The sequence below is a fragment of the Cibotium barometz genome, chromosome 50 (genome assembly GCF_041138505.1).
Source record: "Cibotium barometz isolate CiBa-2024 chromosome 50, ASM4113850v1, whole genome shotgun sequence".
Lineage (NCBI taxonomy): Eukaryota > Viridiplantae > Streptophyta > Polypodiopsida > Cyatheales > Cibotiaceae > Cibotium > Cibotium barometz.
In genome coordinates, this window is record NC_141095.1 from 18,410,818 (window position 1) to 18,482,906 (window position 72,089).

Sequence of the window (72,089 nt, forward strand, 5' to 3'; positions counted from 1 at the left end):
CGCTTTGCGGGCCTGCCACCATCAGCCATGCTTAAACACCTCTTTATGCCAACACTTTTGTTGCTCTCCACTTGCCAATGCTCTTCTTGTGTGGCATTCAATGTGCACACTCCATCATCATCTTCATCTTCAATAACAAACTTAAAAGATTCACTTACAATGCCATCTTGCACAATCTCTTTGCGTATGGCACTATAGGTATAATCTCCCATCACTCTAACATAACCCAACAACTTCTTTTCACTATCCCCATGATCAAACACCTTAATGCGAGCCTTGGATGCCATGAATGATCGATCCTACATTCAAAAGAACCATAAAAGAGAAAATATCAAACATTATGAGGGATGCCAATAAATAGTTTAATGGGCATAAAATATCTACAAGGTCTCTATTTATTGAAAAAATATGAAAGAAAAATTAAAAGAAATTTCTTCTCTCTTGCAATAGGACCACACTCATTTTCTTTGATTTCAACTATAAAGCTTGAGAGAGATTGCAAAAAATAAGGCAAATCTACTTTACTTGAGAGCTACATAAAATTCTATTGGAAAAAAATGCATGAGGATTACTACTAGATTGAATTCTTAGTATTCTAAAACACTATAGAAATCCTTCTCTATAAATTTATATAATCCTTCTCTATTAGTTTATATGAAAGAAAAAATCATGAACTCTAAAGCACACTCACCTTCTCTTTGAGTTGTAAAATTTGTAGATAATAAACTTCTTCTTTGCTTGTAGCCATAAATATTGCAAATAAGAAGCAATAATTAGAGAATATTTGCCCTGCACAACAAGAGAACTAGCTATTTAGGAAGAAACTTTTCACTGCATATAAAAATTAGTTTTAAAAGAAAACATTAATACACCTTATGTTTAGGAAAATCAAGTGAGGGAGTAAAATTTATAGAAGAAGTGCATAGTGATTCATTCAATCACTTCATTGTAAAGGTTTATTGATTGAAGAAGAGATTTGGGAACTTCTTTCACCTTTGAAAGGAAGAATAAGAGGAAAGAAATCAGCCCATTAGTAGAAGAAGAAAGCAATCTTCCTATTATCCAGCAAGAATGAAAATCTCAACCCATAGAAACTCTTTGAGATAACCCACAAGCAGCCCATTAGTAGAGCAATATGCCCATTGTCCTCCTGCAAGAATCAAAACCCTCTTTGAGCTAACCCACAAGCCATTAGAGTGAAGAGTGAACCCACAGTAGAATAGATTATACAAGGGGATTTGAAAAAAATCATAGCACAAAGATAGAGAAAGGGGGAAGAGGCGTCCAAAAGGAAGGAGGGAGTAGTAAAGAGAGAGCATCATTACGTGAGATGTTTCTTTATTGCTTCTCTCTTTTACAGCAACTAATTTAAAACACTTCACTTCAAATTTAAAAAACGTTAAATAGAGTGTGGAGCAAAAAAAGAACTTTAAAGTGTGGGGCCAAAAAACACTACTAGATTTGAACCCTCTACCTAGACCCCAACAAAATTATGTCATACCACTAGAATAGTACCCTACTTTTGAAGTTTCGTGAATAAAAACACTCCTTATTTTATTTTTTCCAGGCACAATTGTAATACCCCTCCTTTCTTTTTAAGACTGTAAGTGAGATTTATATTAAAACCCATCCTTTTGAATGCACGTGCTACACCTATAGGTCTATAAGGTGGAGGCCCCGGGTTATGAGCTGACCACACTGTATCTGGGCACTAAATGCAGGATACTTGGTAATGGAAAAATCATAAAAGAACAAACACTAACACAAAGTCATTCCCTTTAGCAGAAAATCATAACAGTAAAACGGAATACGAAACATGATGCAGAAAATCCGCTACACACAATAACCCTGAACAGATGATCAGAATTCATTGATATCATAATCGGCAATGCCACCATGAGCCTCTTGCAGAACTGCTGATTGCTCAAATTCTGGGACACAGCGACGGATAATCTGATCTATCCTCGGGGGGGTCACTATATGTAAATCCTCTATATCACGTGCGTTCAAGGCCTATTTAAAAAGTCCCTTATCTGTGAACTTTTTAGTGAATATAATGTATCCTTTCCTATTCAAATCTGTAAATTTTTTTTAAAATACAATAAATAAATCCCTTCTGTAAATATATTTCTGTAAGTTTTAAATATTTAAAATGTCCTTCTGTTGAACCCACGTGATACTTACATATTTATACGAGTGACCCCCCCGAGGATCTATCCCCCTCTTGTACAGAGCACCTGCAATCACCAAAAAAGGTTTACTCCGGAGTACCAGTTTTCTCCGTTGATCAGTGGAAAATTCCACTGGCATGGTGCCATCTATCAAGAAACTCAACATCTGATCATACCAAGAATCCAATATCGCCACAGTAGCTGAAAACAAAACCGAATCAGGTAAGTGATCATCCACCCCTTCAGCTACTTCCCCAATCTCCAACCTACTCAAATAATCCGCTATAGCATGCTCCTTTCCCGGGGTATGTAGGATCAGAAAGTCAAACTCCTGGAGTAGAAGCATCCACCTAGCTAGCCTACCCGTCAAGTGTGGTTTCTTGACCAAATACAATAAGGCCTGATGATCTACATGGAAAACCAGCTTATTGCTCAACAGATAATGCCGGAACTTGTGAAGAGAATACACCATCCCCAAAGCTTCCCTCTCCGTGACGGCATAATTCCTTTCAGCACTTGTCAACATCTTGCTAGCATAGTACACTGGGCGAAACCAGCCCTTAATCTTCTCCTGCATGAGGACAGCCCCTACGGCAATGTCCGAAGCATCTACAAAAACATGAAATGGTAACCCCCAATCAGGAGGTAGCACTATCGGTGCCACCACCAACATCTTCTTCAGAATTTGAAATGCCTTTTCTTGAACTGGAGACCACACAAAATCCACTCCCTTCTTGGTCAAATGAGTAAGGGGTGCACACACATCTGAAAGATATCGCAAAAACCTGCTATGCCACTTAACCTGCCCCAAAAACCTGCTTAATTCCTTAAGATTACGTGGTGCGGAAGCCTTCTGAATGGCCTCAATCTTCTTAGCATCAATCAAGATGCCTTCCTGGGACACCACATGGCCCAAGAGAATCCCACGCCTTACTGCAATAGCACATTTGAAGGGATTAAGAGCTATGCGGAACATCCGACAGCGCTCCAAACAGAGCCTCAGGTGCTGTAAGTGCAAAGCCTTTGTACCAAAGACACTAAAATCATCAAGAAAGGCTCGCATAAAATCCAACAGATATGGCTCAAATGCCTTCTGAGCCACAAATGAAAATGATGGTGGGCCATTCTTTAATCCAAAGCTCATCACCGTGTAAGCAAATGCTCCCCACTCAGTGATAAAGGCCGTCTTATCCACATCCTCCGGTGCCATCCTTATCTGATTATACCCTGAGAAACCATCCAAAAAACTATACATCTCATGACCAGCCACAGCATCAAGGAGGGTATCACAGAACGGTAACGGAAACGGGTCAGTAATTGTGGCAGCATTCAACTTCCTGTAGTCCACACACACCCTGATCTTGCCATTCTTCTTTGGCACGACCACAATGGGAGACAGCCAAGTCACCTCATTGACCTGCTTGATAAACCCTACCCGTAATAGCTTATCCAGCTCCTCCTTGACCTGCTTGGCGAAATTAGGATTCATGCGATACCGCTGTTGGATAACAGGAACAGCATCACTCTTCAGATTGATGCGGTGCTGATGTAAAGCTGGATCAATGCCCTTCATATCAGAATACTCCCAAGCAAATACATCTCGAAACTCCACTAACAGTTTCTGCAAGTCCTCCTTAAATTGACCTTCAACATGCACACTGACTCGAACCATCTTAGGATCGGAGGCAGTACCTAAATTCATGTCCTGTAATTCATCTTCCTCCACCCTGATGGACTTCTGCAAACGCCGTTCATATTGCTGTTCAGCTGCTATAATGGCTTTCTGCTCGGTTACAGTATGCACCTGCTGAGCCTTGGCAGCTAAAGCTTCTTCCACAGCCCGCTGTAAAGTATTGCCTTCCATTATCTGGCCTGGAACCACCTGGATCTCCTGCTCGGGCACCACACTGTCTTCAGTCGGAACATCCGATGACTGTTCCACCCCCTCGACACTCTGCGGAACTGCCGATACAGGTTGGCCAGTATTCTGATATCGGGTGACAATAGCTTCCACATCTACATCAAAGACCGGTACAACCGTTGGATTTGCTTGCATATATGCCTCCTCCTCATCTTCACCTACATCACTTGCCAAATGAATGCCCTGAGCACATAAAGGCTTCTGCCCCTGCGGCAAGAGAACTTTGGATAACATGGACAAGCGAGTTGTCTTCTTGCCCTGCCTGATCACCACAGTATTATCCTCCCAATCCTGCTTGACACGGGCAATTTTAAACCAGGGGCGTCCTAGCAACATGGCATAAGCAGACCCGCTATCCTGCATCCGGAGCACCACAAAATTCACAAGAAACGACAGACCACCCACCTTAATAGATTGATTCTTAAGAATCCCCAAAGGTTGAAGTCGCCTCTGATCTGCCATCCTTACTTGAAAAGGTGCTGGTGCTAACGCCCCCAACTTCATACGGAGGTAAACGGTCTCTGGTAGAATATTGACACCGGAACCCCCATCCAGTAAAACCTCTTCAAACTTGTGCCCGTGGAATGCCACCTTAATCACTGGGACTTGAAAATCCACATCTGCGGACTCAGCTTGAGAAACTCCCACAAACGGGGCTTGATCCTCCAGCATCTTTGCTGGAACTGGCTCCTGCAGCTTCCCCAACAGCTGTTCCCGGAAAGCCGGTACCATGCTCAACAGCTGATCCAAGGAAATTTGAATAGGCGCATGCATTAGTACATCAAATAGATCCCCAAAACCGGGTACTGTTTCAGGTACCTTAGGAACTGGATCGGAATGGACCACCGCCATCTTTCCTGGAAGTGGATCACAAGGTGGCTGGGCTGGAATCGGTTCCTCCGACAACTGTGCCTTTAGCAGTGGCTCCATCGGTTCCACCGGGAGCTGCTTCTGCTGGAGTTTCTGAACCTGACGGGAAACTTTTGTACGAACCACCTCCTGGTCCTCCCAACTGATAGGTCCCTTACCCTTTGCACGGGTAACAGCCAAAGTGTCCACTAAATCTTGCCCCTTACAATCCCCAACTTGCATACCCGTGGAGCACTCACCCTGCGCATCAACAGAGCTAGAAGCGTTCAGCGCATGGAACTGCTGTGGCACACCCTGAAGATGTGAAACCCCCGCGCTGGCCCCCGCTGCTTGATCTCCCACCATCTCTATCAGGATGGCATTTGCTTGAGCTGGAGGTCGCTGCTGCTGCTGGTCCTGGGGAGGTCCCTGACCCCGATTCCCCTCATTGAATCGAATGACAGGTTTCCCTCTTTCCTCCCTATGCTTACACCATAATTCACAGGCCGGACCAATTCGATGCCCGTCTTTTGCACAGTAATCACACAGGGGCGCACCCGGAGGTCCCCTCTGAAACCCTTGCTGCCCCTGCCAATTAGGTCTTGGAGCATATGGTCTTGGAGGCCTATTATAGGGAACATGCGGAACGGTCGGAACCACCGGATTAGCCTCTGCAACTTGCTGAGGTGGTGCTCGCTGAACCACATTGGGTGGCACCTTGCCTCTGTAGTTGGGGTTGTACCAACAGGCACTCGTAAGATGGCCGTCCTTCTCACAGATATGGCAGTACTGTTTCTCCTTGGGCAAGACAGCTGCATACCCTAAGGCTTTAAGTTTGTGAAGAAGCTTTTTCTCCTTCTCCGCCCTAACCTGTTTCTCTTTATCTTTTTTCAGCTGAGCCTTCCTTGAGGCCTTTTTCTTCTCACTTTGCCCCTCATCCTCCGATTCATCAGATGAGCATGCCGACTCGGCCTCACTATCCGAGTCTGACTCAGTCAAACTATCCGACTCTGAGTCATCCTGCTTCCTGCCCTTCCGTTTGTCCTTCTGAATGCCCAGGCGCTTTTCCACCCGAGAGGCAGCTGTCACGAGGTTATCAAATCCGCCGGCAATATCCACATTTGCGACAGCACTCTTCAAGTTCCTCCGCAATCCTTTGACAAAGTAACTGGCAAGCATTTCATCCGAGGGTCTTTCATTACCCTGCAGTCTGGCAGCCAATCCCCGAAACTTCTGAGCATAATCCTCCACTAACAGATGCTTCTGTTCCATGGCCTTGATCTTTTTGACGATATCAGTAGGAGTTTTCTCCTTCCTGAACCGGGCCAAAAACGCATCCTTCAAAGCATTGAAATCTGCAAAGTGGGCCAAGCCATATTGGCTAAACCAACTCATTGCTACCCCCTCCAGGGTTGCGGCAAACTGCTGCAATTTCACCGGATCTCCAAAATGGGCAGGGTACCCACTGGCTTGCCATCGGGTCTCGAATTGAGCCACGTGACAGTCTGGGTCTTCCTTAGGCTTTGCCTTAAATTTGGCCGCCTTAACCGTTGGATTGGGTGGTGGTGCAGCCATGTTCACAACTCCTGGTAGTGGATTAGCTGGTGGCGGATCTTTCAATGGATCAAATTGCAACCGTCTCTGACTCCGAACAGGCGGTCTGGACAGAAATAGGGCACCAACAAATTGATGCAAATGACGCCGGGCTTGCTCCGGGCTAACGACATTCTGCCCCGGCCCTTCTGCAAGTGGTGTCGTATGCTCGACAGCGTCCGCCTCGTCCACGCCGGTCTGCGCCAATTGGCCCTCAATTACGCCAGCAGAAACCGACGTAACTGCCACAGGTGGCCCTTCCGCAGCATCACCGCTTCCACTGCTAGAAGCTTCCGACCTGTCATATCTGCGCTTCCTGGCTTGTGCCCTCGTGAAATGAATGGGACTAGTTTGCCGCTCCCGATCTGACATTCATGCGAGACACAAACAGCACAGCACAAAACAACCCCATACCCAACAAAACAAGACAATGCTGAGTATGCGAACACCGCAGGATCGCCAATGTGTATCTGGGCACTAAATGCCTGATACTTGGTAATGGAAAAATCATAAAAGAACAAACACTAACACAAAGTCATTCCCTTTAGCAGAAAATCATAACAGTAAAACGGAATACGAAACATGATGCAGAAAATCCGCTACACACAATAACCCTGAACAGATGATCAGAATTCATTGATATCATAATCATGTAAGGGATTACATTTCCGCTTCCTCATCTTCTACAATACTGAATATCCGTTATGCGCCTTCCCATGATCAACTAACTATATCTCTTCATATCTCTCCCTTCTCACGAATTCCTAAGCAACTACCCAAAAGGATCATTCACATACATAGAATTCGGATATTCCAACTTAGGTAAAGTTAACCCCTAACACACACTAATAAGAATTACTTCAAGGATGATTTTCTTGATGATGCGGATGCCTATAAAGATGATACTCAACCCATGGATGTGCACTTAGAGGCTGAGATGGATATCTCAAGGGGGTCAATAGCCAAGTTGTTTGCAAGCACTAGCGCATTGGACAGAAAATAGATGGAGATGTTTTCCATGGTTAGGAGTATTCAATCCCGTTTGGACGCTAGTTCTGCTCTTCTCCCCGCAGGGAGTGTTGTTGCGTCGAGATCCGCCTCAGATCCGCATAGAAGAGGGTGCATTTTCCTTCTGCCGAGAGAGGACATAGTGCCTTGAGTAGGATCACAGGCCAGAGTGCTTGCGAAGCAGTTTGCACAGCCATTGCTAATCTCCTCAAGGATCTCAAGCTGTTGACCTCCTCTGGGGGAGAGGAGAAAGAAAGAAATAAGGACTTGGTGAACATGTTTCTGCAGAAGTGGTCAGATATCCACAACCTCAAGCAGGCCCTAGAGGAGGTGAGGCCCATAGAGGCCAGCCTATCATGCTATTGAGTTTAGCCGAGAGCGCCAAATTTTCAAGGGTAAATAGGGATCCAACTTTAAGAGGAAATTCTTTTAGGGTGACATGGGGTAAGCAGGCCAATTCTTTTAGGGTGACATGGGGTAAGCAGGCCAATTCTTTTAGGGTGACATGGGGTAAGCAGGCCAATGTGAGAAGATGAGAGGGAAGAGTGAGCGCTGGGTAAAGAACCATGCCCTTTTTGAGAGAAAAACCAATCTAGTTCCATTAAGAAGGAACTGTACAAGAAAGCTAGAAAGGAAAATATATGCTTTAATTGTTTTGAGGCTGGACATAGTAAAGCAGCATGCCCAAATCTGGGAGCTAGAGGTAGTTCCAGAGTGACGTGAAGAAGGATGGTAAATCCTTGGCAATTGCATACTATGTAGCGATAACCTCTTAGTTCCATAGAGTTCTGAGAGCTAACTGTCTGCCATATGAATAGTACCACACTTGCTGCATTACCAAGGCAATGTGTGGTAGCCATGAGTGGGACTGCATAATTTGGTCCGCTTGTATGGCAAGTTAAGTAGTCGTAGAGTCACTGTCGTGCTAATGAGTTTGGCTGAGAGCGCCAAATTTTCAAGGGTAAATAGGGCTCCAACTTTAAGAGGAAATTCTTTTAGGGTGACATGGGGTAAGCAAGCCAATTCTTTTAGGGTGACATGGGGTAAGCAGGCCAATGTGAGAAGATGAGAGGGAAGAGTGAGCGCTGGGCAAAGAACCACGCCCTTTTTGAGAGAAAAACCAATCTAAATCCATTAAGAAGGAACTGTACAAGAAAGCTAGAAAGGAAAATATATGCTTTAATTGTTTCGAGGCTGGACATAGTAAAGCAGCATGCCCAAATCTAGGAGCTAGAGGTAGTTCCAGAGCGATGTGAAGAAGGATGGTAAATCCTTGGCAATTGCATACTATGTAGTGATAACCTCTTAGTTCCATAGAGTTCTGAGAGCTAACTGTCTGCCATATGAATAGTACCACACTTGCTGCATTACCAAGGCAATGTGTGGTAGCCATGAGTGGGACTGCATGATTTGGTCCGCTTGTATGGCAAGTTAAGTAGTCGTAGAGTCATTGTCATGATTGATCATGGAGCCACTCACAACTTCCTTAAGTATGCATTAGTTAAGAAGTTACGATTGCCAGAGACCAAGAGCAATTATAAGTACACTATCTCATTAGTGGTAATGGTCACGATAAGAATGTTTGGGAGACAGTGGTCTTGGGGTTACCTTTAGCTATGTAGGGCTATGAGGCCAGTTTGGATTTTCAGGTCATGCACTTGGCTAGAGCCGATATTTATATAGGCAGGGAGTTTATATAACCTTGGCCCTACCTTGAGACGTAGATACCAGGATAATAGCCTAGAGTTTGTGCAGGAGGGGAGAGTAGTGATGCTACATGGTGAGCACGATGTTCCAGCTCCACCCATGATTTTGTCCCTAGAGTTGTGTTGTACCATCGACATCGATGACATGTAGAAGGTATATATTTGTACTCTCTTGCATCAATTTATTTCCATAGATGAAATAAATGTGATTGATAAAGCTTTCGTAGTTGAAACTAATTTAAGTTGTGATAATTTAAATGGCCTTGGTTGAGACCACTATTTTTCAAAACTTATTTTATCTTCTTGTGAACAAAACGTAAATACCAACGCTAACACTGAGATAATAAAACAAAAGTACGCAGTTGCTTTGAGTGATTTATTGTGAGAGTTTAGGAATGTGTTTCACGATGATCTCCCAGATGGGGTTCTAATATCTAGGGAGCTTGATCATGGCATTGATGTGCTACCAAGGTCAAAACCTATAAGTAAAACTGCTTACAGGAGGTTCAGCCACTCACAGGTAAAGGAAGTGGAATGGTAGTTAGCGTAGTATATAAAGAAAGGGTTTATACACCTGGAGTTCTTTTCCATGCATGGGCTTCATCCATGCTCTTGGTAAAAAAGAAAGACGGGTCTATGCGAATGTGTGTAGATTATCACGCTCTTAATCAAATAATGATTAAGAAAAAGTATCTGATGCCGCGCATTCATAAGTTATTTGATTAACTTAACGGTGTGAAGCATTTTTGTAAGATTGATCTTAGATCAAGGTATCATCAGGTTAGGATTAGGTAATAAGATGTTCCCAAGACCATGGTTAGGACTCGTTGTGGACATTAGGAGTTCCTAGTCATGCTATTCGGCTTGACGAATGCTCAAATGACATTTTTTATGATGCTGAGAGACGGACAAGGTTTTACGTCCATATTTGGAAAAAATTGTAGTAGTTTTCCTTGAGGACATACTTATATATAGTAAGTTGAAAGAATAACACTTACAAATTTTTTAAACTCCCTAACAAGAACACTTACAACATTTTCGCTCGGTTTAAACTCCTCAAGGAAAATAAGCTATTTGGGAAGGAACCCAAGTGCAAAGTTTTTACTAAGGAGATCCACTATTTAGTCCATATTGTTTCCATGGATGGTATGCACATGGATCCTGACAAGGTGGATGCCATTGTTAGATGGCGTGAACCTAAGAATATCGAGGAATTATACAATTTTCAAGGTATATTTGGGTTTTACTAATAGTATCCACCAAAGGACTACACAAAGATTGCAGTCCCCTTAACCGGTTGAGAACAAAGGATAAAACAATTCATTGTGGGGATCCTCATTGAAGAAGTTTTGAGAGATCAAAGTGGCCATTGCGACGTCACCAATATTGAGCATTGTGGACACCAATGAGCCATTTATTTTAGAGAGATGCTAATGGGGAGACCATTGGGACAATTTTATTGCAAAGGGGATGCCTTGTTACATTTGAAAGGAAGAAGCTTAATTGTGCCCAGCATAACTACTCGGCTTACAAGCGAGAGTTACTTGTTGTGCGATTATTTATGCTCTAAAAAAGTGGCAACATTTCTTGTATGGCACTACGTTTAAGGTTTGGATGGATCATAAAAGTCTTAAATGGCTTTGAAGTAAAGGGTAGAAAAGCTCAATGGGCAGAGACCTTATAGGAGTTTGACCTTACACTCGAGAGAGGCAAATTTAACATAGTAGTGGATGTGCTCAGCCACATGCTGATAGTCAATCACTACTACAATATGTCGGGGGCACAACAACGTTTTCTAGTTAGCATTTCAGTAGTGCTTTTTTTGTCGGGATGTTAGGGATTTCGTTCGCTGCTGCGCACTGCTCCTAACAGCAACAGCAAAATTTTGCTACTCTACAGCATTTATCAGCAAAATTTCACTGATGAGCAGCACCTTTAGTAGCAAAATTTCACTACTACACTGTGATTTTGTTGCTGAACAGAGAAGATAACGCTGCTATTTTCGTTGTATGAAATTCCAAAGAGTTATTGGATGCTGAATTATGAAAATACATGTCATATGCACACAGAAAATGATATATCAGTTTTAAAACATCATCCATTAAAACCCTTAGAGCCATGTTTCAAGCAAAAAAAAGGTAGTTGAAAACTTTTGAGAAGCGAACTAATCTCAAGATCATGAATCTATCCTATGTTGTAATATATCCATATGTGTTGCTTCATCAATGTTTATATCTAATGAAAGCTCAATGAAAATATGGGGTTCTATATCAATATCAATATCAATATCACTATCATGATCTAATTAAGCATCGCCCCATGATTGATAGGTGACTTATCATCTTCTACCGATTGATGTTCCTCATGCTCTTCATCGGCCCCGTCCAAAATGTTTTCTTCATCATCTTCTTCCAATGAGCCGATTTGAGGTAGTACTTACACCTCATCTAGAGATTCGGCCTCCACATCTTGATCTTGAAAGATATGATTTGAATCAAGGGACACTTGTATAACATACCACTACTTTGGGTCAATTCGATCAGCATGAAACACAACCTAATTATTAAAAGACTAAGGTCATGTAAAAGGGTAGGAGAAGGGTGTGTGTGTAAATGGACTTATGGTCCACTAGCTCACCTATTTAAAGGTGAAGCTAGAAGGCATTATGTAGTGTGCAAAGGCCAAGTTGTATGCATAAGAAACTTAATAAACAAGATGTGTTCTTGTATTTTGTGGGTGTCTCTCCTCCACTCATCTTGATCTAGCATAAACACCACGAATTTCAACATGGTATCTAGAGCTAGGCAACTTGCAAGGTGTAGACTAGGTCAAAAAAGTGTTGTTTGAGTGCATCTCATCTACCCCCAGCTAGTGGAGGTCTTCCAGCTGCTTGTGGAGGCGTGATTTCAACTAGGAAATTGAAGAACATCTCCGGGCGCTTAGTTTCATATAGCCAATTGTTGGTTTGCATCTCACTCAGCCGCGGCATTGATCTCTGAGCAAGCCAGCGCACGAGTTCTGCTGTGCTGGTTTTTGTACAGGAATTCTCCTTGTGTTGGTAAGCTTAAACCACATAAGCTTAGGGCTTTTGAATCCCTAAGACTCAAGGTTCTACAGTAGTCAAGAGATGAGCCTCAATGGCTGTTCGACGCATGCGCAAGAAGCTGAAAACCAAGGCAACCCTGTGAGGAAGCCATGGAAGCTTCAATAAAAGCTTCAAAATAGTGTTTTTTAACACTAATCTTAGCTTAATTAATCTTAATCACTTAAGTGCTTCTTGAAAGTACTTTTGCTTTCCAGATCCTGTGAGGAAGCCATGGAAGCTTCAATAAAAGCTTCAAAATAGTTTTTTTTACACTAATCTTGGCTTAATTAATCTTAATCACTTAAGTGCTTCTTGAAAGTACTTTTGCTTCCAGATCCTTTGAAGTTGTTGGCATACACCATGAGGTGTTCATAAGTCTCATTCATCAAACTTCATCCAAGTGTTCAACATTCCCAAGTGTGCTTATTAGCACTACAAGTGTTGCTAAACACTATTGATGGGTGTAGCCATCAGCAAAGGGGAGCCTCTCGACATTACGGAGTGTTTCTAAGCACTAAGAGTGTTCTTAAACACTAATGGTGCATCTAATCACCAATACAAGTGTCATTAGATACTAAAAATGTGCTCTTAAGCATTAATAGTGTTGCTTAACACTAATGGTGATCTTAATCACCAAAGAAAGTGTTCTTTGACACTAATGAAGCTCATCTCCATCAGAATTAGTGGTTGGGCACAAACCCTAAGTGCTAAACCATAAGCTTCATCAACTTAATCTCTTTTTATGCAACATCCTTGGCTTGATTAAGGGTTGTTGCACTCTCATAAACCATTCTCTTTCTACTTAAGCCAAAACATCACAAATTTTCTGGTTTTCTTCTTCATAAATCAGCCCATTACACTTTTGTAATCTCCCTTCAATACCGAATGTCAAAGGAAAACACCCAAATTAAGAAGTTCTCAAGAGAGGGCTTCCACAGTTGGCAAGTTCTTGTCAAATATAAGATGATGTCCAAAGGTTTTTAGCCATTCATCTCCGGCACTAAGGTTATTGATCGAACTAAGGCTGAAGATATTGAAGATGATGAGAGGGCACAAGCCATCATCATGCTCCATCTTGATGAGGCTCTTATTCACCATGTAGACCAGCTTCCAAACAACTGCAAAGGAGAAATGGGATGAGCTTGGGTGGTAAGAATTCTAAGATCTCACTTAAAATTGAATTTTTCAGCTTGGAGCTCAAAGAGGGAGACGGCATTGGAGCCTTTATCTCTCATTTGAAGGGCTTTATGGCTCAACTTGCATCAGTGAATGCGAGAATGGATGAAGATGATGCAGTGGCTATTTTGTTAAATGCAATCAAGAAGGTGTACTCCACTTTAGTCACACCCTAAAGAACATACCTAATCCCACCCTTCAAGGAGTCATTCAATCTTATCTTGATGAAGAAAAGAGGGGCCAAAGGGAGGAGCTGAATCTTCAAATGCATCCACTCCATTGAATATCGAACAAGCTTTGTCACATCAAGTGAGCAAAGTAGGTATACCCATTACAAAAAGGTAGGTCATTCTGCAAATAATTTTTGGATCAAATATCCCAACATGATGAAATGTAACAAGTGTAAACAAATGGGACATATCACTTCTAAATGTCCTAACAAAGAACCAGGGGCTAACTTTGTATCAACCTCTAACTCCTTTAAGCACTTGTTTTAAATCTCAATGTAACAACAACTATATTCCTAACCTTGTACGCCTAATGTTATAAAGGCAGCCTATGTCCAATACCACGTATTCCAATTCTTTCATAGTTGGTATATTGAGGGGGAGTATTAAAAGACTAAGGTCATGTAACTTGGGTAGGACAAGGGTGTGTGTGTGAATGGACTTATGGTCCACTAGCTCACCTATTTAAAGATGAAGCTAGAAGGCATTATGTAGTGTGCAAAGGCCAAGTTGTATGCATAAGCAACTTAATAAACAAGATGTGTTCTTCTATTTTGTGGGTCTCTCTCCTCCACTCATCTTGATCTAGCATAAACACCTCAAATTTCAACACTAATATCACAAAGAAAAGGGGTTACACTTTTATTATACTAAATCAAGATTTAATTTGGGATTGGTTGGGTTACTAACCTATTGATAGTGTTGTTTAGATAGTACGAAGGTATCTTTCTCATCATTCCAAAACTTGGTGGAAACAATTTGGAAGAACCCATTTGGATGTTTCTTCATGCAGGCTGCTTGAGTACCTCTATATATCACCTTGAACCATTTGATATCAAAGATGAATAGACTAAATGCTCTAAATTCAACCTCAAGTATATCCTGAATAGTTTCACAATACTCAAGATTGTCCTCTATGACATTGGTATCATGTCTATTGGCTCGACTTTCTTGCTCAAAAGTTGCCATCACACCACAATCAAATGTGTTTCTTTTAGAATCCACATGCTCTCTCCATGCTCTGTGTGAAAGTGCCTTCCCTCTGACCATATTGCATTATATAGTTTGTACTAATATTAAACAAAAGCATGACATTTAGTATATATAGTGCATTAAATAAGGTATATACGTGAGATAGAGATGAAGAATGTACTTACTTAAGGGTCACATCATCTTTCATACTCATGCTCTTCTCTTGTGATCATCTCTCCATTTTGCGATGCCATCTATATTGCCATACAAAGCCATTCTATATTGATCACATTTGGTACAGGTTCCAAGCTAGGTGGGGATGGGAAGCATATATTTTCTCTTCTGAAAGCTCTTCTCTCATCCTTTCGTCTATTGATTGCATCCTTGTATCTCCAAATCCACTTCTCCATGATGGGACTATTTAGAACGCAGAATGTATTCACCTTGTGGTGTAATGCTTCATCTAGTCTTTGTTGCCTTCCTTTTCCCTGAGGCACATTAGTAATTAGTCGGTCATCCTCCTCATTGCTCCATAATCATGGCATGGAAGGGTTTATGTGAGATAGATGTTTTAAGATATAAACAAGAGACTCTTGCATCAACCATCCTCTGCCATGCTTACTTCTGGCCTTAGCTCTTTGTCTCACAAAGTTCTTCAAGGTTTTCATGAACCTTTCAAGAAAAAACATCCATCATTGGACATGAACAACACCACACAACACCACTTCATCAACCAAATGCACCATAAGATGCAATTGGCTAGTGAGAATTGTTCTAAGAAAGTTGTCCTTGATCATACACACTGCCTCAATAGCATTGAGATGAGCCATCTCAATGGATGTAGGATCTATCTCCTTTAAGGATATGTACCTACATAAATAGAAATTATGTGTACTATTTACAAATATATAACTTGTGAGCGCATGAGAATTCCAAATAAGCAATATAACTTAGTGAATTGAAGAGAAGATTCATACCTCACCAAGCTTCCCATTTTGTAAATAGCCTCTCTCACCTTCTTGTCTCCACAATCAACTATAGCAATAGGAAGAATAAACTATGCATAGAAAAAAATGGAAGTTAGTATACGAGCTTACAAATTATGTACCACAAAGAGAAAATGAAAAAGAGAATATTTATATACCTGTAATATCTTGTGCCAATCATGTGTCTTGAGGCCATATAATTGTTCCTCTCCTTTCTTTTTAGTCTTTGTGAAGGCACCCTTCAATGCATTCAATCCCATTGGTGTACGAAAAAAGGCAATCACACTTTTCATCTTATTGTGCTCCATCTTGGTTAATACCCATGGTGCCTTTGGTAGGACTATGTCGCCACTCTCACTTTCAATTGGCTATGCACTTTGGAGTCCAATGTTTTGTAAGTCATTCCTTGCACCCTTTTTAATGTCGCCATGTGCCGGTGAATCAGGTATGATCCTCATGATGCCATCGGTCGAGCGATGAGTAACATGCCACATCATGAGTTCTACAATCTCCTTACATTTAATGTGTTGGATGTGAGGAATGATAAGGAAGTATCTCAAAACCTTTCGAGGAGCTTTATCACTTTGTAAATCATCCCTAGCGGCTCTCCCCACATTGTAGACATTGTGTTGTATCTTTATCAACCCCTCTAAATAGCATGCAATCATTGGGACATGCATGTATTTTTGTGTAATCTATACCTAGCATAGAGAGCATTTTACAACACCCATCTCGTAACTTCGATAATAAATTTTGAGGGGGAAGAATCTTTGTGAGAAGCCTACAACATAGGGTAAGAAATCATATGTTAAAATATTAGTAAGGAGAGTGTATAGAACATGAAATATTTTCAATGGAATGAGGAGGTCTTACCGAAGAAGACTTGTGACACTTACATCATTCCATCCATAAGTTGTTTGCAAGTTTAATAGCTCCAAGTTTGCTCGCAGTGTGGAGTACGAATATTTCTCATACAAAGGTGTGCTTACCTCTCTATGCAAGGTTTCCTCATCTTGTGAAATTGGAGCTTGCTCACTATCATCTATGACCTCCTTTCCAAAGAAGTCATTCACCATGTCGTCCATGATGAGATTCTCTTCCTCCTTATATATGGCAATGGTGGAGGCACCTCATTCATTGGTTGGGGAAGATGAGTCTCAACCATGCTTTCCATATGAAGCCTTGCCACCTTTCGCACTCTAACCAATGTCACCGAATGGTATGCCATGTTACCTAGAACTCTCCTATGGTTCTCCTCTATGTCATCATCCGCACTTGGTCATGTCACTACCTCATGAGAAGACCATATCTTTGGACATGCTCAATTGTTATACAGCAATGTCGTATATACTAGCCATTGCATCGATCTCACATACATCGAATTTTTCTCTTAACCATGCCTCAGATCCAACTTCCGGCCCCCTTGATGATCACTATCACTGTCACACATCTTTAACCTGGTCAAAACTGATTTAGGGTTTATGCAAAACACACAACAACATCCAGTACTTCAAACAAAAATTTATCCAAGTTTTCGCTGCTAGGAAAGAAACCACATTAGCATATTTTTGCTGCACAGCAGCAAATACGCTGCTCACCAATGAATCTAGTAGTGAAATTTTGCTGCTGAGTAGTAGGCGACCCAGGAAATTGTCACTCTTGTCTCTAAATCACTGCAATGGGTGTCAATACCTGCTTACTTCCCTATTGCTACACATGCACAACTACGCCTGCAGCCCGAGTTTTCCTCCCACCTCAACTCATCCCTCAAGGGTGTTGAATCAATCAAGTATCCCTCTCCAAGGTAAGCATTTCTTGCTTTCTTTCCTCTTTCATGGTTTCATGTCTTCTTCTAGGCTTTCATGGAAAGCTTGGAAATAGTTATATTTGAGCTTCTCTCCCTTCCCCTCTCTCCTTTTCTCCCTTCCCCTCTCTTTCCTCTCCCTTTCCCTAACCTTAGCGTAATTCATAAAGCTCTAATAGAGAGCTTTGATGGAGAGCTCTCCATCAAAGCTTTCTATTAAGCATTCTATGCATCATGTCAGGGTTTAGGCTTAACATAAACTAGTTTTTCCATTCACTTATGCATTAAGAGTAGGTTTTAGGGCACTCACCTCTTTTTTCTCTTGTTATTCTTGTTTACTAGTATATTAATGAGGAATAACTTTCTTATTTATTATGTTTCTTTTTTTAAGGATTATTCAAGTGAGCCAGGTTTTGGGCTCATCCTCCTCATACATAGCCCTCTTTATGCGTAGGGCTTATGAATAGGACTTATACATAGCCCTCTTTATGCATAGGGCTTATGTATATGGTTTATGCATAGCCTTATGCATAGGGCTTATGCATAGCCTTATGGAATAGGGCTTCTGCATAGGCTATGCATATCCCTCTTATGCAATAGTCCTCTATATGCATAGCCTGATTATGCAATAGGGCTTATGCATAGCCTTATTATGTATAAGCCATATTATGCATAATGAACTAATGTTTTGATTTATTATACTTATCTTTTGTATGTCTATTTAAGCGAACGACCTCCAAGGGCATAGGCCACACATACGTTTCATAATACGGATTTGGCTAGTAGAGATAAGCCCTCTTTGTTTAGGCTTCTCCTCTTTGTGTTTTTTCACCCTTGGGTGCCGGGGATTAAGTTTAGGTCAAGAGCCGTATGCATAGGCCTTATGCAAATACGATTTATGCATAGGCCATATGCTGTATGCATAAGGCTTATGCATACGGGCTATCCATATGGCATACGGCCTATGCATAGGCCGTATGCATACGGCCTATGCATAAGGCATGTGAATAGGCCTTATGCATAAGCTGTATGCATATGGCTTATGCATAGGCCGTATGCATAGGCTATATGCATAGGTTGTATGCCATATGCATAGGTTTATGCATACGGCCTATGCATAGGCCGCATGTATAGGCCATATGCCGTATGTATAGGCTATAAGCCGTATGCCATATGCATACGAGATACAGCCTATGCACACGGCTTATGCATAGGTCTTATGCATAGGCCGTATGTCGTATGCATAGAGTATGCATAGGGCCTATGCATAGGATGTATGCATAGGGCCTATGTATACACCATATGCATATGCCTTATGCATAGGCCGTATGCATAGGCCCTATGCTATATGCATAGGCCGTATGCATACGGCCTATGCATACGCCATATGCATAGGCCTTATGCATAGGATGTATGCATATGGCCTAGGTCATATGCATACGGCGTATGTATATAGCTTATGCATACGGCCTATGCATAGAGATATAGGGCATTGTTATATGCCATCTAGAATGTTGCTTATGTCAAGTTAGGAGTGCGAGAAGGTGGTTATAGTGGAGAGGGACCCTCAATCTTCTCACTATCCTTCTCTTACAATCTTCTCTTACAAAAGAGGAGTTGCCTTGGGATTTAATAGTGGGGAGCGTGTGGAAAGTCCTTAGAAGCTATCATCCGAAAGGGGCATTGTCCACCCTGCTTGTCTAAGTAGTATTGTAGGAGGTCGTAACAATGTCCTAATATCACATGTTGTATTTTTTTATCTATGCTTGTGTTGTTGTTTTCTCTTGGTTGGCTTGACATATGCAAGGTAAGTGGCATTATTCATTCAACCTCATGTTTATTGCACCCTTGGGTTCCAGGTTTAAGAAATGGACTTATGCATAGAGATATGGGACATTGTTATATGCCATCTAGAATGCTGCTTATGTCAGGTTAGGAGAGAGTCGTTATCCCGCGAGTAGGTGGTTATAGTGAAGGGGGAGCCCTTGATCTTCTCACTATCCTTCTCTTGCAAAAGAGGAGTTGCCTTTGGCTTTAATAGTGGGGAGTGTGTGGAAATTCCTCAGAAGCTATCATCCGAAAGGGGCACTATTCACCCTGCTTGTTTAAGTAGTATTGTCGGGAGGTCTTAACAATGTTATAGTATCACATGTTGTATTCTTTGTCTATGATTTAAGTATGGCTTGGGTTAGAGCAATCGTGTTTTGTTTCCTATGCATGTATGTAGTAGCAATGTCGATCGACCCGCAAAGATCCCGATGTGGCCAATGTGCTGTCCATTATAAATGAACGATATGGGCAGCAATCTTGGCCGCAGTTTACATAGTAGATCTAGTGATGCCATGGGGGTAGACTACCCCACTTGGCTAGTCGACATCGTGGGGGCAATCTACCCCACTTGCTTAGTCGGGGCTGACTACGCCTTTGATAGGCGGCGTGGGGCCAAGTGGCGCAGGCCCATCACGATATGGTTGTGATGAGCCTACCCCACCTTCCTCTACTAGACACACCCCTACTCCCTCGCATCTATCTTCACCACCACCATCACAACGTAGTAGGGAGTCTAGGGGGTAGTAGACGTGCTAGCGGGGGGGAGACAACTCCTTTTGCTTTGGCAAAATCAGCACTAGGTCTCCTGATGCATCTCCCCAATAGGGGGGCTCATCATCTAAACATTATGAGCCAGCCCCCAGGAGACCCATTCCACTGTTTGATCCATGCCTCCTACCATACACTGTGGATGTGGATGGTGCCCTCGTGGATGGATGCACGAGGAAAGAAAGTCATGAATCGTATGCATATACTTGCAACCTAAAGTTTGTAAACACCTTCAAAAAGTGGAAAGCACAAGATGAACTTTCAAAGTAATATGTTATCTATGTGCTTAAGTCGGAGTTCCCCATGCCACATGCGGGTTTGCGCTTCTCCGAGGAGTGGATGAGGCAGCGCATCAAGATTTTTCTCTCTAATAGGAGAGAAAATATCAAGAGAGTGGCAAAAAACAATTTGGAGAAGCCTAGCATGTGACGGCTAAGGAGTGGAGACATGCACACATAGCTTCGTGAGAAAGCACCCAACAGGTGCTTTTCAACAACAAGCGATGGTGGCGAGTGCTTCCTGACTAGAGAAGCGAGGGGCTTTGCACTTCGGCTCCGGTAGGAAATCTTGCTTTCTTGCTTGTTTCGTAAGTATCATTTCTTCTCTCCTTTCATTTCATTTTGTACTATATTGTTTTCTTGAAATAATTGTATATTTTCTTAATTATTTTTTATAGAGGGAGGTTATTGGGCATGATCCAACAAAGGAGGAATATGACTATGGGTATAGAGCTCCCCATCCGCAATTGTGGGCGTGGATGTGTACGCGAGGTGTATGCTTGGATGAGTCCGTTTTGGGGACTCAAACTGATGAGGTGATGTGTTGCTTAAACCATTCTCTTTTCTATGTCTAATTGTATTTTAATGCTCTTGCTTACGTTACGCTTGATGGAATGTATGCAGGATGAAGGGGAAGAAGAAGAGGAGGATGCAAATTATCAACGCACGTGAATCAAGTAAAGAGGACGAGCAATCGGATATGATGAAGATCACTCGGAATCTGATGAGGATTCCAGTTAGACACCCACCTCTTCATACCTCTTCATTACATAAACTTTATGTATATATGGCCAAAGGCCCAACAATTTATGACATATAATAACTTTTTGAGCTCAATTGCATTCACCACAATTTATTCACCACAATGTATGTCTTTCTTATATCTATGTTTGTGTTGGAAATCTTAAACTGTGATTGTGTTTTAGTTTTAAATAAAAGAGCTAGGGCAGACTGGGGAGTCTTGTGTAGACTCCCGAGTCTTCCCTAGCTCTTTTTTTGCTATGCAGAGTGTTCGCTCTGCTGCTGAGTAGCGAAAATATACGGCACTACTGAGCAGCGATATTTTGCTGGGCGCGGAATAGCAAAATATCACTATTGAGCAGCGATATTTTTGCTACTATTTTCACTACTGAGCAGCAAACGTGTTCCACTAAAAATAATAGTGTTTCTAGAGGTAAAAATGGCATGACACCTAGTTGCCCTTCTAGTTATAAAAACACTTCTATTTTCGTTGTTAGACCCTCATTCTGTTGTAGAGTGAATGAGTTGAGTTTCACCACCTTCAAGAGTGAACTCTGGGAGTCACTACCTGGTTTATTTGAGCATGATTCATCTTTTTCAGAGGTATGTCATGTTGTATGCAATCACACTTATATAAAATAGCAGCCACCTCTCTCAAAAAGGAGTACTAGTCTAGAGAGCTTAGTGGAAGTTTCTATAGCAAGAGGAGAAAGTGCTGGTTTAGGGAGAATAGATGAGTCTCTTGGGTTATGTGCCAAGACGGAGAGCTTGAGGGTGGACCCTTCACACACTTTGCATCACGTCTAATGCTCAAGTTAGGACATTGCACGAGTAATAACCAAACTCGGGAATTACACGTGGCATGGCATGTGTACTGCCCGTGTAGGGCAGTACACTTGGTGAGCCACATGTACACACACACACAAACATATATATGTATGTATATGTATATGTATATGTATGTGTGTGTGTGTGTGTGTGTGTTTGTGTGTATATATATTTAGGAGAACACATGAGTGGCATATGTGACCGATGCAAGTTACTTATTCTCTTCACCACTCCATTATGGGAGAATATTTGACTATCCCAAAACGTAAGATCAAAATCATCCTGTTGCCTTGGCATGATAGCAGCGACCTTGCTACAATTTGGCACCAAATACTACCTTGATGTACAACGTGTCTCACAGATTACCATCCTTAACTCTACATGTGGATTACTTTCCAGAAATTCTCCCATACACTGAAACACATTAGCATATGGATTACATTCATGCATCATTTCTTGCATCGTTCCCAACACATCCAGATCCAACCGAGGCATACCATCTAAATGATTTTGTAACTCATGTTCTGTGTCATACACATATAGTTGTGCATATTGTGGATTGTCTTCTTGTGTCTAGTTGGGTAACAATGTTCCAACATGATGATACAAACTACCATGGATTTGAAAATTATACACACTTGTATTTCTACCAAATCTTTCATCAACATGAGCACCGAGAGTGAAACAAAAGACAAGGCATTATTTTAAGATCGTATATCCTTTTGGAATAACTTTCTTTTATCATCATCACCAAGTGAAAACACTTTTATAGCCTCAAGGGGATTCTTTAAGGCCACTACAACACAACCCACACATAGTGATGCTTGTTGCATCGCGATGGTGTGTTGCTTATGCGACTTCAGTAGAGATGCCCAGACGTCACATAAGGGACCAAAAAACATTGCATATGCGACGCCTGCTGATTGGGCGCATCGCTTAAAAGACGTGTGTCTGAGGGCATTGCTTAAATGATGACGGGCAACACATAAGAGACATTATTCAACGAATATTTTAAACGAATAAAAATTCATAGTTCTCTCTATCGCTCTAGCATGTATGTGCTTTGGAACAACCGTTCTCTCTATCTCTTTGTGTTGCTCATTACAATACTTCTCTCTCTCTCTCTCTCCCACAGACATACATATGATATCAAAGTAGTCATTTTCTCTCTCTCTCTCTCTCTCAGGTTGAGCACACAAGTGAGCAAAGATCAATTCAACCTGGCAGATTATAACACCGGTAAGCAATTTACATTTGTGCACAAAGTTGAACAAAAATTAAAGCTCATGTAAATATATGTACGTGTACAAGAGTACAAAGTATATAAAGTGATCAAATGTCTATAAATGGTAAAATATGATGAGTACAAATAGTAGAATATGAGGCGAACATTGTCTACCTAATCCTATACTCATGTCTTTGGGTAATAGTACGTATAACTATGTGCAACGCCTCAAAATACAAAAAAAAGCTAGAGATATAGAGAAAGTCGATCTACCTCTGTCATCTCCTCATCGCCCTGCAACATAATTTGTTAATGTTTGAGTACTTTAATTAGAAGTCAAATGAAATTTAATCTAAATTACTTATAAAAGTAGCTGGTGGAGGTAGATAGGTCTTCAAATACCTATAGGTGGCTATCTCTATCTCCTAAGTAGTGGGATCACGACCATAGTCCTTCACCTGTTATTTAAAAACCACATGAGTTATTGGGTTGATATAAAGAACATATGATACATACCTACATGCACGTCAAAGATAAAATGTGAACATACAAAAGTGGCAATGAAGCTCTTCTTATACACATCCTACCAAGATGTGATGTATGCCTAGCCTGTAGCCTAGCTCATGCTACATTCTATAGACATATGTTCGGAATCAAAAAACATGAGTAAATAGACATAAGATGTAAGATAGACATTAGTACATAGCTAGAGAGTAAATATTACATACCTTCTATTGATCCCAATGTGTCCTGAGTTGCATCTCTTGCAGTCGAAAGGCCCTCCACAACTTAGGATGCATACTAGTGGGGTGGGTATTCTCCGCCACTGCAAAATATCTCCTACACATTTTGAAGTCACATCCAAGAAGTTACAATAAAAATAACTGTGAACTGTGAAACATCCACCCATCAAGTTGTCACCGAGTTTCATATCACATAGACATAGGTTGCAATAAACAATGAGTCCATTTATATAGACTACAACTAGAGATAATACTTTGTCAGTTCATTTGATGCAAAAAAATGAACATGCTATGAATACTTTTACTACAAACTCATACATAACTGACTTGAAGGATTAGCTATTGTAATTTTTATTTTGTTCCAATGTCAAACAGGTTCCAACTCATCCTCTAGTACACCACCTCCTCTAACATGCCTACGAGGTCCTGTGAGGGTGAGGAGGTGTATCCTTGTCTCCATTGATAACTTCTGTGATGTTCTCTAGATCCGTGCAGTATGAAGCTGATGAAGCACAAACATACTATGAGCAGAGAGTTCCATGTTGGTGTGTGAATTGTCATTTGTGGAGGAGGTAAGTTCACCTCCACCCCCCCACATGACCTATTGCATGTCCTCTCTCTCTCTCTCTCTCTCTCTCTCTCTCTCTCTCCTACTTCCCTGCACTCTCCTACACCACCATCTTTCTTGCTTTCATGATTTCTTATAGATGCATAGTGTTCTAATCTATTTTTGGGGGTTTTTTGTAGGTTGCATATCTCCACCCCCCCACATGATCTATTGGTTGTCCTCTCTCTCTCTCTCTCTCTCTCTCTCTCTCTCTCTCTCTCTCTCTCTCTCTCTCTCTCTCTCTCTCTCTCTCTCCTACATCCCTACACTCTTCTACTCCACCATCTTTCTTGCTTTCATGTTTTCTTACACTTGCATAGTGTTTTAATCTTTTTTTTTGGGTTCTTTTTTTGCAAGTTGCATATCTCTACCATCTATCTCTAATCTCTCAGAGGTAAGCCCCTTTTTCCTCTCCCTAATCTCTCCATATTTATTTGATTTTATGCTTTGAAAATGTAGTTGATTAGTGATGCGTTAACTTTGACAACTTTACCCCCTAATCTCAAAGGTAAGCCTTCTAGTCTTTTGCTCTTTTTTAAATATATTTGTCACATGTTCATACTCTCTTGCATAACCACATAACCACATCCATGCAAATATGTAGATGGAGGACACCATATATAGCCGAGAAATCACCCCTGACATTACTTCCCAACCAACTGGCCCACCTATCCCACGTGTTCATATATTTGCATATATTTGTCACATGTTCATACTCTCTTGCATAACCTACATAACCACATCCATGCAAATATGTAGACGGAGGACACCATATATAGCCGAGAAATCACCCCTGACATTACTTCCCAACCAACTGGCCCACCTATCCCACGTGTCATGAGCGCTGACCAGTTTTTTTCCTTCATTGCACAAGCCACCCTTAAAGCAAGCACCATGGAGCCTATTTTATCCATGGAGAACCAGATGGAGGCCCATCGACAACCACGACCATGTTCACACCCACACCCATGCCATCCCCTACTACTCAAACGCCCCCACCCTCAGGCCGTTCTTCCAACCGCAGTCGTGGTTTGCATTGTTGGGGTAGTGGTGGTTGTTGTGGTAGTGGTGGTTTGCATTGTTGGGGTAGTGGTGGTTGTTGTGGTGGTAGTGCCAGGGATGCACCTCAAGGTGAGCGTCTACCCATACTGTAAGATTCCTCCCCCAACCTCAGGATGTCCAGTATCTTCCCCTGTAATTCATTCCCCTCTTCAGAAATATAAAAGATCTTGTTTCTACCTGTTTTGGCCTAGAGAGAGAAAATATTCTAGAGAGATAATATTCAGATTTTAAATATTTTTGGATAGAAAAATACCTCATCTTATTAAAATAAGTTCCCCTGAAATAGAATCTCAAAAAGATTTTCAGAAGGTGCATTAGAAATTAAGTATAATCTGTTCAAAAGGCATTATCCTAGGGGTGAAGATTTTTTCAAAATTTTAAATTAAGGTTCCTATGGACCAATTGTAGGGACCAATAAGATTCATCCAAATGTAGGGAGGAGATAAATGAAGAAAAAAATAAAAATCTCCCAAAAATGAGTAAATACTCACATAAGATGAAGAGTTGACTAAGGACAAGGTTAATAGTTAAAAAAGAGAGATATTTAGATGAAATGATGCATTTTTGACACCTCTGCATGGGAAAATTCCCCTCATGAAGAGGGTGCCTATTTCACATGCTTGAATGAGTTTTAAACTCCCACATAATGAGATATTTTTATCTCTCCTCTCTCCTGTTTCAACTAGATCCAAAAAGTGACCAAAACTGACCCAAAAATGGTCAAAAATTGACCAAATTGATCTGGAAAATTCTAGAATTAGTTGGCTTGGTTAGAGGCTCACTTTTTCCTATAAATAGAAGCCCTCCCCTTTGTTGAAACTTAATAGTGTTTTATGCACTGTTACTCTGCTCCTCCCAAGCCAAGAACTGTGAATTTATTAATAATTCACTAGTTTTTAACATTTCCCTCTTCCAAAGATTGGTGGCCACTCTTGTTACAAACAAGAATTGAACCCTCAAACCATCAAGCCAAAGGAAAGCTCCAAGAAATTATGTAAGTAGACATTCTTGTATTTTTCTTTATTGATTTTATGTTTTTTTAATGTTTATGATTGTTTGAAGTGATAAATGGATGTTATGCCTTGATCGAAACTTCTTAGAATCAACCCTTCTTTATCCTAGTTAAGTGAAAATTGTTGGAATTAAACTTTTTATAATGTTTTCTCTTTTATAAGTGAATTTTGATTAGTATAGATTATTTTAAATCAATTAGAGTTAATTGTTAAGATAAAATTAAGTAGAAAAAAATAAAAAATAGTCAACCATACAAAGGAGGCTATGGCAAAATTTTTGGAAATAAGAATTATCTTTTATTATGCTAAAAGAGTAATTCCTATCAATTCTATACTCTAAAAGGGTCATTTTCATGCATAGAAGATGCATATTGAATATTATTATTCTTATGCATAAAGAAATAATTTTCTTTTATTATGAAAGTGTTACTTTCATCAAAATAGATTTTAATGCATAAAGAAATAATTTTCTTTTATTATGAAAGTGTTACTTTCATCAAAATAGATTTTTATGCATAAAGGAATAATTTTCTTTTATTATGAAAGTGTTACTTTCATCAAAATAGATTTTTATGCATAAAGGAATAATGTTCTTTTATTATGGGAGTGTTACCTTCATCAAAATAGATTTTTATGCACAAAGGAATAATTTTCTTTTATTATGAAAGTGTTACTTTCATCAAAATAGATTTTTATGCACAAAGGAATAATTCTCTTTTATTATGAAAGTGTTACTTTCATCAAAATGGATTTGTATGCATAAAAGATTTTTTTTTTATTATAAAAGTGTTACTTTTGTTATATTTGATTTTTATGCATAAGAGGATGCATAAAAGAAATTTATAAAAGTGCTACTTTTAACATATTTGATTTTTATGCATAAAAGATTATTATTTTTATTATAAAAGTGTTACTTTTATCTTTCGTGCAAAATTCTCATTGTAAGTATAAGGACGTTGCTTGGAAGGCTTTGCATCCTCTCGCAATGGAATTGTATGCTGACATATGCTTGGATCAACTCCTTTGAGGTCTTTATAACTCCAAGCAAAAACATCGCGATACTCCTTTATTGTTTGAATTAATAACTGCTTGGCTTTTGTCGCATGGGCTGTTGAAGAACAATCTTCCGCTCTTGAAGAGTGTACTATTGTGTGAAGTGTTGTGTGAAGTTGGGGGGAACATTGAGACCTTGTTCTTGTCCACTTGAGTCATCACATTTTCATGCATAAAAGTATGCATAAAAGATTATTTTTTTAATTATAAAAGTGTTACTTTTATCATATTTGATTTTCATGCATAAAAGATTATTTTTTTAATTATAAAAGTGTTACTTTTATCGTATTTGATTTTCATGCATAGAAGTATGCATAAAAGATTATTATTTTTAGTATAAAAGTGTTACTTTTATCATAATTGATTTTTATGCATAAATGGGTGCATAAAAGATAAATTTTTTATACTAAAGTGTGATTTTCATCATAAATGATTTTATGCATAAATTAGATGCATAAAAGAAATTATTTTATATTAAAAGTGTGATTTTCATCATAAATGATTTTATGCATAAATTAGATGCATAAAAGAAATTCTTTTTATATTAAAAAGAGTGATTTTCATCATAAATGATTTGTATGCATAAATATATGCATAAAAGATATATTTTTTTATATTAAAAGTATGATTTTAGTATGATTTTCATCATAAATGATTTTATGCATAAATAAGATGCATAAGAGAAATTCTTTTATTCTAAAAGTGTAATTCCTACTAAATTGGATTTATGCATGGAAAGATGCATAAAGAATTTATTTTTAATCCAAAAGTGTTATTCTCATCAATTTTGATTTTATGCATAGAAAGATGCATAAAGAAATCTATTTTTAGTTCAAAAGAGTTATTTTCATCAATTTTGATTTTAGGCATAAGAAGAAGCATAAAAGATTGAATTTGAATTCAAAAGTGTCATTCTCATTTAAAATGAATTTATGCATAGGAAGATGCATAAAAGATTGATTTTTATTTTGAAAGTATTATTCTCCTTAAAATGGAATTTATGCATAAACAGATGCGTAAAGAAATCTTATATCAAAAATAAGAATTCTCTTGTATTCTATAAATAGATATGAGGATGTGAAATAAATCAGATAGATGAAAATGATCGAAGAATGAATGTAGATATGGATGTGAATGTATGGATGTAGATGTATGGATGTGGATGTGGATGTATGTATGTGGATGAGAAAATGGATGTATGGATGTAGATATGAATGTGAATGTATGGATGTAGATGTGAATGTGGATGTATGGATGTAGATGTGAATGTGGATGTATGAATGTGAATGTGGATGTGTGGATGTGGAAATGGAAGTGTGGATGGATGTGGATGTATGAATGTGGATGTATGAATGTGGATGTGGATGTAGATGTGGATGTGGATGTATGAATGTGGATGTGGAAATGGATGTATGGATGTGGATGTGAATGTGGATGTGGATGTGGATGTGTATGTATGAATGCGGATGTGGATGTGGATGTATGGATGTGGAAGTACGAATGTGGATGTGTATGTGGAATAATGAATGCAAATGTGTATGTGAAATGATGTGACGTCGATATGAGTGAATAGATGAGAAGTGATGGCATGTGAATAAATGATATGTGATGTGAATGAATCTGAGGTGATGAGATGGAAAATGATGTGATTGGATAAGAATGAGTACACATATGAATGGAATGTTGAATAAGTAATGTGGATTGATGAAGGATAGAGAGGGAGAGATAAGGTGACACTCCTTCCTTGCTTCTGTTGGTGCGCTTTGCTCTGTTGGGCTCTTGTTGCTTGAACCTTCTCTCAAGCACTCGATCTTGCGTGGGCAGGCTGCCAGTCGTTGGTTGTGTTGCGGAGTTGCACTGTTGGTGCACCGTGAGCCATTGTTGGGTGGTGCTCACTTGACTAAAGGCAATATGGCATGCTGTTGTGCCCACTGCTTACAGTCGACGAGCAGCATGCCAATATGGCATGCTGCTGTGCCCACTGCTGATAGTCGACGAGCAATCGCCCCCACTTATCGGTTGCTTCTGACAAGGCGAGAGAGCACATGGCTACTCTCTCTCTTTCTTGCTCTCGTGACCACGTTGGAGAGAGATTCCCCAGCTACCGTCACACTGGCTTGCGCTTCCTCCTTCCCACCACCGGCTTCCTCCACAAAGTCGGGCCAGAAAGAAATAGATAAGGTGATTTTTCTCTTTCCACCTTGGGGGCTACTGCACATGTTGTACCACCATAAACGTAGAGACGTGATATAGGGAAACTAGCATGTTTTTTATTATTGTATGAGGCCGAGTTACATATATAGATCTTGCATGATGTTGCATGAGACGTTTGAGATCTACCGGCTGATTTTTAGAGCTTTTCAAAGATGAGAGGCATTCCAAATTGCGGCTGCATGATTAAGACAGTGGTGGGGGCATGGCGGTAGTTAGGGGAGACGCGGCAACTGTAACGTTGCAAGATGGAGGAGAGCACCACTTTGGCCTCGAGCATGGCAAATGTCTGCCCTATGCAGCTGCGTGGCCCCATGGAGAATGGCATAAAAGCCCCAGCCACTGCACTTGCCTTGGCAACACCCCCTCCAAACCTCTCAGGACGAAACTCGTTAGCATCCGGACCCCAAGCAATTATTGGCACTACCAACGTCGTCCCTGCTGGGACTTCGATCTTCCCCAGCTTCATATCAGTGCCTGCTTTCCTAAGCATGGCCACTACTGGAGGGTACAATCTCAGTGCCTCATTCAGCACCATACCTGCCTGCAAGCAAAGATGCTTTGTTAGCCATTACATTCTCAGTTTTTCTTGTTTTTCAAGCCACGGTCAACTAGGCTGATCATCTGATCATCTGCCACTTACCAATTTTAGATGGTTTACCGACTCGGCTGTCGGTAGCTCTGTTGTCCCGCACACCACATGCACCTCCTCCCTAACACGCTCTTGCCATTCCGGACTGCTTGCAAGCAGTAGAAATGTCCAAGTCAGCAGCGTTGATGTCGTCTCATGCCCTGCAAAGAAGGTGGTCTTGCACTCATCAATGATTTCATCAATCCCTGGAGCTCTCCCTTGTTAGCCGCCATCATCAGGCCAAGCAAATCGTTGCCATACATGTCTCCACGACCAATATCAGAGGACTCTAGGCGCTTTTCAATGAGTTGGCCAAGGACCTTGGCAATTCTATTGCTGAGCTTCCAGCGGTACCGATTTCGCGCAGTTGGGAGAAATCTGCCTCAAAGAAAGGTCAAAAGGCATATGTTTAGAACGTTCTGGACATTGAGAACTGGAAAGCCATTAATTCTGCTCTCAGCTTCTCACCTTGATCCAGGGATATATACAGTGCGATTGACCTCGTCTAAGAGGATCTGCTGCTCATGCTGCATTCAGGGATTTTATATTCACGTGATCACAAGATTTTTTTTGTTAATAACACTTGTGAACATGTTATTAACATGTTCACATGTTTTCATGTTCTCAAAATAGCAGGTTACCAGTGACCTGGTAACCTGCCGAAGCCCGCCGGGCTTTTTGTTTTCCCGGCGGAAAAAAAAGTTAAAAAAAATGGTCAAAATATATTCATGTTCACAGTCATTGCTACCATTTTTGGGCCTTCTGAACTCATTTATGATGTCAAAAGTTCAAAATTCTTTGAACAAAAAAAGTTATCTCTAAATTTATCACCTTAAGCTCGATTACCATCAATTAGATCTTATTATACTTCCAATTGAGTCTAATTGACATCAATTAATATCCAATTGAGTCCAATTGGTATCAATTAAGTCTAATTGGGTGTCAATTGATCGATTGGGCTCAATTGACATCAATTGACACCCCATTGGACTCAATTGGGCTTAATTGAACTTAATTGGATTCAATCAATTGACACCCAATTGGACACAACTGGGCTTAATTGGACTCAATTGACATCGATTAACACCCAATTGATGTCAATTGAGCTCAATTGACATCAATCCTAGTCAATTGATATCCAATTGATGCCAATTGAGCCGAATTGACACCAATTGCACTCAATTGGTACCCAATTGATGTCAATTGAGTCCTCAATTAACATCAATTAACACCCAATTGAGTCCAATTGACATCAACTAATACCCAATTGAGTCAAATTGATATCAATTAAGTACAATTGGGTGTCAATTAATCAATTCGACTCAACTGATATCAATTGATATCCAATTGGACTCAATTGACATCAATTGGGTGCCAATTGAGTCCAAGTGACACCCAATTGATATCAATTGCATCCAATTGGATGCAATTGATATCAATTGGGTGTCAATTGAGTCCAAGTGACACCCAATTGATATCAATTGCATCCAATTGGGCTTAATTGACATCAATTTATACCTAATTGATGTCAATTGAGTCTAATCCAGTTCAATTCATACCCAATTGATGTCAATTGGGCTCAATTGACATCCAATTGATGTTAATTGGACTCAATTGACATCAATTAACACCCAATTGATGTCAATTGAGCTCAATTGACATCAATCGTAGTCAATTGACACCCAATTGATGCCAATTGAGCCGAATTGAGCTTAATTGATATGAATTACACTCAATTGGCACCCAATTGATATCAATTGAGTTCGATTAGACTCAATTAACATCAATTAACATCCAATTGAGTCAAATTGATATCAATTAATACTTAATTGAGTCAAATTGATATCAATTAAGTCTAATTGGATGTCAATTGATCAATTGGACTCAATTGGTACCAATTGACATCCAATTGGACTCAATTGACATCAATTGGGTGCCAATTGAGTCCAAGTGACACCCAATTGATATCCATTGCATCCAATTGGGCTCAATTGACATCAATTCACACCTAATTAATGTCAATTGAATCCAATCACGTTCAATTCACACCCAATTGATGTCAATTGGGCTCAATTGACACCCAATTAACTCAGCCCAATTGATATCAATTGAGTCTAATTAAAACCCAATTGAGTCTAATTACATCTAATTGGACTCAAGTGACATCAATTAACACCCAACTGATGTTAATTAAACTCAATTAACATCAATTAACACCCAATTGATATCAATTCAGCTCAATTGACATCAATCGTAGTTAATTGACACCCAATTGATGTTAATTGAGCCAAATTGGGCTTAATTCACATCAATTGCACTCAATTGGCACCCAATTGATGTCAATTGAGACTCAATTAACATCAATTAACATCCAATTGAGTTCAATTGACATCAATTAATACCCAATTGAGCCAAATTGGGCTTAATTGACATCAATTGCACTCAATTGGTACCCAATTGATGTCAATTGAGACTCAATTAACATCAATTAACATCCAATTGAGTTCAATTGACATCAATTAATACCCAATTGAGTCAAATTGATATCAATTAAGTCTAATTGGGTGTCAATTGATCAATTGGGCTCAATTGATATCAATTGACATCCAAGTGGACTCAATTGACATCAATTGGGTGCCAATTGAGTCCAATTGACACCAAATTGATATCAATTGCATCCAAGTGGGGTCAATTGACATCAATTCACACCTAATTGATGTTAATTGAGTCCAATTAGGTTCAATTTACATCCAATTGGGCTCAATTGACACCCAATTGATATCAATTTGGCTTAATTGATACCTAATTGATATTAATTGGACTCGATTGACATTAATTAACACCCAATTGATGTCAATTGAGCTCAATTGACATCAATTGTAGTCAATTGATACCCAATTAATATCAATTAAGCCAAATTGAGCTTAATGGACATCAATTATACTCAATTAGCACCTAATTGATGTCAATTGAGTCTAATTGAGCTCAATTAACATCAATTAGTATCCAATTGAGTCTAATTGATATCAATTAACACCTAATTGAGTCAAATTGATATCAATTAAGTTTAATTGGGTATCAATTGATCAATTGGGCTCAATTGATATCAATTGACATCCACTTGGACTCAATTGACATCAATTGGGTGCCAATTGAGTCTAATGACACCCAAGTGATATCAATTGCATCGAATTGGACTCAATTGACATCAATTCACACCTAATTGATATCAATTGAGCCCAATTGATATTAATTGAGTCTAATTCACACCCAATTGAGTCCAATTGCATCTAATTGGACTCGATTGACATCAATAAACACCCAATTGATGTCAATTAAACTCAATTAATATTAATAAACACCCAATTGATATCAATTGACTCCAATTGGGTTTAATTGACACCCAATTGATGTCAATTAAGTCCAAATAGATACAATTAGGCTCAATTGACACCTAACTGATGTCAATTGAGTCCAATTGGATTCAATTGAGTCTAATTTGGTTAAATTGGATGCAATTAGGCTTAATTGATGTCAAGTGAATTAAATTGGATGCAATTTGTCCAATTGATGTCAATTGAGTTCAATTGGATGCAATTAGGCTCAATTGACACCTAATTGATGTCAATTGAGTTCAATTCATACCCAATTATTGTTAATTGTGTCCAATTGAGCTCAATTAACACCCAATTGATGTCAATTGGGCTCAATTAACATCAGTTAACACCCTTTTGAGTCTAATTGATGTCAATTGAGTCTAATTAGGTGTCAATTGATATCAATTGAGTCCAATTGATCAATTAATACCTAATTAGACTTAATTGATGTCAATTGGACTCAATTCATTCAATTTAGTATCAATTATAATCAATTGACACCCAATTGATATTAATTGACATCAATTAGGTGTTAATTGATGTCAATTGAGCCCATGTGACATCAATTGTGTGTCAATTGAATCCAATTGATGTCAATTGAGCCCAATTGACATCAATTGTGTGTCAATTGATACACAATTAGCTTCAATTGGGCTCAATTGACATCAATTGACACCCAATTGATGTCAATTAGGCTCCATTGACACCCAATTAGACTCAATTTGGCTCAATTGACATCAATTGACACCCAATTAGACTCAATTTAGCTTAATTAAGTCTAATTGGACTCAATTAGACTCAATTTGGCTCAATTGATATCAATTGATACCCAATTATACTCAATTTGGCTCAATTGATATCAATTGACACCCAATTATACTCAATTTGACTCAATTGACACCCAATTAGACTCAATTTTACTCAATTGATATCAATTGACACCCAATTGATATGAACTGATGTGAATTGAGCTCAATTGCATCGAATTAGGCTCAATTGACATCGATTGATACCCAATTAATGTCAATTGAGAGCAATTGATGTGAATTGATGTCAATTGAGCTCAATTGCATGGAATTAGGTTTAACTGACACCCAATTAATATCAATTGAGTGCAATTGAGCCCAATTCAGCTCAGTTGTAATCAATTGACACCCAATTGATGTCAGTTGCATCCAATTTGGCTCAATTGAAACCTACACTACAAGAGCTTGAGGACATACCGACGCTAAAATACCGACGCAAATGTCGAACGTCGGTATGTCCGTCGTCAAGTTTGAGGAGACAAGCATGGCGGGGTTTTTTTAAATTTTCGTGTCCCGTCGCATATACCAACGCTTATACCGACGCCTATACCGACGCATATTCCGTAGAATATACCGACGTATATTCCGTAGCATATACCGGCGCTCGTAAGTTTTTCACAGCCGAGAGCCTATTTTCTGGTTTTTTCGCAGAAGAAGAAGCGCATGTGAAGCGAAGAAGGTGCTTTCTCTCCCTCTTCTCTTTCTCTCTCTCTCCTCTTTTTTCCTCTCTCCTCTTTTCTCCTTCTTTCTTCTTTTCTCCTCTTCTCCTTCTCCTGACATGTTATTGCAATTGCTTTTAGTTTTTAATTTAAGAATTAGGACGTTTAGGGTTTTATGTTTTTTTGGCTCTCTATGCATGTTGAGAGCTCTCTATGTATCCATAGATCTCCTAATGCATGCATAGAGATTTTAGGGTTTTGTATTAGTTCTTTTTCTTGTGTTTAATTTACTAATTAGTTTGTTTAATATTTTGTTTTGCAGCTCTTTCACCTCACCAATCTTTCACCAATCCTCTCCTTCAGCTTTGCAAAAAAGAGGTAGATCCTCTTTCGATTTTTCTTGTTTATGCTATTTTCTATGAATTTTTGCATCCCTGTTTTATGGTTTAGGGTTAGTTTTGGGTTCTTGTAAGCTTACACATAGGATTAATTTAATATCTATGCATAAAACCTATAATAAGCTTGCAATCTCTATTATCCATGTACGTAAAACAAGATCATGTTTATTACACCATTGGGTGATGGGATTAAGGGTTAGCATAGTGCATAAGGCATATAGCATAGAGCTTATGCATAGAGCTTATGCATAAGTCTTGCATAGAGCGTATGCAAGAGACTTATGCATAGAGCGTATGCATAAGACTTATGCATATGACTTATGCATAGAGTTTATGCATATGGCTTATGCATAGAGCGTACGCATAAGACTTATGCATATGGCTTATGCATAGAGCTTATGCATAAGGCTTATGCATAGAGCGTGTGCATAAGGCTTATGCATAGAGCGTAATTGCATAGAGCGTAATTGCATAGAGCGTGTGCATAAGGCTTATGCATAGAGCGTAATTGCATAGAGCGTAATTGCATAGAGCGTGTGCATAAGGCTTATGTGAAAGGGATTAAGGGTTAGCATAATAGTGCATAAGGCATATAGCATAGAGCTTATGCATAGAGCTTATGCATATGTCTTGCATAGAGCGTATGCATAAGACGTATGCATATGACTTATGCATATGGCTTATGCATAGAGCGTATGCAGGTAGACTTATGCATATGGCTTATGCATAGAGCTTATGCATAAGGCTTATGCATAGAGCGTGTGCATAAGGCTTATGTATAGAGCGTAATTGCATAGAGCGTAATTGCATAGAGCGTGTGCATAAGGCTTATGTGAAAGGGATTAAGGGTTAGCATAGTGCATAAGGCATATAGCATAGAGCTTATGCATAGAGCTTATGCATAAGTCTTACATAGAGGGTATGCATAAGACTTATGCACAGAGCGTATGCATAAGACTTATGCATATGACATGCATATGGCTTATGCATAGAGCGTACGCATAAGACTTATGCGTATGGCTTATGCATATGGCTTATGCATAGAGCTTATGCATAAGGCTTATGCACAGAGCGTGTGCATAAGGCTTATGCATAGAGCGTAATTGCATAGAGCGTAATTGCATAGAGCATGTGCATAAGGCTTATGTGAAAGGGATTGTTGAAATGCAATTGCAAATGCCTTGATTGTGGTTAACAAATGCTTATGCAAATGCCATGGTGAGGGCATTGTGAATTGTTGGTTTGTGTTGGAGCTTTTGGATGATGGATTGAGGCATGAGTCCATGCTAAGTTGTCTTCTACTAAATTGTAAAAGGGCATGAGTCATGCTCAATACTTGTAAGCCAACAAACTTGTTCTATCATTTGATATTATCCACATCATTTTGTACCTACACTCACCATTGCAACCACTTCAAGTTTCTATAGAATCTAGTAATGTGTGAGGGTACCTTGGCATTGGTTGGAGAGGCCAAGGGGAGAATGGCTTGAACTCTTTGTGCCGTGATTGCTTGGTAAAGCGGTACGAAGGGGGATTAGGTACACCGGTGTGAAGAAATGGCCTCAACCTTCACCTTGGAGGAAAACTCGGTGGAGGGGTGAGAAGAGCTTGGCTGGGAGATCGGCAAGCTTCAACGCGCGTCCTCAACAATCCTCACCATCGACTTTGTGGATGCATTTGGGCAATGGGGCCCCTTTTCCGTCATATTGTGTGGATATTGCAAATGCATATGATCTTTCATGACATTGTGGGATACAAAGAGTATTGCGTACAAGTTTTAAGAAGTTGTATTAGCATAGAGATTTGGTTCCAATTACAAAGGAGACTCTGGCGGAATTTACAAAACCGTAATTCAGTCCTAGGGTTTTTGAGATTAGGTCCGAGCTTATGGCTTATGCATAAGACTTGTGCATAGAGCATGTGCATATGGCTTATGCATAAGACTTATGCATAGAGCGTGTGCATAAGACTTATGCATATGGCTTATGCATAGAGCTTATGCATAAGACTTATGCATAAGGCTTATGCATAGAGCTTATGCATAAGTCTTGCAGCCTTATTATGCAAGCTTATACTTATAATATGCATTTAGATTATTGCATAAGGCCTTTATAAACAGCTATTTATGAATAGAGATAGCTTCTCTCTCCATCCTTGTTCAAATTCTATTTAATTTTGTATGGAGAGGAGATAAGCTGATTTGTGTTTAATGAGCTGCATATACATGTTATCCTGCTAGATGGAGCCTTGTGGCCTCTTCCGCCATGAATATGAGCATTTGCAAGAATGTCCCCATTGTGGCTCTAACAGATATAGAGAAGATGTTCAGGGGGAAGCTGTCCCGGTAAAGGTTCTCAGGCACTTTCCAATCATCCCAAGGATAAAAAGCATGTTCAGGTGCAAATCAATAGCAAGCTTGATGACATGGCATGCCACAACTCGATCCACAGATGAAGTGATGCGTGTGCCTGCTGACTCACCCGCATGGAGACACATTGAAGAGAAATGGCCGGCTTTTAAGGAAGAACCTAGAAACCTCCGTCTTGGCCTAGCAATGGATGGTGTAAACCCTTTTGGTTTAAGGAGCTCTTCATGGAGCACATGGCCTGTTTGCCTTGTGAATTATAATCTTCCGCCATGGTTAGCAATAAAGAAAGGTCATCTGTTGCTCTCATTAATAGTTCCAGGAAAGTACAAGGTGAAGAACATGGATGTATATTTGGCACCACTTATTGATGAGTTACGCACCTTGTGGAACGGAATTGAAGTGAAGGACATGTCAAAGCAGCAGAGTGGCCAAAGACTTACAACTATGCAAGGTATTCTCATGTGGACAATGCATGATTGGCCTGGCTATGGAGAATGCTCAGGTTTGTCTATATCGGGTTACAATGCATGTCCTGTATGTGGTCCTTGACTTGATTCAAGGTACTCAAAAGCATTACAAAAGAATGTCTACCAAGGACATGTTAGGTATCTTCCAGAAAATCATGAATTGCGGGATGGTAATCTAGGAAGACCTCCTCCAAGTGCATTGAAGGCAAGCGATTGGAAGATCAAATGGGAGGAATGTGGCAACTTCGCATGTCCTGGGATGAAGAGGCTCTCTATCTTTCACCAACTCCCCTATTGGGGTGATCTCCTTATAAACCATCTGCTTGACCCGATGCATATTTTCAAGAATGTAGCTGACATTCTGTGGAAGACCATGACAGGAAAAAAGGATACTAAAAGCCAAAGGGATGACTTGGAAGAGATTGGTTGTATGCAAGAGTTGTGGGCTCGCACTAGACCCAATGGAAAGGTGCTACTTCCAAGAGCCCCATGGGTTTTTAGCAAGATGGAGGAACAACAAGTCAAGAGGACAATTTCAGAGTTTCGGACTCCTACAAAAGGAGGAGGAGGAGCTTACAAAAGGATGCGACTGGCATGTAAGTGTTTAAGTTCTACATGTCTCTCATTTTTTTCTCTACATGTCTCTGTGTTTGATTCTCCATCAACAAACTTTTTGTGCTATTTGTAGTATCACAAATATGGGGCATTTTGGTCACATGGACGTCATTTTCGAGTAGAACGAATAGACCAAAGAAGAGCAACCTTTGATTGTGGTGTCACAGCACAGTTTGTTCAAGAAAGTCGTGCAAGTGCAAGTGATGATAACACAATTACTGGAATGCTTGATTACTTTGGAACCATTCAAGATATATTAAAGGTTGGCTTCAGAAGTTTTGAGTTGTTTATCTTTGATGTGAAGTGGTTCAAGGTAATCATGAATGGGCCACATGCAACTGTACGTAGAGACAAGAGTGGCCTCATCCAAGTGGACTCCACAAAGGTATGGACCGATCAGCAAGATACTTTTGTGCGCCCAGAGCATTGTGAGCAGGTTGTCTTTAAAGCGGATCCAAAAGATCCACGCTGGCTGTTTGTGGTTCAAGTCGCCCCCCGCAGTAAGCAATTTTTTGAAGAATTTGAGCTACAACAAGGTGATGTGGATGCACACGGTAATGGAGAGCAGCAAGAACAAGCCAATATCAACAATGAAGAGGAGCAAGCAAATGAAGAGGAGCAACTAGAGCAAGATCCAAATGAAGAGGTGCAAACCAAGGAAGCTGAAAAACAAGTTGAGGAAGAAGACATAGATGATGAAGACATCCTTCATCAAGGGACTTTTAATGATGAGGATGCTGAAATGTACATAGACATAGATCTCTTTGGGGCTACTGATCTTAATGAGGATGATAGAATAGATAATGATTTTTAAAATGATGTATCTTAATGATTATGCAAATAGTTATGACATATTTGTAATGGTTTTATGACATTGAAGGTCCATTCATTGTTTACCATTGTTAATGTTTACCATCATAATCACTACCGTAGGAGCAAGTTGATATAGTTTTACCAATGTTGTTTATCATTGTTAATGTTTATCTTATGGTTCTTTCATTCATTGTTTACCGTGTAATTTTCATTCCGTACAAGTTTGTCATATGGTTTTTTGTCCAACAGGCCATGGGTGACTCACCGCCCTACGACTACAGTCCAGATTTCTCATTTAATCCTACACCGCAGGGCATGAGTCCCCAGCAGTTATATGGTTTTCTTTCGTCCATGACTCCAGAGCAGAGAGCCATGGCTCAGCGTTATTGGGGTTCTGGAGCAGGGACATCTGCCTCACCATCTGGCTTCCCGACGCCAGTTCCCACACCCGTGGGTACGACAGCAGCTCCCACACCTCATACCACACAGCCTTCCACTCCTCTTACAGCTCGATCTACCACCTCTTCACATAGACGGCGCTCACGTAGTAGGTCTTCAGGGGGAGGTTGTTGTGGTGGTAGTGCCACAGATGCTGTGACACCACCACCACGTGAGCGTCGTCCTTCGCTCTCATCTGTTGATAGCACACCCATAGGGTCACCTTCCACTCCCTGGGGTGCACATGACCATGACAACAGCAAGATTTACACAATTAGGGATGGGGCACCAATAATGGATAGTGCAGGGAAGGCAATGAAGACACGCATCCGACAATTGTGCACTATACAGTTTCATGACTCTGTCATGACTAAATGGGATCAGCAAGACAAGGGGAAGAAAAATTATATAAACACAAAGATAAAGCAAGAGTTCCAGCCATCTGACCTTATGAATGTCGTCTCTAATGAGTGGATACAGTATACAGCTCGCATTTTGATGGGGCATCGTAGGTCAGAGGCGAGGGACGCATTCAGAGAGGGGAAGGATAAACCTGTTTGGCTAGATGACAGGGAGTGGGCAGCCATTGCTCAGGAGCTCACCGAGACACCAGACAAGTTTCAACAACAAAGAGAGGCGGCAAGGGCAAGACTCCAAACAGTAGGGGCTTCTCATCTCGGGAGTGGTGGTTACGAAACCATGCGCCATGAATTCGTAAGTATTTGTAGCAATTTTATTTATTTAAATGTATGTATGTGGGCTAAATGTTGATTTCTAAAAGTTATAATTGTTAATCGTGTGTGCAGGAGTTGGCCATGAATCGCCCACCAAGTAGGCGAGAGGAGAAGTACGCTCACAAACATGGCCTTGTGGCCTTGTTTGAGATGCTTGAAGAAGAAGGAGAGACCGTTAATTGGGAGGCATTACCATGATGTAAGATGACCTTCAAACTAATGAAATATGATCAAAACACTCTTGAGTATTAATGTTTAATTTAATTTCTTGTTTGTCGATCAGGAAAATATGCAAACGAGCACGGTTGTTTTTGTGCTCTATTGTAGACAGAATAGTGCTGTCTGTTTGGTGTTGTTGATCCTGCTCACTGCAGGCAGCTAGGCAACAGCCAGGCAGCACTATTCTGCCCAAAAAAAAATTTCTGCTACAGCGTCAGTATATGCCCCGGTAAAACAGTCGGTATATACATCGGTATAGACGCCGGTTTACGCCTCGGTACATCTTCCGGTATAGATGCCGGTTTAAGCGTCGATATTACCCCCGGTGAGCGTCGATATAGGCGCCGTTATATGCGTCGGTATTAACACCCGACACTTATACCGACGCTGCGGTTCCGGCGCTTATACCGGCGCTTATACCGATGACGAGGCTTTTTTAGACACCGTTAAATAGCGCCGGTACAAGCCCAGGTATTAGGCTAATATGTAGTAGTGCTAACTGATGTCAATTGAGTCCAATTGATGTTAATTGGCACCCAATTGATGTCAATAAGGTTCAATTGATGATGTTAATTGACCCCCAATTGATGTCATTTACGTCCAATTGAGCTCAATTGACACCCAAATTATCCAATTGAAGTCAATTAGACTTAATTGACTTCAATTGTGTTAATTGGATATTAATTGATATCCATTAACATCCAATTGCTATCAATTGAGTCTAATTCGGCTCAATTGACACTCAATTTACATCCAATTGGGCGTGAATTGAGCTCAATTGTATCATATTAGGTTCAATTGACATTAATTGACACACAATCGATCACACAATTGAGTGCAATTGAGCCCAATTGATATCAATTGTGATCAATTGACACCCGATTGATGTTAATTGCATCCTATTGGGCTCAATTGAGCACAATAGGATGCAATTAACACCCAATTGAGTGTCAATTGAGTGCAATTGAGCCCAATTGAGCTCAATTGATATCAATTGACACCCAATTGATGTCAACTGAGCTCAATTGAGCTTAATTGATATCAATTGACACCCAATTGATGTCAACTGAGCTCAATTGACACCCAATTGATGTCAACTGATTGATGTCAACTGAGCTCAATTGAGCTTAATTGACATTAATTGTAATAAATTAACACCCAATTGAAGTCAATTGGGCTTAATTAATATCAATTAACATCCAATTATTATCAATTGAGTCCAATTCGACTCAATTGATACTTAGTTTACACCCAATTTTTACAAATTTGGTGTAAATTGGGCTCAATTGCGTCGAATTAGGCACAATTGACATCAATTGACACCCAATTAATATCATTTGAGTGTAAATCAAGTGTAATTGAGTCCAATTGGGCTCAATTGAGTGCAATGATGTCATGGACAATTGAGTCAATTGATGTAAGTATAGTTAGATTTAATTGGTGTGTCAATTGAACTTAAGGCCAGCAAATTATATAAAACTTTTTTTGTGCCAATAATTTTGAACTTTTGACATCATAAATGAGTCCAGAAGGCCCAAAAATGGTAAGAATGACTGTGAACATGATTTTTTTATTTTTTTTATTTTTTTATTTTTTTATTTTTTTTGTTTTTTTATTTTTTTAATTTGCCCGCCGGGAAAATGGGTTTTCCCGGCGGGCCCTCCGGGGAATGCTCATTTTCCCGGCGGGATTACTGGCAGAGAAGGTTTTTGCAGGTCATATAAATGCCTGTGAATATACATTGTGATCACAAGAATTTTTATGTTAACAATAGGTTTTGTTAACGTGATCACGAAATTGTGAAGACGTTAATGAAATCCCTGGCTGCATTTCAAACACTTGCTTGCCTTCTGTGAAGCTGCTCCCAAATGCCGTGTGAGCAATAATATCAGCTGTCAGAGCTCTAAAGTCTGCATGAACATTAATCTCCTCTTCTTTCTCCACTCGGGCTTCCCATTTTTCCATCATTGCAACCGTACACCCGGCCATCGTAGGAGCCATGGACTAGTGTACATGATCCCAACCATGATGTTAGGCTCAATAAACCCTTGCATGAAAAGGTATTCACAATGTTGCACTCCAGTCACCCTCAAAACACAAGTGATATAAATCAGATAATTTTATTTCATATGTAATGTCACATGCTATGTGTCATCTATGTGTCATGTATAATGGCATACGTTATGTATCCCATGCTATGGAAAATGTTATGTGTCACATATCATGGCAGACGACATGAATCTTATCGCTATCACAGAACTTGCTGCATATATTAGAAGTTGAGGCTACCTTTAGCTTCTCAAGAAAGAAGGCTGGGTTCATGATGCGTCGATGTTGAGCCCACTTCTCGCTCTCCAAAGCCAGCAGCCCATTTCCCCCCAAGTCTCTAGTATATCAGGCCTTGCACGATTCTTCTGATAATGCCCAGATTTGTTGGACAATATTTCCTTGGCCTGGTCCTGTTAGGATGAGTCGAGCTTCAGAAGCAAACCAATGCACAAAGAGCTCACCTGTCATGATAGCGAACCAGCAATAATAAGAAAACTGTGTATGTGCATGTGTGTGTGTGTGTGTGTGTGTAGAGGCTAGAGCTGAGGGGTGTGTGGATTATAGGAACATTGAGTTATGGACACCAATCTATGACAGCTTGGATTTTTGTGAAATCTGGAGAAATTCCATTTTTGGATACCAGAAAGCCCAAGTATTCAACGTGATCAGCAGAGAAAGTGCATTTGCTCTTTTTGGCAAAGAGTTGATGCTTCCTTCGAATCTCAAAAACTTTTCGGACATGAGTCTCATGGTCGGCTACATTTCTTCAGTAAATCAAAATGTCATCAAAGAAAACTAGAACAAAGTAATCCAAGTATTCTCTTAGGATGTCTTGCATTAGGCGATTGAATGTAGCTGGGGCATTAGTTAATCCAAATGGCATGACAGTAAATTCATAATGTCCATAGCGAGTATTGATAGCTGTTTTTGGTATATCTGGATCCTTGATCTTGATCTGGTAATACCCGAATTCGAGATCTATTTTTGTGAAGATCTGGGCTCCATTTAGCCTGTCTAAAAGCTCATCAATCCTTAGGATAGGATACTTATTCTTAACTGTCAGCTGATTTAGACCTCTGTAGTCCACACACAGTCTAAGCGTTCCATCTTTCTTTTTCTGAAAGAGAACTGGCGCACCCCAAGGTGAAACACTGGGTCTTACAAACCCTTGTTCTAACAGCAGCCTAAGATGTTCCTTGAGTTTGATGGCTTCAGGAACTGGCATATTGTAAGAGCGTAGGGCTACTTGTTGACCTCCGGGGATCAATTCAATCACATGATCTATTTTCCGAATTGGAGGCATTTCAGTTAGCTCTGCTAGGAATAGATCATCAAATTCACTTAACCATTATGGTTCTTTAGCTTTAAGCTTTGAGTCTACTGGGTTCATTTTGACAACATAAATTTGCTGCTTCTTCCTAAGTCCTTTCAGTAACCTGGAAGCTTTTACTAACTGAAGGTCTGGGGATCCGGAAACTCCAGTTCCATGGACTTTGTTTGCGTGAAGGTCATGGAAGGAAATGGTTCCATTGTGACAGTGTATGTCAGCTTGATATTTGTGGACCCAGTCCATTCCAAGGATTCCATCAAAAACTCCTAGAGGTAAGACTTTGAACTGACAGTCGGTTACATTACCATCTAGATTGAACTAGATAAGATCTGTCTCATGGTGAGTGAAAAGAGTCTTCCCACTGGCCAATTCAACTTGCATAGGTTTCCCTAATTTCTGTTCTAAGACTAGCTTACACAAGCATCCAAGGGAAATGAATGAATGAGAACTGCCTGAATCAATCAAAAGCTTAAAAGGCTTACCCTGATACTCTGCTGGAGTATGGATGACGGAGAACTGCTGGTTAGGCCGCCCTTGATTTTCAATTACAGCATAGATTTGCCCTTTTTTCTCTTCTACTACATCTGAAATTGTGACTGCTCTCGCTGCTGCAGTCTGAGGTAGAACTCTTTCTCTTTTGTTATTCCAATTCTAGGAAGGAGTTCTGGGATTACTCTAGATAGAGGCAGATGGCTGGGCTGGAATTCTTCTGGGGTTTCCCTGGCTTGGGCGAGACGGACCCTGATTAGACTGGAATGAAGGGGTTGGTCTCTGAATTCGGGGTTCTTGACTTCCCTGTCCCCTTGACATGGCAGGAGTTAACTGGTGACCAAAACCCTGGCATCCAAAACATCGGTTTTCAGTTCCGAGCTCATCCTTTTGATACCAAAGACAGTGAAAGAAGTCAGAGGATTCTTGGGATTGACTGGTTGGTATATAATTTTTATACCAAAGTATGCTCTCATAGCTTCTCCCCTAACTAACCTTCTCAAAAAGAATATCCCATCTCAATGGTCTGCTAAGTGCCAAAGTGCTTTTGATAAGCTAAAGACCGCCTTGGTAACCAGTCCCGTTCTGAAACTGCCAGATTTCTCTCTACCCTTTGAGGTAGTAACTGATGCAAGTGGTTTTGCCCTGGGAGGTGCACTCATGCAGGAAGGTCATGCAGTGGCCTATGAATCCCGAAAGCTCAGAACACATGAGAGGAATTATGATGTCCACGACTTGGAATTGCTTTCAGTAGTCTATGCCTTAAAGTTGTGGAGACATTACCTACTAGGTAAAAGATTTACTTTGATGACAGATCATCAGAGCTTAAAGTGGATCTTTACTCAGAAGGACCTCAACATGCGCCAAAGAAGGTGGATGCAGACCTTGCAGGAATTTGATTTTGAAATCAAGTACCACCCAGGCAAAGAGAATGTGGTAGCAGATGCTCTCAGCAGAAAAACCTCCTTGCTTGCAATTACTGTAATATCAAATCCTTTGATTATTCAAGCAAGTGAGAAGATCATGCAAGATAGATTCTTTGGCCATATTTCTACCCTACTTATGCAGGAAAGCAAAACTCCACAGGAGTTGAATAGAGTTCAAGGGTACAACCTGGATGATGGCATTATGTACTATAACCGCAGGTTATGCATTCCCAATGATGAGGAAACCAAGGACCAAATTCAGATTGAAGCCCATGATAGCCTTATTGTAGGACATCTAGGTTTCATCAAGACCTACATGTCCGTAAAGAAAAGTTTCTTTTGGCCTGGTTTGAAAAAGGATGTGCTGAATCATGTACGTCAATGTCTGACATGCCAAAAAGTCAAAGCTAAGAGAGTAAAAATGCCTGGGAAGTTACATCCATTGGACATTCCCCAGATGAAGTGGGAATGTATCAGTATGGACTTCATTACTGGATTACCTTCAGTGCAATCAGGTTACAACTCCATCTTCGTGGTAGTCGACAGACTAACCAAAGTTGCCCATCTAATTCCAGTAAAAGAAACCTACATTGCAGTGGATGTGGCCAGAGTGTTCCTCAAAGAAATCTTCAGATTGCATGGCCTACCAAGGAGAATAGTAAGTGACCGAGATCCCAAATTTACTTCAAGGTTTTGGACTGCATTTTTTGAAGCAGTGGGAACTTTCTTGGATCTCAACACAGCTTATCACCCTGAGACCGATGGTCAAACTGAAAGGGTAAACCAAGTAATTGAAGATATACTTCGGACATGCTATGGCAGGGAACCCAAGAAGTGGCTAAGCTATCTGCATCTAGTCGAGTTCGCCTACAATGCTTCTTATCACTGAAGTATCGGGATGAGCCCTTTTAAAGCTCTGTATGGACAAGATTGCTTAACTCCATTAACTTGGTCTGACCCATTGATTAAGGTCGAGATGTCCAGACAGATGCTTGACGACATGGAGCAACAGATGCAGTCAACTCGTAAAGATATTAAAGTTGCCCAGGATAGACAGAAGCAATATGCGGATAAGAAGAGGACAAATAGAGAATTCAAAGAAGCAGATATGGTCTTCATTCGAGTACGGCCCAAAAGAAGTTCCTTATCTCTTGGAAAGTACAAGAAGTTATCACCCAGATATTGTGGGCCATATCTGATTACAAAGAAAGTAGGTGACTTAGCCTAAGAGCTTCTTCTGCCTCCTCATCTCAAAATTCATAATGTATTTCATGTAAGCCTTCTAAAGAAATATGTGCCAAACCCAAATCATATGCTTGATGATGAAATCCTAACCTCTTCAACCCAAGGACAAATGGAACTCCAACCTGAAGAAATTCTCCATGTTCAAGAAAAGATTCTTAGGAACAGAATTCTCAGAGAATTATTAGTAAAATGGAAGTTCTATCCTTTTGAAGATGCCACCTGGGAGAATGAAGCCGATCTGTTTTGCGGAATTATCCCCAGTTTGCGAGATGAGGACATCTCGCGTTTTTCAAGTGGGAGAGAATGTAAAATTCCTCCCCAGCCTCTCAAGATGTCCAGCATCTTCCCGTGTAATCAAATCCCTCTTCAGAAATATAAAAGATCTTATTTCTAACTGTTTTAGCCTAGAGAGAGAAAATTATTCTAGAGAGAGAATATTCAGATTATGAATATTTTTAGATAGAAAAATAACTCATCTTATTAAAATAAGTTCCCCTGAAACAGAAATTCAAAAAGAATTTTCCAATGTGTAATTGGAATTAATTGGAAATAGGTATAAAGGGCCTTAGCCTAAGGGTCTAGATTTTCAGAAATTTTTGGATTATGGTCCAATTAAGGTTCCTATGGGCCAATAGCATCAATCCATGTGTAGGGAGGATATAAATCCAATTTGTAAAAGAAGATACCCAAAAAATGAGTAAATGCTCACATAAGATGAAGAGTTGACTATGTACAAGGTTTATTAGTAAGAAACTATGAGTAATATAAAAAATATGAGATATTTTGGGTATCCAAAAATGAGTAAATACTCACATAAGATGAAGAGTTGAAAATGTACAAGGTTTATTAGTAAAAAACTATGAGCAATATTAAAAATATGAGATATTTTGGGTATAATGATTCTATTTTGACACATATGTAAGGAAGGGGAGTCCATTAAAGGAGGTGCATATTTCACATGCTTGAATGAGTTTTAAACTCATAAAAATTGTGATATTTTTATCTCTCCTCTCTCTTGAATCAAACCAAATAAAAATAGAACCAAACCGAATCAAAAAGGAACCAAACTAGATCCAAATCTAGTCCAAATTCAACCAAACTGATTTGAAAAATTCTAGAATCAGTTTGTTTGGTTAGGAGCTCAATTTTTCCTATAAATAGAAGCCTCCCCCTTATTGAAAATCAACAATGTTTAATGCATTGTTACTCTACTCCACCTAAGCCAAGAACTGTGAATTCAATACTAATTCACTAGTTTTTGACACTTCCCTCTTTCTTCAATCCCCAATACTAAACCAATTGATTGGTTGGGGGCCTCTACCGTGAACAAAGAATCAAGTAATTTGTAAGGTAAATGGTGAATTTTGATTCTTTTCTATAATTTCTCAATGTTTCTCTCTTCTCAATCCCTCTCAAGCTTGAGAAGCTTAATTGGAATGGTTTTTTGAATGCTATTGAAGTTAATTGATGAATGGTAATGAAGAGTTACATAATTTGATGAATGCTATTGAAGTAAATTGATTAATGATAGTTAAGAATTACATAAATTTCCATTTATGCTTAATTCTAATGGTTTTTATGTAATTTCTCTCTCACTCAAGAAATGGTCATACTCATGACCCATTCTCAATCCAAATGAAGCTTTTCATAAAGCTTTTCCTTAATCCAAGATTAATCTATGCTTGAGGCCAAATTAATGGCTTTTTTCTATGCTTTTAGTTTATGTATTTCATGAATATTGATGATTCAATACATTATAGATTAATGATCTAATTAGGGATCATTCTATTTATTTCCTTAATGATAAGCTTTATCCCTTAGAAAATTTGAGATTTATCAGTCATAGCAGCGGAGCTATGGTAAATTTTTTATAAAAATTATGCATAAAATAATTTCATTCAAAGCATGAAAAGAGGACTTCCTACCATATTCTAGGAATTATCATCCTAGATTAATTGAAAGATATTTATTGTAATCATAGAGAAATTGATTTTTATATTATGCATAATTGATTTTCATGCATAGAGGTATACATAAAAGATTATTATTTTAACATAAAAGTGTTACTTTTATCATATTTGGATTTCATGCATAGAGGTATGCATAAAAGATTATTATTTTAACATAAAAGTGTTACTTTTATCAATTTTTAAATTTCATGCATAGAAGTATGCATAAAGGATAATTTTTTTATATCAAAAGTGTTACTTTTATCATTTTTAATTTTCATGCATAGAAGTATGCATAAAGGATAATTTTTTTAATATCAAAAGTGTTACTTTTATCATTTTTAATTTTCATGCATAGAAGTATGCATAAAGGATAATTTTTTTATATCAAAAGTGTTACTTTTATCATTTTTAGTTTTCATGCATAGAAGTATGCATAAAGGATAATTTTTTCATATATCAAAAGTGTTACTTTTATCGTTTTTAATTTTCATGCATAGAAGTATGCATAAAGGATAATTTTTTTATATCAAAAGTGTTACTTTTATCATTTTTAATTTTCATGCCTAGAAGTATGCATAAAGGATATTTTTTTATTTTTAAAAGTGTTACTTTTATCATTTTTAATTTTCATGCATAGAAGTATGCATAAAGGATAATTTTTTTATATCAAAAGTGTTACTTTTATCATTTTTAATTTTCATGCATATAAGTATGCATAAAGGATAATTTTTTTATATATATCAAAAGTGTTACTTTTATCATTTTTTATTTTCATGCATAGAAGTATGCATAAAGGATAATTTTTTAATACTAAAAGTGTTACTTTTATCACTTTTAATTTTCATGCATAGAAGTATGCATAAAGGATAATTTTTTTATATCAACAGTGTTACTTTTATCATTTTTAATTTTCATGCATAGAAGTATGCATAAAGGATAATTTTTTTTATATATCAAAAGTGTTACTTTTATCATTTTTAATTTTTATGCATAGAAGTATGCATAAAGGATAATTTTTATAAAAGTGTTACTTTTATCATAATTGATTTTAATGCATAGAAGTATGCATAAAAGATAAATTTTTATTATAAAAGTGTTACTTTTATCATATTTGATTTTAATGCGTAGAAGTATGCGTAAAAGATAAATTTTTATTATAAAAGTGTTACTTTTATCATAATTGATTTTAATGCGTAGAAGTATGCATAAAAGATAAATTTTTATTATAAAAGTGTTACTTTTATCATATTTGATTTTAATGCATAGAAGTATGCATAAAGATAAATTTTAATCGGAGATCGACGTAAATGAATATTCCTCAAGAAATCCATGTTTTTTAAATCAGTAAACAAATATTCATTGAAAGAAATTTTAGAAAAGAAAAGAGAAATTGAGATAGTACCTTCGAGAAAGATAATTTTAGGACCTAAACTCTAACTCAGACTATTGATATCACCCACCGAATCTGAAACTAAGTTAAGATTTGTGATTTTGATCTAAGGATCAAGTTAACAGAATTCGAGGAATTCTGTTTAGAATTGAGAACTGGAACTAGAAGTAATGAGATACGGATTTAAGATATACTCATGGTATTCAAACAAAATCAAAACTATAAACTTGCATAGAAACCCTGCCTTCTTAAAAGACTGTCTTACGCCAGAATGCTGGAGGGAGCATTTGGCATATATGTTTATCTAAGGACAGTTCGGTTGCAATAGCTGGCGGGAAGTGTTCGAGGGACAGCTCATGCGGCAAGGCTTGCCGAGGTCTTGACCAGCCTCGGTATGGTTAAAATGGTGCGCTTCCGGTACGATGGACGAGGGCCGACGAAGCGGTTCCTGAGTGAAGTGCCAGGACACCTAAGGAGGATTCTGGAGGGTTCTGACCAGGCGATGCACGGGCTCGCGGTGCCGAGGACATCCATGCGTATGTCGAGGAAGATATTATATGATGGACCTATATTTTTTGTAATCTATCACTGGATCTCGTTGTTGACTCGTTGGCCTCAACGGAGAGTCTAGAGTGATACTGTTTTGTTGAGAAACAAAGACTCAATGAGAAATTTTGAAGTATGACATGTATAACCCGTAAATTGTTTATCAAGGATTGTTTTTATTAAAGTTTAATAAAGAGGAGTGTGTGCGTATCTGTTTTCTAAAGCTAAAGTTAAGAAAGGCATTTCAATTATGGGTGGGTGAGTACTTGTTTGGTTCCACCGATTCCAGTGGTAGGGTGGTGGCTAACCCATGGGCCGGATAAAATCCCTCCAAAAAAATACAATCCTTGTGACAAATGGCTTCTTTAAGTGAATACTCCTTGGAACAATATCCTTGAAATAAATCTGCAAGAAACCATCATAAATTAAGTTTCTTCATTGGTGAATACAAAATTATTGTATAAAATCATGTATTTGGTTATAATTATCATTTATGTTGGGTAGTACCTTAGTTATTTCTATCCCGTTGGAGAAGATTGTACTCATTTAACACCTTGTTTATGAAAACCCTTGCATTGGCTGCCTTCAACTGCGTTGTTGTGGTAGAGCCCAATTTTCTAGCTAGAGAAATCACTTGTGGTCCCCTCATGCTAGCAATACTGACTCGTTCTTTTGCCATAATTTCTATTATCTCTTCTCTTTTGTTTTCATATTGTCTCGCTAATACCTCTTGATTGTCGACAAACTTTTGTATAATCTCTGATAGTGGTAGCCTATCAGTGTAGATTATCTTCTCTGACCAATTTAAATTGTGCTTTCTCCAAAAATCTACCACACCTCTGTATTCATTTTCATTGGATACTGGAGGTTGTCCGTAGTAGCGATTAGAGCCAATGATCTCACACACATCTTCACTCTTATCAAGCTGCAATAAGTAAGGGAGCAGCTCATCAATGATCTCACACACATCTTCACTCTTATCAAGCTGCAATAAGTAAGGGAGCAGCTCATCAATGAGAATAAGTAAGGGAGCAGCTCATCAATGAGAATATTGTCGACCATCTTTTCTTCATCAAACTTTGCAGGATATATACAATTATTATCAGGAGAAGCACATCCCTTGTATGGAGAGTCATCAATAAGAACCGTTCTACGAGCATCACAATCAAAACATGAAGCGATTTTTCACAATGGCTTGAACATTGCCTAAACTGTTGGATTATCAGGTCTAGCTATTTTGCCACTTTTATCCTTCTCGCAAGCCTCTTGAGCCCAAACTACAAAAAAAGGCAATATCTCTCCTGCTCTGTCTTGTAATATTCTCAATATTTGAAGAACATTACTCTCTATCGCTGTTGACCAGATCCCAACATTAATATTTTTTAATAAAATCTTCAAGAATTGGATACATCCTGGCCTTAGTACAATATATCGTTTTGAATCCATTTGAATAGTTTCATGTATTGAAGATGGTTGTTGTTGACAACGTTTCAGTAGTAGACCATTCAGGTCCAACACAATTGTCAACAGTGATTTCTTGGAGATAGCAATGTCGGTACTTCTTGGTACTTCTTCTTCGGGCTGGAAACTCTCACCCATTGCTTCATTTGTTGGAGATTTAGGTATCCCAATTTCATTGTCAGCATTTGTCTTTAAACCTTGCGGATGGACATCACTGAATGTGTGGGAGAAGCTCTCATCCACAATTTGATTGTGGCATTCCGTAGCTACTTCACTTGGTGCTACTATCTCAATTTCGGGATCTAAAAGAAAAAAAAGTAACATTGACTCAACAATCTTTCAAACTACAAGAATTTACAATTGTAACACTCACTCTTAACACATGTTTATTGGTGTAATCTAAAAGGAAATCATGTTTGGATACCAATTATCAATTCTATACTTGCTCACTCTAGAATTGGAGGGTTTAAAATAGATTTCCAAATACACCCATTATTCTAGCTCTACCATTTGGTAGAGCCAGTTTGCAAGGGAGCTCTTGTTGTTGGAAGTAGGCCTTGAGATCCACCCTTGAGCTCCAAGAGTAGGTGGAGGTGAGAAACACAAAACCACTCAACTATATGGTAAAGCTAAAATTTTAGATGTTTTAGATTTTCCATATGGTAGAGCTAGAATTTATAAGTCTTGCTTTACCACGTGGTTGAGTTGGGGATCAAGATAGCTTCTTTATGGGTGGAGCTAGTAGACTTCCATAGGTTCTAGGTCTAGACTTCAATGGGTTCTAGCTTATCGCACGTGACAAGAACCAAGGAGCTAGAATTGCATTTGAACTAGCTCTACCATGTGGTGGAGCTAGAAATGCATTGGCCTAGCTCTACCATATGGTAGAGCTAGACTTAAATGGATGCACTGCAAAAACTGTCTTTGGGGGGGTGCATTGGCCTAGCTCCACCACTTTGAAGAGGTAGCTAGACTTTAATGGATTCTTGGTCCACCACTTTGAAGAGGTAGCTAGCTCCACCAAATTGTAGACCTATTGAAATCTAGATCTACCACAGGGTAGGATTGAAGTAAATGAGAGGATCTCTAGCTCTATCATCTTAGATTTATAAGCTAGATTTTCAGATTCACCCAGCTGGCCACTGTGCGACCACTAAGTAGGCTTTCTAAATTCACCAATTGGTTATGTAAAAAGTGAATTTGTCAATGAACATGTTAGGATCCATAACTTGGTGATTCTAGATTCCAAAGCCCAATTTGGAGAGAGCTACAAAAAATAATAAAAGCATTGTATAAAATCAACAGAACTAAATACTACTAAAAAATGAACCAAGGATATAACAAGTCAAAACATCACTAAATGAAAGTATTTAAGATACAAGGAAAGCCCATTAAGAAGTTACATACTATCTTCAAAATCCAAAAAATCTCGAGCTGAACAAACTTCACCATGTCTCGATCTTTCCGTGGTATTCCTTTGATTGTTAGTAATAGGCAGAACTGGTTGCTCATTTCTTGACTTTGCAAAGTCAAGAAGCCTTGTTCCCATCTTTCTTTGATCTTCAATACTCTCCACTAGGCCAATCACTTCCTTATTTAGTGCTAGCCCTAGCTCAATGATATAGCCATTACTGAAAAGATCAACAAGATTGCAGCCTTCTCTGCAATACTTCCGAATACATTGCTTGATCAAAAGATTCTTCTTGATTCTTAGAAACTCAATGTCTGGGATAGTTTTAACATCTTCATTATCCAGTATCCAATATTGTCGCTTGTGTACCTGGATCAGGAACATCTGCTAGTCCTTGAAAGGCATCTCCCTTGCTAAAAAACACTAAGGATGTGAAGAACTCTATTGCACCAATGCATCGGTTGTCACGTCGAAAATGCAATGCCCCATTATACTGTTCCTTTGCTATGCCACTCAAATTTTTTAAAGCATTTTGCAAGTGAATAAAATCTGTAATATTTAGAAAGGTAAGCAACACATATTGGGATGGCAAAGATCTACCAGCTGCTGTGTAATGATCATAATGCCGTTCAAAAGATTGCAAAATGATTCCACATCCTAATGCATATTTCTTCCCAAATCTTCAGTGTTATCCAGAACACATAACCCAATGGAAATTGGATTGTTGAGGTGGCGCTTCAAGTAGTAACTCCCGTCGAATGGAAGACTCACAACATAAATACACCAAGGAAGATCCAAGGACAAGGTTGAACTTTCTTTGCTAAGGCTGGTATTCCACTCCACATATTGCCTTGCTTCTACTGGAAAATCAATCTTCTTTGATCCAACCTCTAGCTTTGACTTTATATACACATCACATATCTTCAAAAGAACTGAGTATACAACCTCATTGATGCTATAGGTGATAGTCAATTCTGACCAATCTTGACATTGTTTGTCCTTGTTCAGAGTGTTGAACTCTACAAGCAATGCATCTTGAATAATTTTATCTTGCTTGAGCTGCTTGATACGCTCTGGCATGTCAATTACATCTACATCCTTAGTACCCTTTGAAAGAACAATTTTTCCAGACCTGATTTCTGATTGTATTTGTTTGATTTCTTGTTCATCTAGCCCAGCAAGACATCTGAAAACTGCGGCAGTTGGTTTCTTGTTTTGCTTCTCCATGATTTCAAGCCAGCCTTTGAAAACTTCATCAGAGTAAATCACCATGTGAGACTGCTTTGAAATGAAGGATGCTCCCACCGTAATTCTAGCCATTCGCAAAAAAATTTGCAAAAAAAGAAATAAAAGAAAAAAAGTTCAAAATCGATTTTTTTCAAAACATATAATTATAAGAGAGCAAGGGATATGGACATACATCCTAGTCTACACGAGATGATGAGCCCTCTGTTACTCCAGATGCTGGCCTTGACGGAGAATTATTGAAGATCCACTGACTCCTCAAGTGCTGCAAGACATCATAGTATGGTTGTTTGACATATAATGATTGGGCCTCTTCATTAGCTATAGCAGATATGGCCATCGCAACTTGTGGCTCTCTGGATCTACAACAATTCGAGCCTTCCTTTTTTCATACACTTGTATCAGGTCTTGAGCACAACCATCTTTTTCCATTTCTTGATACCGTAAGAATTTTGTAGCATAGATGGAATGTTGGCCATCAATAATCCAATATGAATACTCAGTGAGTTTCTCCTTTGTTACCTCACTTAGTTTCATTGGAATTCCTTTCTTCTTGCCAGCATTCTTTACAGGCATCAAGTATGCACACACTCCTGGCCTGTTTACACTTGCACCAAAAAATAACACGCATTCATCCACACGGTGAGGTTCTATTTGACGGGAGTTATAGTGATCAGGAGAGCTAGCCAGCATTGATCTACAGGGATCTCATACTCTTTATACTTGAATGGAAAATACTTAGATTTTTTTTCCATACCCCCTGTATCACTCTTTAGTGCCTTTTGCACCTCATTTTTCAAAACTTTGGGATCCACAAATCTTATTTTTGTTGAATTTTCCAAGCCTGTTTTCTCTACTGTAGATTTAAGAACTACTTCATCTACATCCATAATACCTGTACTGCTTTTTGCCTTTTTTTGAACTGGATTTTTAGAAGGCATTTTCTCTTTTTTTTGTTTGCCTTTCACACAATAAAGCAATGGAAGCTTGCAACTCTTCAAGAGTTATTTCTTGACTTGCAGAATCTAACTTCCACCCTCGAGAGAACATAGTATCTTGTTTATCTCTTACTATTCATTCAATAATGAATGCCTTGGGATCTAGTTGATACTCATGGATCCCAGGAACCCCAATATTTATGCATTCAATATCCGGATGAGAATCAACTACAGAAATATAAGATAGAGTCATTGGTCCTAGATCCTCAAAAGTATCCACGCCCACATCACTAGCAACAAATAGATGAATTTTGTTAAATTGTGAACCCTGAAGACCCCAAATATCTAAGTACCACTATCGTCGAGGAAAAGTCAACACTCACCGGAACTTCCACCACTTTTCTTTTCTGAGACATCTTTCACCTGCAACCAAAACCACAGTTGTTAATTAAAGTTATTGTATTCTTACGCAGTACTTTAAAAAAAAACTTAAAATATCATATTCAAAAATCACAATATATATCCATGAAAACACTGTGGAGGAGATGAAGAGTATTTCCATCTTGGAGCTCTCAATACATTTCTTAGTCTTGCTCTACCACATGGTAGAGCTAGATAAATGCACATTGTAGAGATAGAATGCTTAGAGGTCAAGCTCTACCATGTGGTGGAGCTAGAGTCGTAGAGGTAGAAAGCTTTGAGGTCTAGCTCTACCATGTGGTGGAGCTAGAGTCGTAGGAGTAGAAAGCTTTGAGGTCTAGCTCTACCATGTGGTAGACCAAGAATGCATCGATCTAGCTATGTTCTATACACATCAACCAAACCAATTACTCCAAGAAGAGACCTACTTCACATGACAATAACCAAGGAGCTAGAACTGCATTTGATCTAGCTCTACCACGTGGTAGAGCTGTATTCTACCTAGACCACATCGTAGAGCTAGAATGCTTTGAGGTCTAGCTCTACCATGTGGTGGAGCTAGAATTACATTCTTCTAGCTCTACCATGTGGTAGAGCTAGACTTTGTAACTGTGGTAGAGCTGTATTCTACCTAAACCACATTGTAGAGATAGAATGCTTTGAGGTCTAGCTCTACCATGTGGTGGAGCTGGACCTCAAAGCATTCTAGCTCTACGATGTGGTCTAGGTAGAATACAGCTCTACCATGTGGTAGAGCTAGATCAAATGCAGTTCTAGCTCCTTGGCTCTTGTCATGTAAAGAAGGTCTCTTCTTGGAGTAAATGGTAAATTTGTTGATGTGTATGGAACACAGCTAGATCGATGCATTCTTGCTCTACCACATGGTAGAGCTAGACCTCAAAGCTTTTTACCTCTACGACTCTAGCTCTACCATGTGTATGGAACACAGCTAGATCGATGCATTCTTGTCTACCACATGGTAGACAAGAATGTGTATGGAACACAGCTAGATCGATGCATTCTTGTCTACCACATGGTAGAGCTGGACCTCAAAGCTTTCTACCTCTATGAATCTAGCTCCACCACATGGTAGAGCTAGACCTGAAATGCAATTCTAGCTCTACCACATGGTAGAGCTATACCTCAAAGCATTCTATCTCTACAATGTGGTTTAGGTAGAATACAGCTCTACCACAGTTACATTCAACCTCAGTCGGTTACATTCATTGAAGTCTAGCTCTACCACATGGTAGAGCTAGAAGGATGCATTCAAGCTCCACCACATGGTAGAGCTAGATTTCAAAGCATTCTTGTCAATACATTTATTATTCTTGCTCTACCACCTGGTAGAGATAATATCCATTGAAAACTAGCACTAGAATACTTTGAAGTCTAGCTAGAATGCTTTAAGGTCTAGCTCTACCATGTGCTCGAGCTACTATTTCATTTCAGGTCTAGCTCTACTATGTGGTGGAGCTAGAGTCGTAGAGGTAGAAAGCTTTGAGGTCCAGCTCTACCATGTGGTGGAGCTAGAATGCATTCTTCTAGCTCTACCATATGGTAGAGCTAGACTTTAAAGCTTTCTACCTCTACGATTCTAGCTCCACCACATGGTAGAGCTAGACTTGAAATGCAATTTTAGCTCCACCACATGGTAGAGCTAGACCTCAAAGCTTTCTACCTCTACGACTCTAGCTCCACCATAGTTACATTCAACCTCAGCCGGTTACATTCATTGAAGTCTAGCTCTACCACATGGTAGAGCTAGAAGAATGCATTCTAGCTCCACCACATGGTTGTAGAGCTAGACCTAAAAGCTTTCTAGCTCTACGATGTGGTCTAGAGAGAATACAGCTCTACCACATGGTAGAGCTATACCTCAAACGTAATTCGAGCTCCACCACATGTAGATCTACCATGTGGTAGAGCAAGAATTGCATTTGAGGTCTAGCTCTACCATGTGGTAGAGCTATATTCTATCTAGACCACATCCTAGAGCTAGAAAGCTTTGAGGTCCAGCTCTACCATGAGGTGCAGCTAGAATGCATTCTTCTAGCTCTACTATATGGAAGAGCTAGACTTCAACGAATGTAACCGGCTGAGGTTGAATGTAACTGTGGTAGAGTTGTATTCTACCTAAACCACATTGTGGAGATAGAATGCTTTGAGGTCTAGCTCTACCATGTGGTGGAGCTAGAATTGCATTTGAGGTCTAGCTCTACCATGTGGTGGAGCTAGAATCGTAGAGGTAGAAAGCTTTGAGGTCTAGCACTACCCTATCGTAGAGCAAGAATGCATCGATCTAGCCGTGTTCCATACACATCAACAAAACCAATTACTCCAAGAAGAGACCTACTTCACATGACAAGAACCAAGGAGCTAGAATTGCATTTGATTTAGCTCTACCATGTGGTAGAGCTGTATTCTACCTAGACCACATCATAGAGCTAGAATGCTTTGAGGTCCAACTCCACCATGTGGTGGAGCTAGAATGCATTCTTCTAGCTCTACCATGTGGTAGAGCTAGAATGCATTCTTCTAGCTCTACCATGTGATAGAGCTAGAATACATTCTTCTAGCTCTACCATGTGGTAGAGCTAGACTTCAATGAATGTAACCGAGGTTGAATGTAACTGTGGTAGAGCTCTATTCTACCTAAACCACATTGTAGAGATAGAATGCTTTGAGGTCTAGCTCTACCATGTGGTGGAGCTAGAATTGCATTTGAGGTCTAGCTCTACCATGTGGTGGAGCTAGAATCGTAGAGGTAGAAAGCTTTGAGGTCTAGCTCTACCATGTGGTAGAGCAAGAATGCATCGATCTAGCTGTGTTCCATACACATCAACAAAACCAATTACTCCAAGAAGAGCCCTACTTCACATGACAAGAACCAAGGAGCTAGAATTGCACATTTGATCTAGCTCTATCACGTGGTTTAGGTAGAATACAGCTCTACCACGGTTACATTCAACCTCAGTCGGTTACATTCATTGAAGTCTAGCTCTACCACATGGTAGAGCTAGAAGAATGCATTCTAGCTCCACCACAGGGTAGAGCTAGATTTCAAAGCATTCTGGTCAATACGTTTATTAATCTTGCTCTACCACCTGCTGGTAGAGATAATATCCATTGAAAACCAGCACTAGAATACTTTGAAGTCTAGCTAGAATGCTTTGAGGTCTAGCTCTACCATGTGCTGGAGCTAGTATTTCATTTCAGGTCTAGCTCTACCATATGTGTTGGGTCGTAGAGGTAGAAAGCTTTGAGGTCCAGCTCTACCATGTGGTGGAGCTAGAATGCATTCTTCTAGCTCTACCATGTGGTAGAGCTAGACTTCAAAGCTTTCTACCTCTACGACTCTAGCTCCACCACATGGTAGAGCTAGACCTTAAATGCAATTTTAGCTTCACCACATGGAAGAGATAGACCTCAAAGCTTTCCACCTCTACGACTCTAGCTCCACCACAGTTACATTCAACCTCAGTCGGTTACATTCATTGAAGTCTAGCTCTACCACATGTTAGAGCAAGAAGAATGCATTCTAGCTCCACCACATGGTAGTAGAGCTGGACCTCAAAGCTTTCTAGCTCTACGATGTGGTCTAGGTAGAATACAGCTCTACCATGTGGTAGAGCTAGATCAAATGCAGTTCTAGCTCCTTGGCTCTTGTCATGTAAAGAAGGTCTCTTCTTGGAGTAAATGGTAAATTTGTTGATGTGTATGGAACACAGCTAGATCGATGCATTCTTGCTCTACCACATGGTAGAGCTAGACCTCAAAGCTTTTTACCTCTACGACTCTAGCTGTACCATGTGTATGTAACACAGCTAGATCGATGCATTCTTGTCTACCACATGGTAGACAAGAATGTGTATGGAACACAGCTAGATCGATGCATTCTTGTCTACCACATGGTAGAGCTGGACCTCAAAGCTTTCTACCTCTATGAATCTAGCTCCACCACATGGTAGAGCTAGACCTGAAATGCAATTCTAGCTCTACCACATGGTAGAGCTATACCTCAAAGCATTCTATCTCTACAATGTGGTTTAGGTAGAATACAGCTCTACCACAGTTACATTCAACCTCAGTCGGTTACATTCATTGAAGTCTAGCTCTACCACATGGTAGAGCTAGAAGGATGCATTCAAGCTCCACCACATGGTAGAGCTAGATTTCAAAGCATTCTTGTCAATACATTTATTATTCTTGCTCTACCACCTGGTAGAGATAATATCCATTGAAAACTAGCACTAGAATACTTTGAAGTCTAGCTAGAATGCTTTAAGGTCTAGCTCTACCATGTGCTCGAGCTACTATTTCATTTCAGGTCTAGCTCTACTATGTGGTGGAGCTAGAGTCGTAGAGGTAGAAAGCTTTGAGGTCCAGCTCTACCATGTGGTGGAGCTAGAATGCATTCTTCTAGCTCTACCATGTGGTAGAGCTAGACTTTAAAGCTTTCTACCTCTACGATTCTAGCTCCACCACACGGTAGAGCTAGACTTGAAATGCAATTTTAGCTCCACCACATGGTAGAGCTAGACCTCAAAGCTTTCTACCTCTACGACTCTAGCTCCACCATAGTTACATTCAACCTCAGCCGGTTACATTCATTGAAGTCTAGCTCTACCACATGGTAGAGCTAGAAGAATGCATTCTAGCTCCACCACATGGTTGTAGAGCTAGACCTAAAAGCTTTCTAGCTCTACGATGTGGTCTAGATAGAATACAGCTCTACCACATGGTAGAGCTATACCTCAAACGTAATTCGAGCTCCACCACATGTAGATCTACCATGTGGTAGAGCAAGAATTGCATTTGAGGTCTAGCTCTACCATGTGGTAGAGCTATATTCTATCTAGACCACATCCTAGAGCTAGAAAGCTTTGAGGTCCAGCTCTACCATGAGGTGCAGCTAGAATGCATTCTTCTAGCTCTACTATATGGAAGAGCTAGACTTCAACGAATGTAACCGGCTGAGGTTGAATGTAACTGTGGTAGAGTTGTATTCTACCTAAACCACATTGTGGAGATAGAATGCTTTGAGGTCTAGCTCTACCATGTGGTGGAGCTAGAATTGCATTTGAGGTCTAGCTCTACCATGTGGTGGAGCTAGAATCGTAGAGGTAGAAAGCTTTGAGGTCTAGCACTACCCTATCGTAGAGCAAGAATGCATCGATCTAGCCGTGTTCCATACACATCAACAAAACCAATTACTCCAAGAAGAGACCTACTTCACATGACAAGAACCAAGGAGCTAGAATTGCATTTGATTTAGCTCTACCATGTGGTAGAGCTGTATTCTACCTAGACCATATCATAGAGCTAGAATGCTTTGAGGTCCAACTCCACCATGTGGTGGAGCTAGAATGCATTCTTCTAGCTCTACCATGTGGTAGAGCTAGAATGCATTCTTCTAGCTCTACCATGTGATAGAGCTAGAATACATTCTTCTAGCTCTACCATGTGGTAGAGCTAGACTTCAATGAATGTAACCGAGGTTGAATGTAACTGTGGTAGAGCTCTATTCTACCTAAACCACATTGTAGAGATAGAATGCTTTGAGGTCTAGCTCTACCATGTGGTGGAGCTAGAATTGCATTTGAGGTCTAGCTCTACCATGTGGTGGAGCTAGAATCGTAGAGGTAGAAAGCTTTGAGGTCTAGCTCTACCATGTGGTAGAGCAAGAATGCATCGATCTAGCTGTGTTCCATACACATCAACAAAACCAATTACTCCAAGAAGAGCCCTACTTCACATGACAAGAACCAAGGAGCTAGAATTGCACATTTGATCTAGCTCTATCACGTGGTTTAGGTAGAATACAGCTCTACCACGGTTACATTCAACCTCAGTCGGTTACATTCATTGAAGTCTAGCTCTACCACATGGTAGAGCTAGAAGAATGCATTCTAGCTCCACCACAGGGTAGAGCTAGATTTCAAAGCATTCTGGTCAATACGTTTATTAATCTTGCTCTACCACCTGCTGGTAGAGATAATATCCATTGAAAACCAGCACTAGAATACTTTGAAGTCTAGCTAGAATGCTTTGAGGTCTAGCTCTACCATGTGCTGGAGCTAGTATTTCATTTCAGGTCTAGCTCTACCATATGTCTTGGGTCGTAGAGGTAGAAAGCTTTGAGGTCCAGCTCTACCATGTGGTGGAGCTAGAATGCATTCTTCTAGCTCTACCATGTGGTAGAGCTAGACTTCAAAGCTTTCTACCTCTACGACTCTAGCTCCACCACATGGTAGAGCTAGACCTTAAATGCAATTTTAGCTTCACCACATGGAAGAGATAGACCTCAAAGCTTTCCACCTCTACGACTCTAGCTCCACCACAGTTACATTCAACCTCAGTCGGTTACATTCATTGAAGTCTAGCTCTACCACATGTTAGAGCAAGAAGAATGCATTCTAGCTCCACCACATGGTAGTAGAGCTGGACCTCAAAGCTTTCTAGCTCTACGATGTGGTCTAGATAGAATACAGCTCAACCACATGGTAGAGCTATACCTCAAATGCAATTCTAGCTCCACCACATGGTAGAGCTAGACCTCAAAGCATTCTAGCTCTACGATGTGGTCTAGGTAGAATACAGCTCTACCACGTGGTAGAGCTAGATCAAATGCAATTCTAGCTCCTTGGTTCTTGTCATGTGAAGTATGTCTCTTCTTGGAGTAATTGGTTTTGTTGATGTGTATGGAACACAGCTAGATCGATGTATTCTTGCTCTACCACATGGTAGAGCAGGACCTCAAAGCTTTCTACCTCTACGATTCTAGCTCCACCACATGGTAGAGCTAGAACTCAAATGCAATTCTAGCTCCACCACATGGTAGAGATAGACCTCAAAGCATTCTATCTCTACAATGTGGTTTAGGTAGAATACAGCTCTACCAAAGTTACACTCAACCTCAGCTGGTTACATTCATTGAAGTCTAGCTCTACCACATGGTAGAGCTAGAAGAATGCATTCTAGCTCCACCACATGGTGGAGCTAGACCTCAAAGCATTCTAGCTCTATGATGTGGCCTAGGTAGAATACAGCTCTATCACGTGGTAGAGCTAGATCAAATGCAATTCTAGCTCCTTGGTTCTTGTCATGTGAAGTAGGTCTCTTCTTGGAGTAATTGGTTTTGTTGATGTGTATGGAACACAGATAGATCGATGCATTCTTGCTCTACCACATGGTAGAGCAAGACCTCAAATCTTTCTACCCATACGATTCTAGCTCCACCACATGGTAGAGCTAGACCTCAAATGCAATTCTAGCTCCACCACATGGTAGAGCTAGATCTCAAAGCATTCTATCTCTACAATGTGGTTTAGGTAGAATACAGCTCTACCACAGTTACATTCAACCTCAGCCGGTTACATTCATTGAAGTCTAGCTCTACCACATGGTAGAGCTAGAAGAATGCATTCTAGCTCCACCACATGGTAGAGCTGGACCTCAAAGCTTTCTACCTCTATGACTCTAGCTCCACCACATGGTAGAGCTAGACTTGAAATGCAATTCTAGCTCTAACACATGGTAGAGCTAGACCTCAAAGCATTCTATCTCTACAATGTGGTTTAGGTAGAATATAGCTCTACCACAGTTACATTCAACCTCAGCCGGTTACATTCATTGAAGTCTAGCTCTAACACATAGTAGAGCTAGAAGAATGCGTTCTAGCTCCACCACATGGTAGAGCTAAATTTCAAAGCATTCTGATAAATACATTTATTAATCTTGCTCTACCACCTGGTAGAGATAATATCCATTAGAAACCAGCTCTAGAATACTTTGAAGTCTAGCTAGAATGCTTTGAGGTCTAGCTCTACCATGTGGTGGAGCTAGAATTGCATTTCAGGTCTAGCTCTACCATGTGGTGTGGTGGAGCTAGAGTCGTAGAGGTAGAAAGCTTTAAGGTCCATCTCTACCATGCCGTGGAGCTAGAATGCATTCTTCTAGCTCTACCATGTGGTAGAGCTAGACTTCAAAGCTTTCTACCTCTATGACTCTAGCTCCACCACATGGTAGAGCTAGACTTGAAATGCAATTCTACCTAAACCACATTGTAGAGATAGAATGCTTTGAGGTCTAGCTCTACCATGTGGTGGAGCTAGAATTGCATTTTAGGACTAGCTCTACCATGTGGTGGAGCTAGAGTTGTAGAGGTAGAAAGCTTAGAGGTCGTGGTGGAGCTAGTATTGCATTTTAGGACTAGCTCTACCATGTGGTGGAGCTAGAGTCGTAGAGGTAGAAAGCTTAGAGGTCTAGATCTACCATGTGGTAGAGCAAGAATTGCATTTGAGGTCTAGCTCTACCATGTGGTAGATCTATATTCTATCTAGACCACATCGTAGAGCTAGAAAGCTTTGAGGTCAAGCTCTACCATGAGGTGGAGCTAGAATGTATTCTTCTAGCTCTACCATATGGAAGAGCTAGACTTCAACGAATGTAACCGGTTGAGGTTGAATGTAACCGGTTGAGGTTGAATGTAACTGTGGTAGAGCTGTATTCTACCTAAACCACATTGTAGAGATAGAATGCTTTGAGGTCTAGCTCTACCATGTGGTGGAGCTAGAATTGCATTTGAGGTCTAGCTCTACCATGTGGTGGAGCTAGAATCGTAGAGGTAGAAATCTTTGAGGTCTAGCACTACCCTATCGCTCGTAGAGCAAGAATGCATCGATCTAGCTGTGTTCCATACACATCAAAAAAACCAATTACTCCAAGAAGAGACCTACTTCACATGACAAGAACCAAGGAGTTAGAATTGCATTTGATCTACCTCTACCATGTGGTAGAGCTATATTCTACCTAGACCACATCGTAGAGCTAGAATGCTTTGAGGTCCAACTCCACCATGTGGTGGAGCTAGAATGCATTCTTCTAGCTCTACCATGTGGTAGAGCTAGACTTCAATGAATGTAACCGAGGTTGAATGTAAGTGTGGTAGAGCTTTATTCTACCTAAACCACATTGTAGAGATAGAATGCTTTGAGGTGTAGATCTACCATGTGGTGGTGCTATAATTGCATTTGAGGTCTAGCTCTACCATGTGGTCGAGCTAGAATCGTAGAGGTAGAAAGCTTCGAGGTCGAGCTCTACCATGAGGTAGAGCAAGAATGCATCGATTTAGCTGTACACATCAACAAAATCAAATACTCCAAGAAGAGACCTACTTCACATGACAAGAACCAAGGAGCTAGAATTGCATTTGATATAGCTCTACCACGTGGTTTAGGTAGAATATAGCTCTACCACAATTACATTCAACCTCAGTCGATTACATTCATTATTGAAGTCTAGCTCTACCACATGGTAGAGCTAGAAGAGTGCATTCTGGCTCCACCACATGGTAGAATTCTGGTCAATACATTTATTAATCTTGCTCTACCACCTGGTAGAGATAATATCCATTGAAAACCAGCATTAGAATACTTTGAAGTCTAGCTAGAATGCTTTGAGGTCTAGCTCTACCATGTGCTGGAGCTAGTATTTCATTTCAGGTCTAGCTCTACCATGTGGTGGAGCTAGAGTCGTAGAGGTAGAAAGCTTTGAGGTCCAGCTCAATACCATGTGGTGAAGCTAGAATGCATTCTTCTAGCTCTACCATATGGTAGAGCTAGACTTCAAAGCTTTCTACCTCTACGACTCTAGCTCCACCACATGGTAGAGCTAGACCTTAAATGCAATTTTAGCTCCACCACACATGGTAGAGCTAGACCTCAAAGCTTTCTACCTCTACGACTCTAGCTCCACCACAATTACATTCAACCTCAGCCGGTTACATTCATTAAAGTCTAGCTCTACCACATGGTAGAGCTAGAAGAATGCATTCTAGCTCCACCACATGGTAGTAGAGCTGGACCTCAAAGCTTTCTAGCTCTACGATGTGGTCTAGATAGAATACAGCTCTACCACATGGTAGAGCTATACCTCAAATGCAATTCTAGCTCCACCACATGGTAGAGCTGGACCTCAAAGCATTCTAGCTCTACGATGTGGTCTAGGTAGAATACAGCTCTACCACGTGGTAGAGCTAGATCAAATGCAATTCTAGCTCCTTGGTTCTTGTCATGTGAAGTAGGTCTCTTCTTGGAGTAATTGGTTTTGTTGATGTGTATGGAACACAGCTAGATCGATGCATTCTTGCTCTACCACATGGTAGAGCTAGACCTCAAAGCTTTCTACCTCTACGATTCTAGCTCCACCACATGGTAGAGCTAGATCGCAAATGCAATTCTAGCTCCACCACATGGTAGAGCTAGACCTCAAAGCATTCTATCTCTACAATGTGGTTTAGTTAGAATACAGCTCTACCATAGTTACATTCAACCTCAGCCGGTTACATTCATTAAAGTGTAGCTCTACCACATGGTAGAGCTAGAAGAATGCATTCTAGCTCCACCACATGGTGGAGTTGGACCTCAAAGCATTCTAGCTCTACGATGTGGTCTAGGTAGAATACAGCTCTACCACATGGTAGAGCTAGATCAAATGCGATTCTAGCTCCTTGGTTCTTGTCATGTGAAGTAGGTCTCTTCTTGGAGTATTTGGTTTTGTTGATGTGTATGGAACACAGATAGATCGATGCATTCTTTCTCTACCACATGGTAGAGCTAGACCTCAAATGCAATTCTAGCTCCATCACATGGTAGAGCTAGACCTCAAAGCATTCTATCTCTACAATGAGGTTTAGGTAGAATACAGCTCTACCACAATTACATTCAACCTCAGCCGGTTACATTCATTGAAGTCTAGCTCTACCACATGGTAGAGCTAGAAGAATGCATTCTAGCTCCACCACATGGTAGTAGAGCTGGACCTCAAAACTTTCTACCTCTACGACTCTAGCTCCACCACATGGTAAAGCTAGACTTGAAATGCAATTCTAGCTCTACCACATGGTAGTAGAGCTAGACCTCAAAGCATTCTATTTCTACAATGTGGTTTAGGTAGAATACAGCTCTACCACAGTTACATTCAACCTTAGTCAGTTACATTCATTCAAGTCTAGCTCTACCACATGGTAGAGCTAGAAGAATGCATTCTAGCTCCACCACATGGTAGAGCTAGATTTCAAAGCATTCTAGTCAATACATTTATTAATCTTGCTCTACCACCTGGTAGAGATAATATCCATTGAAAACCAGCACTAGAAGACTTTGAAGTCTAGCTAGAATGCTTTGAGGTCTAGCTCTACCATGTGGTGGAGCTAGAATTACATTTCAGGTCTAGCTCTACCATGTGCTGGAGCTAGAGTCGTAGAGGTAGAAAGCTTTGAGGTCCAGCTCTACCATGTGGTGGAGCTAGAATGCATTCTTCTAGCTCTACCATGTGGTAGAGCTAGACTTCAAAGCTTTCTTCCTCTACGACTCTAGCTCCACCACATGGTAGAGCTAGACCTGAAATGCAATTTTAGCTCCACCACATGGTAGAGCTAGACCTGAAATGCAATTTTAGCTCTGCCACATGGTAGAGCTAGACCACAAAGCTTTCTACCTCTACGACTCTAGCTCCACCACAGTTACATTCAACCTCAGTCGGTTACATTCATTGAAGTCTAGCTCTACCACATGGTAGAGCTAGAAGAATGCATTCTAGCTCCACCACATGGTAGTAGAGCTGGACCTCAAAGCTTTCTAGCTCTACGATGTGGTCTAGATAGAATAAAGCTCTACCACATGGTAGAGCTATACCTCAAATGCAATTCTAGCTCCACCACATGGTAGAGCTCGACCGCAAAGCATTCTAGCTCTACGATGTGGTCTAGGTAGAATACAGCTCTACCACGTGGTAGAGCTAGATCAAATGCAATTCCAGCTCCTTGGTTCTTGTCATGTGAAGTAGGTCTCTTCTTGGAGTAATTGGTTTTGTTGATGCGTATGGAACACAGCTAGATCGATGCATTCTTGCTCTACCACATGGTAGAGCTGGACCTCAAAGCTTTCTACCTCTATAGCTTCACCACATGGTAGAGCTAGACGTGAAATGCAACTCTAGCTCTACCACATTATGGTAGAGCTAGACCTCAAAGCATTCTATCTCTAGAATAAGGTTTAGGTAGAATAGAGCTCTACCATAGTTACATTCAACCTCAGCCGGTTACATTCATTGAAGTCTAGCTCTACCACATGGTAGAGCTAGAAGAATGCATTCTAGCTCCACCATATGGTGGAGCTGGACCTCAAAGCATTCTAGCTCTACGATGTGGTCTAGGTAGAATACAACTCTACCACGTGGTAGAGCTAGATCAAATGCAATTCTAGCTCCTTGGTTCTTGTCATGTGAAGTAGGTCTCTTCTTGGAGTAATTGGTTTTGTTGATGTGTATGGAACATAGCTAGATCGATGCATTCTTGCTCTACCACCACATGGTAGAGCTAGACCTCAAAGCTTTCTACCTCTACGATTCTAGCTCCACCACATGGTAGAGCTAGACCTCAAATGGAATTCTAGCTCCACCACATGGTAGAGTTGGACCTCAAAGCATTCTATCTCTATAATGTGGTTTAGGTAGAATAGAGCTCTACCATAGTTACATTCAACCTCAGCTGGTTACATTCATTGAAGTCTAGCTCTACCACAGTTACATTCAACCTCAGCTGGTTACATTCATTATAGTCTAGCTCTACCACATGATGGTAGAGCTAGAAGAATGCATTTTAGCTCCACCACATGGTGGAGCTAAACCTCAAAGCATTCTAGCTCTACCATGTCGTCTAGGTAAAATAGAGCTCTAGAGCTAGATCAAATGCAATTCTAGCTCCTTGGTTCTTGTCATGTGAAGTAGGTCTCTTCTTGGAGTAATTGGTTTTGTTGATGTGTATGGAACATAGCTAGATCGATGTATTCTTGCTCTACCACATGGTAGAGCTAGACCTCAAAGCTTTCTACCTCTACGATTCTAGCTCCACCACATGGTAGAGCTAGACCTCAAATGCAATTCTAGCTCCACCACATGGTAGAGCTAGACCTCAAAGCATTCTATCTCTAGAATGTGGTTTAGGTAGAATACAGCTCTACCACAGTTATATTGAACCTCAGCCGGTTACATTCATTGAAGTCCAGCTCTACCACATGGTAGAGCTAGAAGAATGCATTCTAGCTCCACCACATGGTAGAGCTGGACCTGAAAGCTTTCTACCTCTACGACTCTAGCTCCACCACATGGTAGAGCTAGACCTGAAATGCAATTCTAGCTCTACCACATGGTAGAGCTAGACCTCAAAGCATTCTATCTCTACAATGTGGTTTAGGTAGAATACAGCTCTACCACAGTTACATTCAACCTCAGTCGGTTACATTCATTGAAGTCTAGCTCTACCACATGGTAGAGCTAGAAGAATGCATTATAGCTCCACCACATGGTAGAGCTAGTTTTTAAAGCATTCTGGTAAATACATTTATTAATCTTGCTCTGCCACCTGGTAGAGATAATATCCATTGAAAACCAACACTAGAATACTTTGAAGTCTAGCTAGAATGCTTTGAGGTCTAGCTCTACCATGTGGTGGAGCTAGAATTGTATTTCAGGTCTAGCTCTACCACGTGGTAGAGCTAGAGTCGTAGAGGTAGAAAGCTTTGAGGTACATCTCTACCATGTGATGGAGCTAGAATGCATTCTTCTAGCTCTACCATGTGGTAGAGCTAGACTTTAAAGCTTTCTACCTCTACGACTCTAGCTCCATGGTAGAGCTAGACGTGAAATGCAATTCTACCTAAACCACATTGTAGATATAGAATGTTTTGAGGTCTAGCTCTACCATGTGGTGGAGCTAGAATTGCATTTCAGGTCTAGCTCTACCATGTGGTGGAGCTAGAGTCATAGAGGTAGAAAGCTTAGAGGTCTAGATCTACCATGTGGTAGAGCAAGAATTGCATTTGAGGTCTAGCTCTACCGTGTGGTAGAGCTATATTCTATCTAGACCACATCGTAGAGCTAGAAAGCTTTGAGGTCCAGCTCTACCATGAGGTGGAGCTAGAATGCATTCTTCTAGCTCTACCATATGGAAGAGCTAGACTTCAATGAATGTAATTGGCTGAGGTTGAATGTAACTGTGGTAGAGCTGTATCCTACCTAAACCACATTGTAGAGATAGAATGCTTTGAGGTCTAGCTCTACCATGTGGTGGAGCTAGAATTGCATTTGAGGTCTAGCTCTACCATGTGGTGGAGCTAGAATCGTAGAGGTAGAAAGCTTTGAGGTCTAGCTCTACCATGTGGTAGAGCAAGAATGCATCGATCTAGCTGTGTTCCATACACATCAACAAAACCAATTACTCCAAGAAGAGACCTACTTCACATGATAAGAACCAAGGAGCTAGAATTGCATTTGATCTAGCTCTACCATGTGGTAGAGCTGTATTCTGCCTAGACCACATTGTAGAGCTAGAATGCTTTGAGGTCCAACTCTACCATGTGGTGGAGCTAGAACGCATTCTTCTAGCTCTACCATGTGTGGTAGAGCTATAATGCATTCTTCTAGCTCTACCATGTGGTAGAGCTAGACTTCAATGAATGTTACCGAGGTTGAATGTAACTGTGGTAGAGCTCTATTCTACCTGAACCACATTGTAGAGATAGAATGCTTTGAGGTCTAGCTCTACCATGTGGTGGAGCTAGAATCATAGAGGTAGAAAGCTTTGAGGTCTAGCTCTACCATGTGGTAGAGCAAGAATGCATCGATCTAGCTGTGTTCCATACACATCAACAAAACCAATTACTCTAAGAAGAGACCTACTTTACATGACAAGAACCAAGGAGCTAGAATTGCATTTGATCTAGCTCTACCACGTGGTAGAGTTGTATTCTACCTGGACCACTTCGTAGAGCTAGAATGGTGAAAATTTCCAACCGTGGCCCAAACGGCGCCAAAGAGGCATGAAATTCGAATCATGCATGGACAAATGTGTGGCAAGCAATCGGGATCTTTCTTGTTGTGTTCAGATGCGATTCGGACTCATTTCGGACTCGAAACTTTGTTATGGCAATTTTGCACTATCTTGGTCGGGACCCAACTTTGACGCATTGGGAGAACTGATTGCGATGCCCAAATCCATGCACGGAGTGATGTGGACATAGAGAAACTTCCCTAGCACAAGTCCGTGTGGTCCGTTCTCTCATGGGGTCCCGGATCCTCAACTTCTAACTCTTGGAATCCGGGTTCTCGAAAAAGATGCACGAGCGTGCCAAATGGCGAAAATTTCCAACCGTGGCCCAAAGGGTGCCGAAGAGGCATGAAAATCGAATCATGCATGGAAAAATGTGAGGCAAGCAACCCGGATCTTTCTTGTTGTGTTTAGA

At 40.0% G+C, this 72,089-nt stretch overlaps 1 protein-coding gene across 1 annotated transcript; it reads right to left on the minus strand.

The window, feature by feature from the left end:
- Nucleotides 1-29,996: 29,996 nt before the first annotated feature.
- On the minus strand, nt 29,997-43,371 carry LOC147609889 (cytochrome P450 734A1-like). The gene is made up of 5 exons (XM_086787221.1): nt 43,222-43,371; nt 30,957-31,015; nt 30,716-30,866; nt 30,501-30,665; nt 29,997-30,401 (listed from the first exon to the last, which is right to left on the minus strand). Exons 1-5 carry the CDS (start codon nt 43,369-43,371, stop codon nt 29,997-29,999), a joined length of 930 nt encoding a protein of 309 aa, XP_086643347.1.
- Between the last annotated feature and the right edge of the window lie 28,718 nt (nt 43,372-72,089).

Bases quoted from the DNA above. Each gene is read 5' to 3' on its own strand.
- LOC147609889 (XM_086787221.1), bottom strand. From the start codon at position 43,371: ATGGCCGGGTGTACGGTTGCAATGATGGAAAAATGGGAAGCCCGAGTG. The intron at 30,666-30,715 runs GCTAACAAGGGA...GATGAGTGCAAG, and splicing joins TGCTTGGCCTGATGATGGCG to ACCACCTTCTTTGCAGGGCA. The intron at 30,402-30,500 runs GTAAGTGGCAGA...CTTTGCTTGCAG, and splicing joins CGGTAAACCATCTAAAATTG to GCAGGTATGGTGCTGAATGA.